The following is a 72,089-nucleotide window of genomic DNA, read 5'->3' on the forward strand; positions in this document are numbered from 1 at the left end:
TCGAGTTTACCTGAATCACAAAATATTGTGCTATACATAACATACTTTCCTTTACTCATGTTGGCTACATAACACTGTGTTTTATAGTTACAGCTTTTGCATATACAATTTAACAATTCATTTCTATAAGACGAATACCAAAAACATGGAAAATAACCTGCCTTTACATAACAAAACAATTCACTATCTTAAACTCCCATTGCTTGTTTACATTAAGAATTTTACTGAACCTTGCTTTTTCAATCTCTATTACTACTTACTGTGATCATATATATTTTTCACACTTTAAAAGGGGAATTACAAATGTATGTTAAGGGTCAGAGAGCATGTGACCTGGGTTTGATCCCAATACCACACACAACCAGTAAACCCCTCCAGGAGTGATCCCTGAGCACAGAGTCAGGAGTAACCCTGAGCACCACTGGTTATAGTCCCCAAAACAACAAAAAAATTGTATTTTAAAATACATTATCACAGATACATTTTAAAACAATAGATCAACATTAAAATACTTTTAAAAACAAGCAAAACAGCAATGTTTCTGGAAAGATTTTTGTTGAAAAAGAAGTCTTCATAGATTTTATTATATAAACATTACAGTGTTTAAATTACTATTGTTATATGTTTTTATTTGCATGTATACAGCCAAATTTGGAAGTCATCGATTTATGAACAGAATCCTCACTTTTCCATCTACGTAGGACTATGTAATCACTAGTTATTTCTTTATATAACTATGAATATAACATTAGGTATTAATAAATATGGATAAATGAATAAAATATTGAATAAAAACAGATGGTCTCATGTGTTTTAATCTAGAGAAAATAATGAATCAGAAACCTTGGTAAATAATAGATTTTGACAAGAACATTATGGACCAAAATCCCCTTTGTTAAGAAGAAACTAACTAAGCAAGCTACTTATTGAATAAAGTTTAGAAACCGATGGAGGTGTATTTTGCATCTTCCCTTCCCCCAACCCTCAGTTTTACATTTAAATAAGCAGAAATCTCCTGTTCTCTTCCATGTATAACAAAACCTGCTTTCAGGGAAGTATTAGATTGCTGTCATGTGCATGTTGACATGAATTCAGTTCATTGTTCCTCTTTCCAGGTGTCTTGGTGAGATTTAGCTTAAATAATCTCCTCTTGCTTTGTAGTCAGTTTCTTTGGTCATCAGACTCCAGAGTTATGCCTACAGGCCTAAATGTAAAAGCTGGTTGATGCAACTTGCTTAGAATATAGCAGTTTTTGCATCTGTGCTGTTTGAATTGGATGTGAATGATTGGTCTTTAGTTACTCACTTTTAACAAAAATTGATGAGTTGTATTCACATGAGCAGTCTTATGTGTCAGCACCATTAATATGGGAAAAAAGAAGTATGATTACTAACAATGTATCTCCTAGATGATACTGGAACGTTTGACACCTGGCTACTCTCACTGGAGGTGAGTCAATTGACACATGACTGGCTGGCTCCGTAGGAGAGATGATCACTAGTCTCATTTATTTTCATACATAGAATCTGGTATAGTGCTGATAAATCAGTAGTTTGTTTGTTTGTTTGATTTTTGGGCCACAGCCAGCAGTAAACTTAGAGCTTACGCCTGGCCCTATGCCCAGAAATTACTCCTGGCAGAGCTTTGGAGAACCATATGTTGTGTCAAGGATAGAAGCCAGGTCAGTTGCATGTAAGATAAATGTCCTACCCGTTGTATTCTCTAGTCCTGAGAAACTAATACTTTGGATCCTCCTCTTTAGCTAGAATCTCAGTATAATTTGCATGGATTTTTGCAATTAATGGCAATTCCATTCTTCAAGTAACTCAAGTCAAAGCTCTTGAAGCTTCTTGTGAAGTCATTCGGAATAGTCTAAAATATACCTAGTTGCTATAAAACAAGCGTGGCTGCAAAGTGGCCGTGTGACATCTTATAACCTAGTTCTCCCTCTGGGAGAACCTGGCAAGCTAGTTTGGGAGAGCCTCACAAACTCTCCATGGTGTATTAATATGTCAAAACCAGTAACAATGATGGTTCTCATTCACCTGGCCCTGAAAGAGCCTCCGATGCAGCACCATTGGAAAAGACGAGTAAAGAGAGGCTCCTAAAATCTCAAGGCTAGGACAAATGGAGACATTACTGAGACTGCTCGAGAAATTCAATTATCAACGGGATGATGATGATGATGATGATGATGGTGATGATGATGTTGATGATGATGATGATGATGATGATGATGATACCTAGATGCTGACTTCTCAATACATCAGTTTCTCACGCTTATACCCACAGTTTACAATCAACCCTGCTTAAATTATTGAAAATGTCCCAAATTATTTCAGGTTCTGTTCTGTTGGGATAACACTGGGTTGTCATCGTTGCTTCCGCAGGGAGCTTAAGGTTTATTGAGCCACTCCTACAACAGTGCAACTAAGGCACAACTAATAATTCTATATTGCTTTTCTCTTTCCTTTATGTCATTTGTATAGTTTATTTAGCAATGTCCTTTCTGTTTAGACACAGGAAGATAATTAATGCTATGCTATGTAACATGGGAGTTATTTGACTCCAAAATAATATTCCTGGGCATCCATATGTACTTGACTTAAGCCTCAATGCCCTTATTTCCTAGCACTCCAGGAGCAGGGTCCCGATGAGAGACTGATGGGCCCAGGGCAAGCTATGAGCCACCCTGGCATAATACATAATACATAACTATAAATTAAGAGCACAGTCATGGATAAACTCTGTCATGACCCAAAAAAGAGGTAACTGAATAAGGACCCTGCTAGAGTGAGGAAGACTAACCTGGCCTGAAGACTGTGGTCTGGAATATATAGTGAAATATTCCCAGGAAGAACCAAACTTTAAGCTTAATATGTCTTTTACTGTGCTCATACAAAATGACATTGCTAGAAATATTATAAGAAGTAAATTTACTATGGGACACACATGGAGCGGTGAGGGAGGAAGGGGACACCCGCCTAGCCAGCCAGATCAGCCGAATCAACCCTGGCGATCAATGGGGTGACAGATGTCGCAGCCAGATTGCCCTCACATTAGAGAGCCTCTTGCCCGCATGCCTGGCTGTCTTCCCCCAGGGCCCCTTGGAGGGGACAGGCTCCAGCTTCCCTCCCCACCCCGAGGAGAGCTCCTGGCGGCCGAAGACCACCGGAACCTAGCTACAGCCATGCTCGAGGCCCCTCTCCACATGTTTGGACAGGCCTCACACATGAAGGTACCGGCAGAGGAACCGATGTGTGTGTTATACCATCAATGGCCAACATCCAGAGACTTAAAAGCGAGCTCCTAGAAGCGCGCGGCCGCGCGATATCTTGTAGCCTACTTCTCCCTCTGGGAGAAACTGGCAAGCTTCTGAGAGTTTCCTGCCCACATGGGACAGCCTTGCAAGCTTCCCATGGTGTATTCATATGCTAAATGCAGTAACAAGCTGGATCCCATTCCCCTGACCCTGAAAGAGCCTCCAGTGTGACATCATTGGGAGGGCTGAGTCGAGAGAGACTTCTAAGATCTCAGGGAAAGGAAGAATGGAGATGTTAATGAGCCCACTTGAGAAATTGATGATTAACAGAATTTCGTGATTTCGTGATTCGTGAAATTTACTATGACTGTTTTAGTGGATTACTAGCTGATGAGAAAGCAAAGTACCCTGAATGAAATCCCACCCTTGGGCAGATCTCCTAGAAACCATGGGTAATCTCCTTAGATGAGATTTTATCCTTGAGAAGGAGTTGCCTTTATCTCTCTTTGTTGATTTGTTAATGTCCAACCCCACCTTTGTATCCCCAACCTACATGATTCCTATATAATGTAAGGGGCTGAGAGAGGAAGATAGAGGCAGGGAGAAGGAGAAGACAATGGCAGAGGAAGATACAGGCAAGAGACTAAAAGGAAAAAGACAACAGATAAAAGGAAGACAACGGCAACACACTAGAGACTAGGAGACAGAGAGAGATAGAGACTAAGGAAGATAGAGGCAGGAGAAGAAGGGGAAGACAAAGACTTGGGGATAGAGAAGATACCGAGAGAAGACTTAGAGCGAAGACTAGACGCTGAAGACTAGATGTTGAGAACAAGAAGGTCGACGACGAGATGCTGAAGATGAAGATGAGAACTGAGACTTTGGAGACTAAGGTCTGGAGGAGACTTAGATGATGGAGCTCTGATGACCAGGACTACGGCCAGAATGACTACTATGACTGAACTGAGCTGTAAAAGGAGAGATTGGACAACACTGGGGAGTTCACCCGTCATTCAGAAGAGCCTGGGGAAGCAGCTCATGGCCACCAGATGCCACTGCTGCATCCGATCCATGCACGGGTCACCATCACAAATCTTTCTTTCTACCCTTTATCTTCATTGTTCTTGTGGTGTTGTGAAAATTCACTGTTCTTCATCCCCTAGAGTAGATTCAGAACACATTTTAAAAAGCATTTTTAGAATAGAATTCAGACTCTTGTCCTCTCCTAGTAGTTCAGATTATTGTCCTCTCCTAATAAGACTTTCTAAGTGCTCATTGCCGGGTGTGATGCAAAAAAAAAAAAGTCAATGTCTTCACATGGTTAATGTGACTTCATGCAGTCCTTCTAATCATTGCTCTTGCTTCACTTCTCATTGTTCTCTCTTTGCTACCAATACTTATTCACAATGGATTCCATTAATATAGTCCTAAATTCTATCAACAGAAACAAGAATCAGACCTCACTCACAGTCTTTGGACTTATTGCCTTCATTTCATGGACATTTCCCAAACACTATAAATTCTGCTCCCTTTCCACTTTTCACTCTCACTTGAATTTCTCCTGTACGTGCTATTACAGTGTATTAAAGATTGCATCTTATCAATTCTAAGTACTCATTTGTTTCAGATTTAAAACTCCTGAAATAAATAGGTGCAACTAATATTTTCTTGATAAAGAGTGGAAAGCACACACACACACACACACACACACAGACACCACTGGATAAGTGTTAAAAGAAAACAATGATCCAACAGAGTAAATGTAAAACTACTTTGGGCAGAGCAGTCAGAGAAGTTCTTTGGGTTGGTGACATTCAAACTAAAACCTAAACTAAGGTTTCTTGGGTGGCTAAAGGGAGCCATTCAGGAATACTATGCAGTTGTTAGAAAAGATGAAGTCATGACCTTTGCATATAAGTGGATCAACATGGAAAGTATCATGTTAAGTGAAATGAGTCAGAAAGAGAGAGACAGACATAAGATCGCACTCATCTGTGGAATATAAAGTAACAGAATGGGAGGCTAACACCCAAGAACAGTAGAGATAAGTACCAAGAGGTTTGCTCCATGGCTTGGAAGCCAGCCTCACATACTGGGGTAAAGGTGTCTCAGATAGAGAAGGGAACACCAAGTAAAGGATGCTTGGAGAACTCGCTCTAGATGGGAGATGCATGCTAAAAGTAGACTATAGATTGAACACGATGGCCATTCAATACCTCTATTGCAAACCACAACACCCAAAAGGAGAGAGAAAGTGAAAGGGAATGCCCTGCCACAGAGGCAAGGGCGGGAGGGGGGTAAAGGGTGGGGGTGTGGGAGGGATTCTGGGATCAGTGGTGGTGGAGAATGGGCACTGGTGGAGGGACAGGTATTGGAATTGTGTGACTGGAACGCAAGCACGAAAGTTTATAACTCTATAACTGTACCCCTGGTGATTGACTAATAAAAAATTTAGAAAATAAAAAATAAATTAAAAAATAAAGGGAGCCATTCATAAAAGAATACAGGAAGATGACATGGAGACAGTTCTTTCTAAGATCCAAGGAAAAGATTGGGCTGGCATTTATCGGTTCACTATCACTAAATGGCAAGCATCCCCAAACTTAGGGACTCAACAAATTAGATACTGTCCAAATAGGTCATTGGATCAGCTATAGCACCTCATCCCATGATGCCTGAGTTGGCTCAAACGACCAGGCCCACTTTATCTTGAGGTTGGATAGAGGTTCATGGAGATAATAAAAGAAATTAAGCCATGTGTCACTCATCAAACAGCAGGGAAATTGAAGCTTCTCCCACAAGCAGCCAGAAATAAAAATTTCCAATGTACAGTACTTATCAAGCCTTTTTTAAATCACATTTGTTTTTGTCTAAGAGGTCAAAATAAAATGGCTGAGTCAGAATCAGTGTGGAGGGCCACACAAAGGCATGAATACTAGGGGAGGTGGACTCACTGGGGCCTTTCCTGTAATGAAATCCCATGGTGATTCTGAGGAACAGAAAGAAAGCTGATGTGGCTAAAGTATAAGCAACCAAAAAAAGATAACAGAAGAATAAATTCAAAGAGGTAAATAAATAGGATTCAAACCATACAGGGGCTCAGAGTAGATGGGAAAATATATTTCAAGATGAAAAATAATTTTGTCTTACCACATAGTTTAATTTGGTTATTTGTAATTTTCCATTACAAATGTACATTGTTTAATGCAACAGGAATTTAACCAGGAGGCCTGCAGTCCTGAGAAGAGACAATTATGGTTGGGTCAAGAATGGTGAGAGGCCTGGAGAAATAGTACGGTGGGTAGGGAGCTTGCCTAGAATGTGGCAGACCTGGATTCAATCTCCCACATCTCATATGGTCATCCATGCACTGCCAGCAGTAATTCCTAATTTTTAAATGCAGAACCAGATGTTGCCTCTAAGGATCAGTGGGTGTGGTGTAATGAACACACAGACAAAAAAGAATGAAGTGAATTAGAGAAGTGAAAATATGAACCGAAGATTTTAGGAGGGAGCATTGAGGCCTAGATATCAGGAATAAATACCCCTCAAAAGCCTTGGCTTCATCTATTTCAGTAGTTCCCATAGTGACCAGAGTTATTGGATGACCTTATTTATAATCAGCATTTAATACATTTGCTAAATTAATAGCACTTAGAAGGTATCCATTCTTTTAATTTTTTAAGGGCAAGATGTGTAGCAACAACATTTCTACCTCCAGTATACATGGTAGAGATCCAGTGAGACTGAGTAACACAGCCATGTGGCTTCAGCTTCAGGTCATCAACCTAAATAACCACAACAGAAGGAAAAGGACATTTGTAGAAGGACTCATTTGTAGAAGTTGAAAGATCAGGTATAGACAGTTACAACAAAAGGCTTAATAAATACAATCAAGAATGTTTGACAGATTTAGCTGTCTTCTCCAATGAGCCTTGCCCACTCTATTATCCCTCAGGCCAAGGAAGTTGCCTTGCCCATGTCCAATACTATTCCAGTCCCCAATACTACATAAGTCTATAAGGAATTATCCCTGAGAACAGAGCCATATGGGTGTGACCCCAAATTCCCATCCACAAAAAGGTGTTAAGCAGATCATGACTTCCCAGTTTAGTGAGACAGATATCTTTTTTAGAGAGCTATTTTTCATATATATACACACAGAGATATACATATACATATATATCCTTCTACAAAAGAAATATATTATATTATATTATATTATATGTATGGGCTGGAGCGATAGCACAGTGGGTAGGGCGTTTGCCTTGTATGCTCCGCCCCTTTTGTAGAGCCCAGCAAGCTACCGAGAGTATCTCGCCCACACAGCAGAGCCTGGCAAGCTACCCGTGGTGTATTCAATATGCCAAAAACAGTAACAACAAGTCTCACAATGGAGATGTTACTGCTGCCCCCTCGAGCAAATCGATGAGCAACAGGATGACAGTGACAGTGATTATAACTATATATATATATATATCTACATATATAGATATATATAGTGATTGCCTGTTTTGAGGAATCAAGCATAGTACTGCCTGTAATGCTGCCTTTTGGGGACTATGGGCCTCTCTATCTGCTTTATCCTGTTAGTGCTAGTTATTAAACACTTAAAGGTCATATTCACCATATTCGCATAGGGGCTTGATGGTCATCTTTGGCCTTCTTCAGCTTCTTTCTAAAGTCAGGGGCTGACTGAGAGATAAAGTGAGTGGCAAGGACTGTAGCCCCTGTTGGGTATTCAGAGTCAAGGCTAGTATATCTCTGAAGAGCCTTTGTCAAGAGGGTCAAAAAGACTGCCAGACTTTCATTAGGATTTTGAGTTATTTCTCTCAGTTTGTCATAATTGACAGCCTTATGGACTGTCGCCTGCATGCCTTCAACTAAACTCTAGGTAAAGTGTTTGTAGTGGGCGCACCCTCCACAGCTGGCATTTGTGATATCCTAATAGACCCACCCAGTGTCACAAAAGAAATATTTAGGAGTGACAGATCACTTTTCTCCCCATTATCCAACCTTTGAAACCCCATAAGAATCATCACATTCAATTAAACATTTTTTTTTATTTTTAAAAAAGTAATGAGGAGTTCACACCCAATTTAATCATCTTAATCAGTGTCTGAATAAATAGAAGTACTCCTACATTAAAAAAAAAAGAATCATCACAATTCAAATTATTTCATCCACTCAATCTTTCAGTCATAATAAATCACCTAGACAGTTGTGTACAATTTTTGGACACATTACTAAGTTTGAAACTTACTACATACAATTTTTTGTTTATAGTAAGTTCCAAAGTTAAGTCTACATAGTAAGAAACATTTACATGTAAATTAAAAAAAAATGTTAACCCTTCCAGAAATAAAAAACCCAGCAGGGAGTCAGGAGCCAAGGCAGAAGATTTCTAGGTTTCACACTGGAAGCGTCTTCAGATGAGTGAAGGCAGTCTGTGTGTCCTCTTTTTGGAATCTGACTTCATTAGGTATTCAGTAAAAAAAAACATAGTCATGAGGATTATCCTCATATAACACTGGACTGCCTGGTTTGATTTCAACATCAACTTTAAACTGCCTTGACAGAGGCAGAGACTTCTAATTAATTCAAGTATTCATCCCTCTTTGACTAGGTTTTGCTGCTCTCTCTACTATCTCATTTGTCTACTACTGTGTAGCAAATCAACTAAAATGTAGTGACTTTAAAAACAATAATTATTTGACATCTCACAGCTGGGAATCAGGGTTTTCTGATTAAGAGTCTCTTGTGAGGCTGTAGATAACATGTGACCTGTCGACTGGTATACTGTTGTCTTCTAATGGCTTGATTGAGGTTTCAGGATTTATTTCCAAGCTTACTTATTCATACAGTGGTTGGGAAGCTGGTCGTAAGCCTAGCAGGGCACTCAGTTCCTCCCCACGGCTGGCTCTTCCAGCAGAACGTCTTTACAGACTACTTGAGTATTCCTACAACATGATGTCTGTACACAAAAGCAGTATCCTCTTCAACTGCATCTTGAAGTCATTTTTCATCTGTCATTCTGTTCATTAAAAAAAAAGAAACCCCAGGGCCAGAGTGATGGTACAGTGGATAAGGTATTTGCCTTGCATGCGACCGACCCAGGTTCAATTCCTGGTCTCCCATATGATCCTTTGAGCACGGCAAGGAGAAATTCCTGAGTGCAGAGCCAGTAGTAACCCCTGACCATCGCTAAGGGTGACCCAAAAAAAGCTTAAATAATGTGGTCCAAGCTCTTCTCGAGATGGAGGAGAATCAAATTCTACTTTATAGAGATATGTCAATCTGTGGTCACATTTTTAAATCATTAAAAAGACCAGCTGCTACCCAAACATATAATTGATATTAAGAACTTCGGTAAAAGTAATTTCATACATATTCTCTCACTTTTGTTCTAAAATTTGATCTTACAGATGAGACTAAGGCTCAAAAGACTTGCTGACTTGTCTTAAGTACCAAGGCAAGAAAATGACTACATTAAGTTTGTCTGATTCCAAAATAGTTTGTATTTGTGCCTCTACCTCTACGTCTTTTTCCCATATTACACATGCATATCCTTAAAAAACAATATTCTAGATGGTGAGAGAGTTCAAAAGGCTATTACAAATGTATGCAGAAAGCTTGGGTTCTAATTCCAGTATCACATAGTCCCAGGAGTAACCCCCAAGTAATGTGCCAGGAGTAGTCACTGAACACTGGTGAGCATGCATGAAAATCAAATAAACAAGCAAAAATAAAATACAAAAGGAAGTTAAAGACTCTGTCATTTTAGGAAAATAATCACATGTAATGATCTACACATCATATATTTGCTTTACACAATCTGCTACTTAAAAACATTAGGCTGAAAACAAAATTATACTAATTTGAACCTAACTCTTTAAAATTGTGATATTATTAAGAAATTTAACATAATTGATGCTTACTAAATATGTTGATTGTACAAATAAAATCTGATAGTTTCCATGGAATACAATTACACAAAATTCAAAGATTGCAAAATTTTCACTAATGAAGGTATAGGAAAACTCTTGGTTCAAAGCTTTCTAGGTGAGAAATTATGCCCCTCTTTGTACTGGGAATAAAAAATGTTAAAATTTAATTTGGACGACTCTCAAAAAATTAGATATTGAATTCCCATTTGACCCAGCAATACCACTGCTGGGAATATATCCCAGAGAGGCAAAAAAGTACAATCGAAACAACATCTGCACATGTATGTTCATCGCAGCACTGTTTACAATAGCCAGAATCTGGAAAAAACCCGAATGCCCCAGAACGGATGACTGGTTGAGGAAACTTTGGTACATCTATACAATGGAATACTATGCAGCTGTTAGAAAAAAGGAGGTCAAGAATTTTGTAGTTAAGTGGATGGGCATGGAAAGTTTCATGCTGAGTGAAATGAGTCAGAAAGAGAGAGACAGACATAGAAAGATTGCACTCATCTATGGTTTATAGAATAACAGAGTGGGAGACTAACACCCAAGAACTGTAGAAATAAGTACCAGGAGGTTGACTCCATGGCTTCGAGGCTGGCCTCACGTTCCGGGGAAAGGTCAACTCAGAGAAGCGATCACCAACTACATTGTAGTCGAAGGCCATGTGGGGGAAGGGAGTTGCGGGCTGAATGAGGGCTAGAGACTGAGCACAGCGGCCACTCAACACCTTTATTGCAAACCACAACAGCTAATTAGAGAGAGAGAACAGAAGGGAATGCCTTGCCACAGTGGCAGGGTGGGGTGGGGGGGAGATGGGATTGGGGAGGGTGGGAGGGACACTGGGTTTACGGGTGGTGGAGAATGGGCACTGGTGAAGGGATGGGTTCCCAAACTTTGTATGAGGGAAGTATAAGCACAAAAGTGTATAAATCTGTAACTGTACCCTCACGGTGATTCTCTAATTAAAAACAAATAAATTAAAAAAAAAAAAAGAAAGCATAAAGAAATAGTAACAAATGGAATAACCAGAAAAATAAATCAATAAAAGCCAATTTATAACAATTGCTATATGATTTTAACCTATGTAACTAAAGAAATTAAAATTATGTAATATGATATATATACTTACTTGCATTTGCATAAATATATTTTCAACTGCACTGTAAAAAAAAAAATGTTAAAATTTCTCCTACCATCCCATCCGCTCCAGAGCCGTTACTGGCTTTCTCCCTCTCCCAGAAATCACATCTTCATTTCCATCACCTAATTCTGTGGAGATTATCCTGGCCATCTCAAACACATTAGGACAATAGCGTATTCCAATTGCACCATAATACTGGCATCACACCCAAGGACAGTAGATTCAAGGGCCAGGGGGATTGCCCCATAGCTGGAAGACTGCTTCATGAGCGGAGGGGAGAAGGCAGATGGAATATAGAAGGAATCACTAAGAAAACCATGGCTGTAGGAACCAGTTGTGATGGGAGATGCATGCCAAAAGTAGATAATGGATCAAACATGATGACCTCTCAGTGTCTGTGTTGCAAGCTATAATGCCCAAAAGTAGAGAGAATGGGGAATATTGTCTGCCATAGAGACAGGGGGAGGGTGGGAAAGGGGGAGGTATACCTGGGATATTGGTGGTGGGAAATATGCACTGGTGGAAGGATGGGTGTTTGATCACTGTGAGATTGTAACCCAAACATGAAAGTTTGTAACTATCTCACAGTAATTCAATAAAATTTTTTTTTAAATTTTAAAAAATACTGGCGTCACTGAAAGCTCTACAAGTCCAATATAAAAGAATACATCCTCCGAAGCTTCACTAGAGTCCTTACCTAAGCTGCTGAGGAGCACCTCAGAGGAAGAGGGCAATATTGATAGTGAATTGGAAGGTTCCACCACCACACAACTACAAAAACATGAAGAAACAACGAAAATCCCCACCACTAAGGACAAGATTATGAAAAGGGTCCAGGTGCCTCAACAAGCATTACCCACAAATACAATCTCTTGGATCAAGAATTCAGAGATGAAATATTGAAGATATTCAATGAACTCAAAGAAATGGCTCAACAGACATCCAGGAAATTAAAGTAACAATGGAACGGACATGAAAGAAACAATGGAACGGACAGCTGAGAAAATACAGGAAGAAATGAGAGCAGAAATAAAAAAGCTGCAAAATGAAGTATCACGAATAAAGGATTCTGTAGATAAAATTAAGAACTCAGTGAGTGCCCTCAATAGTAGAATGGCCACAGCTGAAGACAGAATCAGTGAGCTTGAAGATGAGCTGTAGGAGGCTTACAGGGAACAACAAGCAATGGGAAAAGACCTCAAAGTAGCTCTTAGGCAAATCAGAGACCTAGGGGATGATTTCAAGAGGAACAACATTAGAATCATCAGATTACCAGAAGGACAGGGAGACAATCCCAGTGAAAAAGCCACAGTTAAAAATATTATTGCTGAAAAGTTCCCAGAGCTGGAGAATGCAAGCATCCAGATCCAAGGAGCCTGAAGAGTGCCAGCTAAAAGAGACCTTAGTAAAAAGACTCCAAGATATATAATAGTCAGAATGATGAGTTTCAAAGATAGAGACACAATACTGCAAGTTGAAAGGGCAAAGAAGGAAATCACATACAAAGGAGCACCCCTTAGATTTACAGCAGACCTATCAGAGGAAACCCTCAAAGTCCGAAGACAATGGCAGGATATAGTGAAAAAACTCAATGAAATGAACACCTCACCAAGAATACTTTATCCAGCTAAACTCTCACTCAAACTTGAAGGAATGATACACTATTTCATGGATAAACAACAGCTCAGAAACTTCATAGACTCAAAACCAAAAAGGTTACTGTAAGACAAGAAAAAATCCTACAAGCACAACAAACCCCTACAGAAAGATGGCACAAAATCCATCACAATAATCTCCCTCAATGTCAATGGACTAAATGCACTAATTAAGAGACACAGAGTGGCAAAAATGGATTCAGAAACTAAACCCAACATTCTGCTTCCTATAAGAAACACATCTGAACAGTCAGAGCAAACACAGACTCAAAGTGAAAGGATGGAAAACTAATTCTGCAGGCAAACAATTACCTCAAAAATGCTGGGGTGGCCATACTAGTATCTGACAACATAGCTTTCAAGTTGTAAAAGATTAGAAGGGACAGCAAAGGCCAATTTTTACTAGTCAAGGGATATGTACAGCAGGAAGAAATCAAACGCATAAACATGTACGTACCTAATAAGGGACCAGCTAAATACTTAAAACAACTGCTAACAAATTTTAACAAGGACATTGCTAACAAAACAATAGTAGTTGGAGACCTCAACACTGCCCTATCACAACACTGCCCTATCATAGATCTACTAAGATTAAAACTCAGCAAGGAAACACTAGCTTTGAAGGAAGAGATAGAAGTGAGAGGACTAATAGATCTATACAGGGCTTTGCATTCCAAAAAGAATGAATACACATTTTTTTCAGTGTACACGGAACATTCTCCAAAATAGACCATGTACTGGGTCACAAAACATACCTCAATAGAATCAGGAGGACAAAAATTGTATCAACTACTTTGCAGAACACTATGCACTGAAGATAGAAGTCAACCACACACAGACTGCTGGTGGGAATGCCAAATGGCTCAGCCCTTTTGGAATATAGTATGGACACTTCTCAAAAAATTAGAAATCAAGCTCCCATTTGACCCAGCAATACCATTTCTGGGAATATATCCTAGAAATGCAAAAATGTATAGTAGAAATGACATATGCACTTACATGTTCATTGCAACACTGTTTACAATAGACAGAATCTGGAAACAAAACCAAGTGCCCGAGAAAACATGACTAGTTAAAGAAACTTTGGTAGCATCTACACAATGGAATACTATGCAGCTGTTAGAAAAGACGAAGTCATGATCTTTGCATATAAGTGGATCAACATGGAAAGTATCATGTTAAGTGAAATGAATCAGAAAGAGAGGAACAGACATGGAAAGACTGCACTCATTTGTGGAATGTAAAGTAACAGAATGGGAGACTAACATCCAAGAACAGCAAGATAAGTACCAGGAGAATTACTCCACAGCTTAGAAGCCAGACTTGCATGCCAGGGGAAAAGGCAGCTCAGATAGAGAAGGGACCACCAAATTAAGGGTGCTAGGAGGGCCTGGTTGGGATGGGAGAGCAGGCTGAAATTAGACTATAGATCGAACATGATGGCCACCCAATACCTCTACTGCAAACCACAATACCCAAAAGGAGAGAGAGAGCACAAAAGGGAATGACCTACCACAGAGGCAGGGTGGGGTGGAGAGGGGAGTGGGGTGGGGGTGGTGGGAGGGATGCTGGGACCATTGGTGGTAGAAAATGGGCACTGGTGGAGGGATGGGCACTCGATCATTGTATGACTGAAACGCAAGCACAAAAGTTTGTAAGTCTGTAAGGTACCCCCACGGTGATTCATTAATAAAAAAAAAAATTCTCCTGACACAATTATTTTCACTGAATGACTGTTTCCATTACCAATGACAGATGAAGTTTTCAGTTATGTATTTGATACTTTTATTTAAATTGATGTGAATGAGATTATTTCCATTTATTGAATCCAAACACCAATGATCAAATACTATGAAAAGAATGTATTTTGATGGTTGAAAATAAGCTAAACCATGTACTGCTGCACACAGAAGCCATTCTGAATTTGATGATAGCTCAGATTATGCTAACTACAAAGACAAGCTTCTTTTTGGAGTTCCTTGAACACTGGTAACTGTTGCAGTGAAACAGAACCTCCATGGCTCTGAGTTAAAAATGAGTTTCACTCTTTCTAGCCTGTGATGGACACCTGCCTTCCAATTCAGTCCATACCTGTGTCTGAGTGAGAACCAGGGTGACCGGAGAAGGACAGTGACATATCCATGTGCTTTCAGAGTGTTAGAATTATTTTCAGAATTTCCCAAAGGAAATTTCCAGAATTCATTCTCATTTATTTTTCTTCACACAGCTATTATTCTCCCCTCTGATTTCTTACCTAACCTCGTACAGCACATACTTCCCTTCACAGTTTCTTTCTCATCCTGTCTCTCATACTTTTATTCTTCATATGCAGCCATCCTATTAGAGAAAGATCCGTTTCTGCTGATCATCTTTTTCTATTCTTAGATGTTACAGATGTTACAATGTTACAATCCCCGTTGCTTATTGATTTGTTCGAGCAGGCACCAGTAACGTCTCTCATTGTGAGACTTATTGTTACTGTTTTTGGCATATCCAATACGCCACAGGTAGCTTGCCAGGCTCTGCAGTGCGGGCTCGATACTCTCGGTAGCTTGCCAGGCTCTCCGAGAGGGGCGGAGGAATCGAACAAGGGTCAACCGCGTGAAAGGCGAACGCCCTACCACTGTGCTATCACTCCAGCCCTTTCTATTAGATTAAAAAAAAAAAAAGAAAGAAACTGCTTATTTTGAAAGGAGAGTTTATTCTGTTTTTTTTTTTTAATTTTATTGAATCACCATGTGGAGGGTTACATAGTTCTCAGGATTATGTCAATTATACAATACTCAAACACCCTTCCCTTCACCAGTGCCCCTATTCCATCACCAACCACCCCATTATACCTCCCGCCCCCTCCTGCCCCCCCCCCCGCCCCTGCCCTTGTAATTGATAAGTTTCACTTCGTTTACGCTTTATCTTGGTTACATTCTATGTTTCAACATATAACTTGCTATTGTTGCTGGGGTTTCCCGCCAAAAGGAAAAAGACAGTCCTATTGTCAAGGAATCATTTGATAGTTCTCCATTGCTGAGAATGTAAAGATATTAAGTCCCGTTGTTTGTTACATAACTTTTCTATATTTTTTCCCCCTCATCCCGTGCCACCGAGTTCACGCCTGTTTAGTATTCACCACTCTGCCTGACAAAGGAAAAAAACCGGAAAAGATGGTTATTTCCCGTCATCGGCGGGGGTGGGGCTCTGGCTTAGTTGATAGTCTGGTAGAAAGTCTGCAGTTTCTGGAACCAAAAGTAGTGTGCTGGTCTCGGCCCCGACTCGAGATTCCACCAGCGTCCCGCTGTTCCATGTACATAATACATATTCCCTTGTATCCCATTCCCATGCCACCAGGTCCGTGTCAACTTAATGGACATCATACTATGGTTAACGCCTCGCTGCATTTCTTCCCAAGAAAGAAGGATATTTCTTCTCAGCTGGCGTGGGGGTATGGCTTAGTTCAATCTAGAGAGATGGCTACCATTTTGGTTGCCTTCAATATTTCAACAAAAAAATTACTATTCTTGTTAGGGTTTCCCACCAAAGTCCGACCCGTTAAAAAGGAACCATTTCATATTGCTGATGATTAGATGACATTAGGTCACGCGGCCGCAGTAGTGGCCGCGTGGTTTTGGGTTTCTATATAAAGTCCAGGGAAAATTCTGCCTGAAATTCTGTCGCTACAATCTTTTACCCTTTTATGGTGCTCATAAGATGGGAAAACCTAGAGAAATGCCGGGCCCCCACACGGGCGGCCTGGCGGAAACGCTCAATTCACATACTGCAGGTTGTTCAGTGGGCTGCTGGTGTCCAAAGCAGCTCCCTTGTTCTCCTCGGTCATACTGGAGCGGCGGGCGCGGCAAAAGGAGAGTTTATTCTGGAAGATGCTGAAAAAATATTGCTGACATCTATAGGTTGGTCATTCTTAATCTTCATCCCAACAGCGGAAAGAAAGAGTGGTTTTTGTTTGCATTTTATAAATACAAAATTGAGACCCAGATACCAAGTGATATCCCAACTGTCACAGAGCTAACAGTGACAGAGAAAAACCCCTTTCTTCTCGAGCAGTCTCTGGCTGACATGAAACAATGCAAGATGCAGTCTTAGAGCTCCAAAGGATTTAACTATGATCTCCAGTGTTAAGATTGCTTTTGCATGTTTAGCTCTACATTTCGGGAAGTTTATAATTCTTATTCTGTTTGACTCATTATTTTATGAGTTTTAATAGACCACAAATCAAATAAATTGTCTCAAAAATAGCACACGATGGGGCTGGAGCGATATCACAGCTGGTAGGGCATTTGCCTTGCATGCGGCCGACCCTGGATGGATTCCTAGCATCCCATATGGTCCCCCAGCACCGCCAGGAGTAATTCGAGGAGTAACCCCTGTGCACTGCTGGCTGTGACCCAAAAAGAAAGAAAAAGCACCCAATAGCCATTAAAAGATGGGCTACCGAGATAAACACCAGGTAGGGCGCTCGCCTTGCACACAGTCGAACTAGTTTGTTTCCTAGAACTGCATATAGATTCCCCATTCTCTGCCACAAATGATTCCTGAGCCCAGAGCCAGGAATAAGCTCTGAGCACCATCAGGTCTGACTCCCAAATCAACCCCCCCAAAAAAAAGATAAGTGGCATAGGTTTATATCAATGTTGTTTTTAATGTTAAAATATTTAATGTTTATATTTAAAACAAAACTGAATAATATGAGCAGCAATCATCTTATTAAATATGTTGAATAGGAAGTTACATATATACATCTCTATTTGGGGTGCTATATCTGTCAGTGTTCAGGGACTAGTCTTGCCTCTACACTCAGGAATTACTCCAGTGGTGCTCAGAGGTGTGGGGAGGGGCACATAACATGCCATAGATCAAACCTGGATCAGCCACATCCAAGGCAAATATCCTACTCACTGTATCATTCAGGCTCCTGGATAAGAATTATATCTTTATGTCCTTGAAGACAGATGGTGTTTAAATCCCAGTTATAACATGTCTTACTTGTCCTTTGTGCCTTCATTTTCATGTGTGTAAAAAGGTTGTGATATTGATACCCACCTTTTAGACTGGAATTAATACATATTAAACTATTAAACTCATGTCTGGCTCCAAAGAAACTCTTAAAAAAGATTAGCTACTATTACTTTGAGTAAGTTCTAATTTCACAATTACCCCCACTCTTTTCTATAGAAAATAAGCCTGGGGGGTGGAGAGCAGGAATATGTCCCAAAACATGCAATGAGCTATCCCAACAATATTTTACTCCCCAAATTTTTTTGTAGACAATTTTTTAGAGAGATTAAACATCACAATCATGTTTTACAATTTTCATCTGTATGTCTTACCATACTCCTCTCCTCTCTCCATTCCAGCACCTGTATGTAATACTATGTCATGGTACCACAGGTGGAATATCATTCACCTGAAGAACAACCCTGGTGATGATAGTGAAGTTGCTGATTTAGCATGAACATTATGGAATTATCAAAGGATGTTAATATTTAATATTTGCTAAATTGTTGAATACTCCACAGTGAATTATTTTATATTCCTACTCAGTTTTTGGAAATGCTGCTGAGTGGCAGGTTGTCATCAGAGGTTGCCATGGAGAAATAGCAAAGAGAGGCAGCCTAGGGGATTTTACCTTTTGCTCTTGCCTCTGGATGGATGAATGGGTTGATGGATGGATGGATGGATGGATGGATGGATGGATGGATGGATGGATGGATGGATGGATGGAGACTCTATCCAAAGCATCTACAGAGCGACAACCTATGGTAGTAGAGGAGGCCATGCTTTGCTAAGAGATAGAAGTGCACACACTAGTTGATAAACCCCAAAGGAGTTGGAATCTCCCTTCTCAGATCTCCTGCAGACAATGTGTGAGACATATTTTTCTTTTAAGCTGCTTGTGTCTGGACACTCTTGTTTTTACCCATGCACAAGTATGAAGACCAGAGGAGTTTGAAGATAAAAGCAGAAAAACAATCCCTCCTGATTACTGACTAATGTAAATTATATGCACCTAAGAGTTGATGTGTCCAATAGGTAGATATAAAATAGCATACCCTCTCTTTCGAGACTGAGAACATGCTAGAGGCAATGAGGCAATGGCAATCAAATTCAACTTCCGTAGGAATGTTATCAAAAAGAAGCTAAGTTAATATGTAAACAGAAAAGTATTTTGTAAAGGGTGGATTTTGAAATTTGACCTTAATATTGAGGAAAGAGTGGGAAGCAGAAGACCAACTGTACTTGCGCAGTGAGAGTGGTTGCCAGCACCCAGAGTGCAATCCAGGAGGCTAGAGCACTTTGTAGCTGAGGAGCTGTTTGGTCGAGTGGGTGTCAATGTTGAAAAATTCAAAACAAAAATACTTAGAGATTGTGGGAAAACAAATTGATGATTATTCAGCAGAAAGACAACTTTCACTTATTAGCTTTAGCTCTAAAAGGTCTTCAAAGTGCTAAGCTGAGACTCTCCAAAAATTTCTTTGGGGGTCATTCAGACCAGTTTCATAATAGGAGCATTACTCATGGCATGCCGACACACTATCTGAAAGAATGCTGATTTTATATTTCATTTAAATACCTCTACTCCACATTCCAATTTAGCTAATATCCACGGCCAGGGAAATAGGGCTAGGAGGACTGGTCAATGGTTGGAATCAACCACTAATAATCAAAACAAACAAACAAATAAATAAGGCCAATCTCTGCATGTATAGGGCTCACTGGTATCTTAAGCAACCTCCCACCTTTCCTGTCTGTAGGAAACACACTGTATCCTCAGCCATGGTGCCTAGAAGATGCAATGGATCAGGAAACCCAAAATCTTTACCTGCTGGCCAGGGTCCGGCCTCACAGTCTTCTCTTACTAGGGTCTTCTGGTGTTTCATTCACATTTTTAAAAACAGAGATGAGACTTAATACATTGTCTGAATTTAAAGTTTAAGATGGAATAAAGATATTGATACTAATTCCAAATCATCAGTTTTCCTCTTGATTACTTTGTGCTTTGAAAAATTTAGGTTTTTATAAATGGATGGACATGGGTGAGTGGATGGATGGAGAGTATCATGCTGAGTGAAATGAGTCAGAAGGAGAGGGACAGATATAAAATTACTGCATTGGGGCTAGAGCAATAGTACAGCAGGTAGGGTGTTTGCCTTACACGCGGCCGACCTGGGTTCGATTCCCAGCATCCCATTTGGTCCTCTGAGCACCGCCAGGGGTGATTCCTGAGTGCAGAGACAGGAGTAACCCCTGTGCATTTCCAGGTGTGACCCAAAAAGCAAAAATAAATAAATAAATAAATAATAAAACTTCTGCATTTATTTGTGGTACAGAAAAATACATATATGTGTATATGTATATGTGTATCATAGAAGAATAATATCCACTGCCAGGGAAAATGGGGGTTAGGAGGGCTGGTTAATGGTTGGAATCAACCACAAGTTGGGGGGAGCAGAGGGTAAGATAGAGAAGAGATCAATATGACAATAATAGCAGGAAATGATCACGCTGGACAAGAATTGAGTGTTAAAAGTAGGTAAAGGGGGAACTGGAGCGATAGCACAGCGGATAGGGCATTTACCTTGCATGTGGCTGACCCGGGTTCAATTCCCAGCATCCCATATGGTCCCCTGAGTAGCGCCAGGAGTAATTCCTGAGTGCAGAGCCAGAAGGAACCCCTGAGCATTGCCGGGTGTGACCCAGAAAGCAAAAATAAATAAATAATTAATTTTTTAAAAATGTAGGTAAAGGGCTAAACTTGATAACTTTTCAGCATCTGTATTGCAAACCAAAATGCCCAAAAAATCATAAAGAGATAGATAGAGAGAGAGAGAGAGAGAGAGCGCAATGGGAGAGAAACTGGGAACACTGGTGCTAGGATATGTACACTGGTGGAGGAGAGATGGCTATTGGAATACTGTATGACTGAAGCCTAAGCATGAACACTTTGTATGGTCTATCTCAGTGATTTAATAAAAAAAAAATAAAGAAAAGAAATATAGGTTTGTAATTGAGTGACTTAGAGGAAAATCAAGCATGCATTGATGTAGACTTTAGTGATGTATAATCAAAGAGAAGAAATGCAGCATTTTCCTATTTTTATTTACTTTTTTAATCCTTTGCTTGATTTTCTACTGTCAGACATATATAAGAACATGTTTTAGATAGCTTAACTTGGAGACTGGCTCAGAAGATTACTTCTCAAAATCAATGGACAAAAGCATGATACTCTTTTAAATACAATAAAGAAAATGCAACATCTTTACATAAATAATATTGCATAAAATGTAAACAAATGTAGAAAACTCAGTATTAGCAAAAAAGAACATTTTATAAATGACAAAATTAACCATGATGTGATTCTTGAATCTCCATATAGTACTTCTCTCATTTTTGTATAATTTTCCTTATAATAAAATCAAATTCTATTTTCCAAAGTCAAAGTAAAGTGAAATTTATATGTGAGAGCATTTCACATATGCATGGGTTATTACTGAGAGTAAGATACCTATTGGTTAATAAAAAGTTGGAAGAGTAATATAAATGCACAAGTACAAAATTCAACTTCTGCACCCTTAGATTTGAATCAATTTGAATACCTTGGATTTAAGCAATCTTGTGTCATTAGCTTCCTAATACCACTTTGGATAAATTTTCTTAAAATCAGACATGCACATATACTCACATAAGTCCTAAAACAATATGGGCAATGAATTCAATTAGCCAGTTAATAGGAGTTTCCCTTCCTAAGATCTGCTCCTTGCCTCAGCTCATCATTGACTCCATTTGTCTCAATATTTTAGACAACAAAAAGGCTTTTCGATTAGCTTCTCAAAGGAAATGGTCTCCTTTCCTTTCCTCATATTGACACAGTGCCAGGTTGCTTGGGCAAGGCAAGTGACAGGCTCAGTGTCACCTCTCTTTCCCCTGATTATAGTGATTCTCAGTGCCAGTGCCAGCTTAGCTACTTCTTCCTGAAACCTGCAGCAGTTTTTTTTTTTGCCTCAGGCTGTCTCCCTTCTTAAGAGAAATTGGACAGAGCTTTAAGATTTGATTATTCTGCTTTCCACAGTTCATTAAGATAACACCACAGGCACCGAGTCCAGGAACACTCAGGAGTGCCCTAATTCTGCATAGCAGTTAGCTTCCATTCCTGGTTATTAGCATCTGCATAGGAAGTAGACCACATGGCTGACTGTGCACATCACATACATGTTTGATAGGACAGAGGTGGCTCTATTTCTGCTCAGATTCAGTAATAATTTCTGCTTTCTACACTCCCTAATCCCTTCTCACGCTAACTCAGGCTAATAATCAAAACAAATAAATAAATAAACAAGAAAGGCCAATCTCTGCATGTATAGGGCTTACTGGTATCATAAGCAACTTCCCACCTTTCCTGTCTGTAAGCAACACACCGTATCCTCAGCCATCATGTCTGAAAGATGCAGTGGATCAGGAAACCCAAAATCTTTACCTGCTAGCAAGGGTCTAGCCTCAAGTCTTCTCTTACTAGGATCTTCTAGTGCTTCGTCCACATTTTTTAAAACAGAGAGAAGAGACCTAATGCATTATCTGAATTTAAAGTTTAAGGTATAATAAAGATACTGATACTAATTCCAAATCATCAGTTTTCCTCTTGGTTGCTTTGTACTGGTATTTTTACTTTAATCTTTCAAAATAATTAGCACCTCCGCTCCTGGAAATAGCACTATTTCCAGCTGTCTGGTTGTCATCTGCCCACTTGACTTGCCACACAGGAAATGAGTGATCTGGTGGAGCTTCACCCACCTTCAGCAGAATCCAGTCTCCAGTTCCTCTGGACAAATGAAAGAATTCAGATGTGTCATTACTCTAGAGGTTGGAGGAGGTAAGTAAAGACTCTGCCAAAGAGATCGAGCCTCTAACCAGTCTTTTTCTATTAGCTGATGTGTTTAAATACTCAATATCGTGGAACGAGGGAAAATTGCAACTCAGTCTGTAAAATAAGGCAATGTCTATACAGAAATAAGACACCAACTTTTTTTCCTTTCTCTCTCTCTTTTCTTTTTAATTATACACTTAAAGAGAATTCCAGACCAGAATGCAGGAAGATATCCTGGATGACCTTCTGTCCATTTCCTGCCAAAAGAGGATGAGGCTCTCGGAGTCCGTCCAACATACTAAGGAAGTCAGACTCACACCAAAACTGTGGGCTGACCAAGATTTCTTCATTAAGACAAATCGTGGTGTGTCTGACCAAGTCATTATTTAATGAGAAAAGAGATAAATGTTTGCTCTTTCACCAAGAATTCCAAGTCGAAATACAAGAAGGATGAGAAAAATGTCTCCATGCAGACATATGCTTTCATAATGTCCAAGAATGCCTATAGAGAACAGGCTCTCGCAGACATTGGAACTAAAGAATGTTTCTATGTCAAAACAGTGTTGAGAGTACAATGGAATTGGAATGTCAGCTGTATGGACATTTATAGAACGTCTCTATAAAGCAAAGGAACTGAAAGCCTTTCAAATATTATCATCTCCTACCCTGCCTCTGATTGCGCCTTTGCTCATAAAAAGGAGGCAGTAGTATTTACTTATCCAAAAGCATTTTAAGGATAATAAAAGCAAGCATTTATATGGTAAATGTTATCCTTATAGAACAATAAGATATATTTTGATTCTCATTTACAATTGAGAAAATTGTAAAAGGGGTAGGGTCTCAGTTTACATCCCTGCCTGTTTCTGAGTCCTGATTATTTTATCTTTAGATGTCTGTATACCACATAATTTATGGTGACTTCAATCTAGACAAGCCTGCACATTTTTTTTTATATTTGTTCTTTATCCTCCAAATGTGGCTTCACCCAACATGTACTTCTTAAAATAGAGGGGGGTGAAGCAGTCTAGAACATGTGTATAATTTAATCATATCATCACCTACAAACCACTCTCAAACCTTTTCTTATACATACCATATGTCCACTCACCCCCGCCAACATAAGTACAAAGAGAGCTAAGAGGAGACAATAAGCCAGAACCAAAAATAGCTTTTCCCTATGAAATGACTCACATTCTACCTTCCTTATTAACAATAACCTTTGTTTAGGTCACTCCTACACTATATTGATCATGACAAATTTTATTGATAATGACAGGTTCAATCATCCAAGCTACTGTATTTTGAATTTAAAAAACTGACAATGTGGGCTCAGGAAGACAACTTAGCCATCAACCTTGCATATGCAGGGAACTGAGTTCCAACCCCATGACTCTCCAGAGAGCTTCAAGATGTAATCCTAGGGCCCCCTGAACACAGTGCTATTGTCCTAATGACCGTGGGCACTGCCAGTCTGAGTTTCACCACAACCTGAGTTTCACCTAAACCCTAACACTAAACCATTTTATAGCTGAGATGGCCCTTGTCCACACTGAGCATTATTTAGGAGACCCCAGGAAATAAAAAGACAAATTTACAGTGTAGAATTACAGTAAAGGAAATAAGAAAATAAGTAGCAATGAGCAGAACCATTATATCTCACTGGCACTAATATGAATGAAGTTTATGAAAGATAATTAACCATATCACCATGCTAATTGCTCAGCATTTATGTAGCTTTCATTGTAACAAATAATATTTTGAGAAATACAGCAGTCATGATATGAAGGAAATGTCATATTATATAGAATGCTTATATAATTCGAATTACATAGATAAAACAGAAATGTAATGCATTGTTCATACAGTATGACTTATGGAAAAAAGAACGAAAAGAAAGAACAACTGAACAAAATCCATCCCCCACATTGATTGATAAATAAGTGCAGATGATGCAAAGAGAGCAAATCCCTCTGATTTCACTTTACTATTTTAATTCATTCTTAACATGGCTTCCAGGATTATATCTAAAATAATTTTCATAATTCCATGCCTCTATATCCTGATTAATAATTCTTCTGTAGCTGGCCATTGTGGCTATCAGTATTTTTTGCTGAAACTCACATAAAGAAATACATTTTAAGACCAGTCAAATAGTTTAGGGGTTAAGGCTCATACTTTGCATGTTACTGACCTGATCTAATAACAAGCTCTACCTGGTTCCACTGAGCGCTTGAACTCTGGCAGATTCAGCGCATGAAGCCTTGACTGGGTAAACAAGTTGAGAATCACCTGGAATGATGTGCAAAACCATCTGGGAGTCCTCTTCCCACAAAAAAAAATATGTTTTGTAACTGGTCCAGTTCACAAACACTTATGTGTGTATGCACAGGTAGCAAACGGCTGGGAATTATGAACATAAAGACAGAGGGTATGTGATATGATTATATGTAGTTCGGTATCCTGTCTGTGGTAAAGATTATAGGTTCAATGGACTCTAGTGCATCTTTCTGTGCTTTCAAATGAATTCTTGTGTGCATAATTGGTAAAACTCCAAACAATCTGTGTAGTTCATACCAATGTGAATTTTCTGGTTTTGACTTTGTCTGTGTGAGGTATCAACATTGGGTACAGGGCAGGGGTTACATGAACTCCTTTGTGTTTTTCTTTGCAACTTACTGTGAATCTATGATTTTTTTTTAACCTTAGCAGAAGTGGACTTAGGGACTGGAGTGATAGCACAGTGGGTAGGGTGTTTGCCTTACATGAGGCTGACTCGGGTTCAATTCCTTTGTCCTTCTTGGAGAGCCAGCAAACTACCGAGAGAATCCCGCCTGCACAGAAGAGCCTGGCAAGCTACCTGTGGTGCATTCGATATGCCAAAAACAGTAACAACAAGTCTCATAATGGAGACGTTACTGGTGCCCGCTTGAGCAAATTGATGAACAGGATGACAGTGCTTCAGTACTAGCAGAAGTGATGTATTCTGAAGTTTCTGCTTCTTTTCTTTAATCTTCTCTTATTTTTTCTCCTTTTTATATAGACCATAATTGACCAAGTAACCTTGTGAGCTACCACTGGAGACTTTGGGAGCCACACCTTAAACACTCTGACCAGTAGAAGAAACCCTTAATTATCTACCATGGTCAGATTTCACCCTAAATTTCCATTTCATCTTCCATCACTACCATTCCAGAATGTTTTTCTCTAGTCACAGTCACTAGGGCCAGAGAGAGTACAAGGGTAAGGTACTTGGCTTGCATGTGGCCAACCATACTTTGATCCCCAGCACTACAGCAGCCCTGGGCATAACCAGGAGTGACCCCTAATTCCAGGACCATGAATAAACCCTGAGGACTACTGGGTGTGGCCTGTAAAACAGAACAAAAAAATTTAAATAGAAAATGATTTGCTAGTACCCAACTGCTTTTATTTTTTAATTAATTAGTTCTAATTTTCCCCTACACTTTTTATAAGCACTGTGGTCTACAAAATTGTTCATGATGATTTGGTTCAGGCATTCTATATCCCAACATCAATCCTGCCATCATTACACCTTCCCTCTACCATTGTCTCTAACTTTCCGAACCACCCCTTAAGCCTGCCCCCATATCAAGCCCTCAATAATTTATTTAATATTGTTTGTTATCAATAATTGGCTAAGATGATGATCAAAAAATTTGCTTTATGACTTTATGCAGGGCTTTGAGTTTTTTAAATGCTCTACCCTGTTTTTCTAAGCAAAGAGTTTGTTGACGCATGCTATTTTCCGACACCAGATACAACTAGATCCATGCCTTCCACTCAGTTCCTTAGCATCTGTACACCACTCTAACACATGTCATTTCACAATGTCTGACTTTGCCATTCTGCATTGAGCCATCCACCCTAAGACGATGGTTTGTTCAACATTAGGTCTCATTGAGACATATTAGTCTCTTAATTCAGGCTGAAGCAAGTGAATAAATTGTGAAGGTGAGAAATACATTGACTTTATTCTACTTCACCTTGTTTTATACTCAAAACAGGCATGACGAACTCTATAGTATCCTTTTTGTCCTTTAATAACATTTGGGTTAATTTTAGAAACATGAATATAACTGGATAGAATACTTAGAAATACAGATGTAGAAAATTACAAAACAAAGGCATTAGTGGATCTGCATAAATAGCCCAGTGAACTTACAAGTATGTGGTCATGAGTTTAAATCCAAGTGCTCATATGTGCTAAGCATGGTCCTAGCAGCTCTGCTGGCTGAAATCCCTGGCATCACAAGTGATTTCCATTTGTATCACAAGCAGGTGTACTTAAGCACCACAAAGGGTGTGAACACCAGTGAGCATCGTAACTAAAATGATATGTGAGTGAGAACACCAAATGCCATCCACTAGATCACCAGGAAACACCATTAGTGTTGTGTCTAGGAAGTGCAGCTCTTGGAAATTACGTGTATGAGCACCTCAGAGTGTAATTACATGTAAGAGCACCCCCTGAAGAGCACCAAACCCATAACTTGGATGTCTCAAATAAAGAGTGCAAACATCAGGGAGTATTTGTGGAATATCATAACTAAAATGATGGTAAATACCAGTGAGCACCATGGCTGAGTGTGTATATGTATCAATTCCAGTGAGCAACACAACTAAATGAGTGAGCACCTCAGTCAGGTGTGTTTGTGACCACTGGGATTCCTAATACAGTATCAACAGCTAATACTAAACAAAATTGCAAGGAAGAGAAAACTAAAAGGAAAGAAATCAACATTAACCCCTAATTCTGAAGCGTGATCACTACTATAGTTTGATGTTTCCTTAAAGTGTTTCATGTATATACATATATATATAACTTATATGTATAAGTAAATAGCATTTTCAGTTAAAAATAATAATAACTTTTGTCACCATTATGTGACACCATAACCTTCATTTTGGCTCAATTGCAAAGGAAAAAATTCCTGGGGATAGGTCTGAGAGGTCCACAAATCCAGAACCCTGACAAACATCACCAAGGTTATACTTCAAAAACCCTAGACCAAGAGTGTATATGTGCCAACTTTTTATCATCTGAATTGTTTATCATTCTTTTAATAACCACTGTCATCCCATTGCTCATCGATTTGTTCGAGCAAGCACCAGTAATGTCTCCATTTTGAGACTTGTTGTTACTGTTTTTGGCATATCGAATATGCCATGGGTAGCTTGCCAGGCTCTGCCGTTCGGGCAATATATTCTCAGTAGCTTGTCGGGATCTCTGAGAGGAATGGAGGAATCCAACCTGGGTCGACCGTATGCAAGGCAAATGCCCTACCTGCTGTGCTATTGCTCCAACCCAGGTCCAGCTCCAACTCAGTTCCTCTGTCCCTCTCTTTTAACTGTCATCCCATTGCTCATCGATTTGCTCAAGTGGGCACTAGTAATATCTCTCATTGTGAGACTTATTGTTACTGTGTTTGGCATATCAAAAATGCCACAGGTAGCTTGCCAGGCTCTGCCATGCGAGCAAGATACCCTCAGTTGCTTGCAGGGCTCCCCAAGAGGGACAGAGGAATCAAACACGTGTAAGGCGAACGCCCTACCGCTGTGCTATCACTTCAGCCCCTCTTTTAAAAATGTCAGTGATAAAGTTCTTGGACTAACAGATAGAAATTAGTTACCAATTAGTTACTAATTAAATTAGTTACCAATCCCCTTGCTCATCAATTTGCTTGAGCGATCACCAGTAACATCTCCATTGTGAGACTTGTTGTTACAGTTTTTGGCATATCGAATACACCAAGGTAGCTTGCCAGGCTCTGCTGTGCAAAGGGGATACTCTCGGTAACTTGCAGGGCTCTCTGAGAGGGATGGAGGAATCCAACCTGGGTCGGCCGCATGCAAGGCAAACACCCTACCTGCTGTGCTATCGCTCCAGTTCTGGTAAAAGGTACAGGCAAATATTATCCTGGAATTAAGAGTTAGGGCAGGGCCTCACCCTGGAACTGCCTTTTCCTAATTATGTGATAGTCCAGTCCAGAACAAGGTGTCATGACTCCTGCATAATTTCCTTTGCCCCCTGATGGTGATTATACATCAGTTGCCTGCATGAAATAGAGAACGGTTTAAGGTCCCTTGGTGGCTGTGCTTTACAAAGCAGTAGTAGAGTTACAGGAGGGGTAGCATTTGTTTCTGGTGGGCAGGAACATGACATCAGCTCTTCCTCAGCTTGCACACACACACACACACACACACACACACACACACACATTCCCTGCCAGCAACTCACCTGGGGCGCAAAGTGTGCCAGGTAGCAAACAATGTGGATCAAGAACAAAGGCAAACATGCATCTTTTGCAACCTTGCTGCCCCGCACACTATTCCTCCATATGCTACTGGCTGTCATTGTGTCCAAAGGTAAAAATAGCTGCGCTTTCAAGCTTCACCTCAATAAATTAGGACAAGGGTGAGAGGCCAAGGTTGTCGCAGGGGAAACCTTGGCAGCAACAATATGATAGCCGCTCCCACCAAGGGCAGCTGAGTCCACAGGCACGACCTTCACTAATTTGCCTCCACTCACTTCATCTGGCTCCGACAGCGCCACCCAACTAAAGATCAGGTGTGCGCTCCTCGATACTGAATGGTATTTGAAAAAATGAATATGTTCAACAGAATCTATTTATTCGGAGGGAAATGAATATCATTCCAGTCAGCATTCAAAAGACTCTATTTTTTTAAGCTGCCCAATAGCATATGGTTAAGATAAGGTAACATGTCAAGCCAAAGTCTTTTGTGAATCCAAGGCAAAGCTCTTTTTCCAATGACATCAGGTAATTATGAATAGAAAGGCGATCCTCCTTCATGTCCAGCAGGAGCTCAATTCTGACTATTCATATTGGTCAGACCCACTCAGAATGACAAAATCATTTGATGGGATGGTAGATATGCATTATTCACAGAGGCATCTTCAAAGGAATTCCATAAATTATAGGTTTTCTGAAAGGGAAAGTTCCAGTGAGCTAGCAGTGAGAGCTAGGGGTGAAGAGGTGTAATCAGTGTGAGTATTGTTCCTGGGTAATTTGTCCCTTATAGGTGGCTGCATTTTATGCCCCAGGAAAAAGGGCTCTCTGTACTTTCTCCATGCTGCCTTTGCCTCTTTCTAAAGACCACCTAACTCACTGATTCTTGACCCTCGCTGCACATTAGTATTGCCCTGGAGCTTTGAGTGTGATTTTTATGTCATTTCATATGGTTGTGCAGGCTGTCAATTCCAAAATCTACAGATATGCTGCAAGGCTGGAGATGCAGGGGAAGAGTAAATGCAGTTACTTGAGTCCAGAAGGAGCCTGGAGGTGGAATTCATTCCTCCTCAGAAACATCAGCTTTTTCTTTTAATACGTTAAACTGATTGGATCAGTTGGGGACAGCACATAGTACACTCTCACCCGTGATTTTAGTTTATACAGTTTCAGTTACCCTCATCCAACCTGAATCTGAAAATATTACATAGGATGAGAATTTGGGAGCCCACATTTGCATATCTTTTTGTACCAGTATGTCGTCATAAGTAGTTTACTTTATTAGTATTTATTATTGCTCATCTCTTAGTGTACTCAATTTCTAAATTTAACTTTATTGAAGGCATGTTCCAACAGAAAAAACATAGTAGCAGGGACCAGTACTAGCCACAGTTTTCGACAACTACTAGAGGTCTTGGAACATATTTCCCACAGATAAAGATGGGGGGAGTAATTATAACTAGTTTCACTTGAAGATCATTGATTTGAATAGAAATCACATCTAAAAAATACCTTCCATACCATCAAGGCATGTTTAACCAAACAACAAGCATCATAGCATCATCATCAAGTTAACAAAAAATACATATTAAGCACCACCTGTAACTTCCACTCTATGTGTCTAGACCAATGGTTTTTAACCACCAGTCTACACACTGCTGCCAGTCCATGGATGTAGAAAATTTGAAAAAACATTTGTCTATTGTCTTGGTTATCTCTGCCAGTCTGGTTCATGAATTGGTATGCAGGAGGGCCGAGGTCCACGAGTAAAACAAGGTTTAAGAATGTTGATCTATAAATTATAGGTAACTGTGGCCATCTAGAAAATTGTTTCAATTTTGTGCCCTTCCAACACATTCTTATTTACTAAACATTAATTAGCTATCATTTTATCTCCGAAAATGGGAGTGATTTCTACTAAAATATACTGAACATAGTTGGGTGGAAAGTCATAGAGACTGACTGAGATTCTTGAATTCTCTGTTGAAGAGAATGGAGTGACTTAAGAGAATGGATGGATAATGCAGAAGAAAAGACACTTGCCTTGCAAGATACTGACCCAAGTTCAATCCTTAGCACCACATATGTTCCCTAAGCACCAGCAGATGTCATTTCTGAACACGGAACCAGAATTAGCCCTTGAGCACCATAGGATGTGAAGAAAATGAAAGAAAAGATAGAAAGAAAGATGGTAGAATCATACACCTCAGAGATGCCTCCAGACCCCACGTCAGGTTGTCTTCACCAGGGCAACTCAGAAGGTTGCCTGCCCCAACAGAGCCCCAGCAACCGAGAACCTTCAGAACTCAATCACCACCATGCTCACAGCCACTCTCCACGGGCTCAAATAAGCCTCACCCATGAGTGAATCTGCTGTACAATCACTCTAAATTTTAGAATTCCTGGAGCAACCTTTCATAGTCTATACCACTGATGTACCAAGCGTAGCACACAACATTGATGGGGGTTAACTAACATGTTAGTAATCTCTTTTTTAAAAAAAATTTTTATTAGTGGATCACGGTGAGGTACAGTTACAGACTTACAAACTTCCATGCTTGTGTTTCAGTCAAAAAATGCTCCAGTACCCATCCCTAACCAGTGCCCATTCTCCACCACTGATGATCCCAGTATCCCTCCCATGCCCCCCCATCCTCCCCCACCCACCCCGCCTCTGTGGCAGGGCATTCCCTATTGTTCTCTCTCTTATTTTGGGTGTAGTGGTTTGCAATAGAGGTAGTGAGTGGCCATAGTGTTTAATCTATAGTCTACTTTCAGCACGCATCTCCCATCCCAAGCGGGTCCTCCAACCACACTTTACTTGGTGTTCCCTTCTTTATCTGAGTTGCTTTTTCCCCCAGAATGTGAGGCTTGCTTCCAAGATGTGGAGCAAACCTCCTGGTACTTATCTCTATTATTCTTGGGTGTTAGTCTCCCATTCTGTTATTTTATATACCACAGATGAGTGCAATTCTTCTATGTCTCTCTCTTTCTGACACATTTAACTTAGCATAATACTTTCCATGTTGATCCATTTATATGCAAAGATAATGACTTCATCTTTTATAACAGCTATATAGTATTCCATTGTTGTAGATGTACCAAAGTTTCTTTAACCAGTCATCTGTTCTCGGGCACTCAGGTTTTTTCCAGATTCTAGCTATTGTAAACAGTGCTGCAATGAACATACGAGTGCAGATGTCATTTCAACTATACTTCTTTGCCTCTCCAGTATATATTTCCAGAAGTGGAATTGCTGGGTCAAATGGGAGGTCAATTTTTAGTTTTATGAGAAGTGTCCATATTGTTTTCCAAAAGGGCTGAACCAGTGTCATTCCCACTAGCAGTGTAGGAGAGTCCCTTTCTCCCCACATCCCTACCAACACTGGCTGCTTTTGTTCTTCTAGATGTGTGCCAGTCTCTGTGGTGTGAGGTGGTATCTCATAGTTGTTTTGATCTGTCAGTAATCTCTTATACAAGAACTTAATGGCTCCAGGATGAGATACAACAATTTTCATACACTTTCCTCTAAGAAAACTCTATTGGACCATTTTTATTTTTTTTTTATTTATTTTTATTTTTTTTTTATTTTATTGAATCACCAAGTGGAAAGTTACAAACTTCTCAGGCTTATATCTCAGTTACACAATGCTCAAACACCCATCCCTTAATCAGTGCCCATATTCCACCACCAATATAAACAAAAACAAAAGCAAAAACAAAACAGACAAACAAACAAAAGAAAAAACAGTATACAGACCACCCCTCACCCCCGAACCCACCCCATAGGTGAGTGATAATTTCACTTCCTTTTCTCTTTACCTTGATTACATTCCAGATTTCAACACATAACTCACTATTGTTCTTAGAGTTTCAAAACAGACTCACTATTCTTGTTGGAATTTATCCCCTAAGAATACAGCTCTATTAATAGGGAAATATTTGATAATAAGTTTTCCATTGATGTGAATGAAGAGATAAAATGTCGCGCGGCCGCGGTAGCGGCCGCGCGGCCCCGACTGGGGCTGGCCCTGTATCCCACGGCTGTTTCAAGTTCAAAGCACACATTTTTTTTTTTTTCCGCACCAAAGTTCATACCTTCTCAACGGACCCACAAAATGTCGGACACCACGCCTTCTCCCGGAGTGGAGAGAGACCAAGAAGGAAGGTTATTTCCTCCGTTAGCCGGCGTGGGGCAAAAGCTTAGTTCACAGTCTCCATACATGGGTGCAAGCACTTGCTGGAAACCCAATTCCTAAAGCTGTCTCTGGTTCCCGCTTGTTCCACATCCACCGGCTCTGCAGGGGCATGGGCGCCCGGGCCGAAAACCCGGCCGGCCGGAGCCGAGCACGGGCCCCGACTGGGGCTGGCCCTGTATCCCGCGGCTGTTTCAAGTTCAAAGCACACATTTTTTTTTTTTTCCGCACCAAAGTTCATACCTTCTCAACGGACCCACAAAATGTCGGACACCACGCCTTCTCCCGGAGTGGAGAGAGACCAAGAAGGAAGGTTATTTCCTCCGTTAGCCGGCGTGGGGCAAAAGCTTAGTTCACAGTCTCCATACATGGGTGCAAGCACTTGCTGGAAACCCAATTCCTAAAGCTGTCTCTGGTTCCCGCTTGTTCCACATCCACCGGCTCTGCAGGGGCATGGGCGCCCGGGCCGAAAACCCGGCCGGCCGGAGCCGAGCACGGGCCCCGACTGGGGCTGGCCCTGTATCCCGCGGCTGTTTCAAGTTCAAAGCACACATTTTTTTTTTTTTCCGCACCAAAGTTCATACCTTCTCAACGGACCCACAAAATGTCGGACACCACGCCTTCTCCCGGAGTGGAGAGAGACCAAGAAGGAAGGTTATTTCCTCCGTTAGCCGGCGTGGGGCAAAAGCTTAGTTCACAGTCTCCATACATGGGTGCAAGCACTTGCTGGAAACCCAATTCCTAAAGCTGTCTCTGGTTCCCGCTTGTTCCACATCCACCGGCTCTGCAGGGGCATGGGCGCCCGGGCCGAAAACCCGGCCGGCCGGAGCCGAGCACGGGCCCCGACTGGGGCTGGCCCTGTATCCCGCGGCTGTTTCAAGTTCAAAGCACACATTTTTTTTTTTTTCCGCACCAAAGTTCATACCTTCTCAACGGACCCACAAAATGTCGGACACCACGCCTTCTCCCGGAGTGGAGAGAGACCAAGAAGGAAGGTTATTTCCTCCGTTAGCCGGCGTGGGGCAAAAGCTTAGTTCACAGTCTCCATACATGGGTGCAAGCACTTGCTGGAAACCCAATTCCTAAAGCTGTCTCTGGTTCCCGCTTGTTCCACATCCACCGGCTCTGCAGGGGCATGGGCGCCCGGGCCGAAAACCCGGCCGGCCGGAGCCGAGCACGGGCCCCGACTGGGGCTGGCCCTGTATCCCGCGGCTGTTTCAAGTTCAAAGCACACATTTTTTTTTTTTTTCCGCGCCAAAGTTCATACCTTCTCAACGGACCTACAAAATGTCGGACACCACGCCTTCTCCCGGAGGGGAGAGAGACCAAGAAGGAAGGTTATTTCCTCCGTTAGCCGGCGTGGGGCAAAAGCTTAGTTCACAGTCTCCATACATGGGTGCAATATTGGACCATTTTTAGAAAATGATTTATGACAAGCAGTATAAAATTGTTTTGGTTCTGCTTTGGGGGGCATGATTTGAGATTTGGGGTGGAAACATTTGAAACATGGTATTGGGAAGGTGCAATGTGGGTGGGATTGGTGTTCAAATATTAAATGTAATGAATTATTGTGAACAACTTTATAAAAATAAAATAAATAAAAAATAAATAAGAAAGAAGGAAAGAAAGAAAGAAAGAAAGAAAGAAAGAAAGAAAGAAAGAAAGAAAGAAAGAAAGAAAGAAAGAAAGAAAGAAAGAAAGAAAGAAAGAGAGAGAGAAAGAGAGAGAGAGAAAGAGAGAGAGAGAAAGAGAGAAAGAAAGAGAGCAAGGAAGGGAGCAAGGAAGGGAGCAAGGAAGGGAGAGAGTAAGGAAGGGATGGATGGAGAGAAGAAGGGAGAGAAGAAGAAAAAGAGAGAAGGAAAAAGGGAAGAATGCAAAGGATGGGAGAGGAAAACAAAGGAAGAAAGTACATATAATAACACTTCAGTGTATACCCAAATAGGTGTAATCATTTTACTTAGAAATGAACATGCCACTTTTTTAATAGAATAAGTGTTTACCTGACAGGACTATTGACTATTTATGGTTGTTCATATGGGTATTTGTCAGTCATTATCTCTAAAATGAATGGCATGACCTGTCACTTCAAGGAAAACTAACAACTTATTTCCAAAATTCTAGTTTCAGATGAAAACGAGATGGGGTATATGGCTCAGGAGTTGAACACAGTGCTCACATGTATGTGGCCTTGAATTTAATTCTCACCAACTTCCCTACAACCCACACAAAGGTGTCAAGCATTAGAAACTTATATTTGCCACCACCAACTTTCTTTCATTTAGTGTTTTTTCTAATAAAATGTTAGAGTTATATTAACATATGTGACACTTTGAAGATACCAGTGTCTTCAATGTCGTGGAGGGTTTTGCCGACCTTGTCTTCAATGTACTTTAGGGATTCTGCTCTGATGTTGAGGTCTTTAATCCATTTTTATCTGACTTTTGTACATGGTGATAGGTGGAGGTCTAAGCCCATTTTTTTGCATGTAGCTGTTCAGTTTTGCCAGCACAATTTGTTAAACAGGCTTTCCTTGCTCCACTTCACATTTCTTGCTCCCTTATCAAAGATTAGAAGGTCATATATTTGGGGGGATATGTCAGAGTATTCAATCCTGTTCCATTGGTCTGCCGCTCTGCCTTTGTTCCAGTACCAAGCTGTTTTAATGACTACCGCTTTGTAGTAGAGTTGGAAGTTGGGGAGGTTGATTCCTCCCATTTTCTTTTTCCCAAGAATTGCTTTAGCTATTCGTGGGGACTTATTGTTCCATATTAATTTCAGGAGCACCTGCTCCATTTCTTTGAAGAATGACAAGGGTATCCCTATAGGTATCGCATTGAATTTGTACAATGCTTTTGGGAGAATTGCCATTTTGACAATATTAATTCTTCCAATCCATGAGCAGGGGATATTTTTCCATTTCCTCGTGTCTTCTTTTATTTCCTGAAGTAGCGTTTTGTAGTTTTCATTATACAAGTCCTTTACCTCCTTAGTTAAGCTGATTCCGAGGTATTTGATTTTTTGAGGCACAATTGTGAACGGGATTGCTTCTATCATGTTGCTTTCTTCTCTCTCACTATATAAGAAAGCCATGGACTTTTGGGTATTGATTTTATAGCCTGCAACTTTACTATACGAGTCTATTGTTTCTAGGAGTTTCTTGGTAGAGGTTTTAGGGTTTTCTAAGTATAACATCATATAAGTCCAGAGAAATATCTGCCAGAAATTGCATCACTGCCAACTTGCACTTCTAAGTATAATATCATATCATCAGCAAATAGTGAGAGCTTGATTTCTTCCTTTCCTACCTGAATGCCCTTAACATCTTTTTCTTGCCTAATCGCTATTGCAAGTACTTCCAGTACCATATTTAACAGAAGAGGAGAGAGTAGGCATCCTTGTCTTGTCCCTGTTCTCAGTGGGAAGGGTCTTAGTTTTTCCCCATTGAGGATGATGCTTGCCGTAGGCTTGTGGTAGACGCCACTGGCCAAGCAAGTGAAAACAGAGATAAATAAATGGGACTATCTCAAACTAAGAAGCTTCTGCACCTCAAGAGAAACAGTGACCAAAGTACAAAGACAATCTACAGAATGGGAAAGGATATTTACTCAGTACCCATCCAATAAAGTGTTGATATCAAGGATATACAATGCACTGGTTGAACTCCACAAGAAGAAAACTGCCAACCCGATAAAAAAAAATGGGGTGATGAAATGAACAGAAGCTTTCCTAAAGAAGAAATCCGAATGGCTCAGAGGCACATGAGAAAATGTTCAACATCACTAATCATCAGGGAGATGCAGATCAAAACAATGAGACATCATCTCACACCACAGAGACTGGCCCACATCCCAAAAAACAAAAACAACCGGTGTTGGCGTGGATGTGGGGAGAAAGGGACTCTTCTTCACTGCTGGTGGGAATGCCGACTGGTTCAGCCCTTTTGGAAAACAATATTAACGATTCTCAAAAAATTAGAAATTGAGCTTCCATTTGACCCAGCAATACCACTCCTGGGAATATATCCCGGAGAGGCAAAAAGGTATAGTAGAGATGGCATCTGTATTTCTATGTTCATTGCAGCACTGTTTACAATAGCCAGAATCTGGAAAAAACCAGAGTGCTCCAAAATAGATGACTGGTTAAAGAAACTCTGGTACATATACACAATGGAATACTATGTAGCTGTCAGAAAACATGAAGTCATGAAATTTGCGTATAAATGGATCAACATGGAAAGTATCATGTTGAGTGAAATGAGTCAGAAAGAAAGAGACAGACATAGAAAGATTGCACTCATATGTGGAATATAATATAACTGAGAAGTACAAGTTGACAGTGATGCAATTTCTGGCAGATATTTCTCTGGACTTAGTTACTAAAATACTAAAATACAGAAATCCAAAACCATGAGGCCGCTAAGTTCGGTTACTCGACCTCATACCTCTTCATTCTCAGCAATGGAAAACAAATTATCAAATGCTTCCTTTTCAGCAGGTCCGACTTTAGGGGGGAGACTCTCCAAACAATAAGAGTGAGTTTTGTTGAAATATTGAATGCAATCAAAGTGAAAGTAAAGTGAAATTTATCAGTTACACAGGCGGGGGGGGGCTAGGGGTATGGGGGACTAGGGGTGTGGGGGCGTTAGGGGTGTGGGGGGACGGAGTGGAGCTATACTATGATTCTTGGTGGTGGAATATGTGCACTGGTGAAGGGATGGGTGTTCGAGCATTGTAACACTGAGGTTTAAACCTGAAAACTTTGTAACTTTCCACATGGTGACTCAGTAAAAAAATTAAAAAAAAAAAACAAATGTGACACTGAATCTTTTTTTGTTTGCCCTGGTTTGGTATTTAAGCATACAGCAGTGCCAAGGGCTTACTCTGGCTCTACATTCAGGAATCACTGCTGAGCTCAGAGGGCCATATCTGACATCAGGGATTGAATCTATGTGAGCTATATGCAGGGCAAGTGCCCTAAGAGCTCTACTATCTCTTTGGTTGTATTTTGATATTTTTTAAAGAAATACATTAGAATTTGAAGTTTTGTACAACCCAATGAATCAATACTTTCCAACTGAACAGTACATGGAGTTAGAAATCAGACACAGATCAAAGATCCAACCACAGTGCATACATGCCAAAGGATTAACATATAGTACACCCTGAGGTTTGTTGATACAGTTTTAGGTTCTACAACTGCAACTAACTTTTAAGAAATTACTTCTGGTAAATTACTTCTAGTGTAATATCAAACAAGAATACTCACCATTGTTTGGAAATGCTATTAAAATACTTCTTCTCTTTCTAACTACATAATCTATGTGAGGCCAGACTTCCTTCACGCCTTTCAACCAAAACAACATATTGCAACAAATTGAATGCAGAAGGAGATAAAAGAATCCAGCTGTCTCCTATTAAGATTTGCAAAAACAATGCCACTTTTCTCACCAAAATGTTTTGTTTTAGAAGACATAACTTCTTTTCATAAAAAGATTATTCTAACTTGCAACAGATTTATTACTCCTATCTTTAAGAAATGTTTCCAAACTTCTTTTATTTTAAATTCAATAAATTCTGATAGAAATCACCCTTAAAATTCTTTAACCTGTTTAATAATTTTAATAATTTTTAAGAATATCAGGACATTAAATTTTAAGAACTACTGGTCCAAGAACTAGAACTAGACTGGGATAATGTCCAACCAATGCTCATTCTGTTTCTACCACCTATCTTGGCGAGTATTGGTCCTTCCAACTTGTTTCTCTCCATCCACCCACACCCTCCTCATTCTTTCACATACATTTAAGGTATTCCTGTTTTTCATGAAGTCCTGCCTGATAACTTTCTGACATGCAGATCTCACCATTCCTGACTTCCACTAATCATATATCTAAGCTTCATATGATTTCATTTAGCTGTCCAACATCATGCAACATCACATCTTTCTATAACTTCCTATATCCAGCACATGATGCATATCATTCAATTTAAAGGTTCTCATTCAATTTGATTGTATAGCAGAATAGATCATGCAAAGGTTTTCCCTGCAGTTTTCCCTCTTAGAAATCTACCTTTTTTTCTCCTCTGTGTTTTATAGAGAAAGAAAACAAGGGAATCGATAGAATCAAAGGATAACAAACTCTTGGCCTTAGGTTATAGGAGCCAACAAAACTGAGTAAAGGAAGAAGCTGGAGATGGGGAAATAAAGAAATTGACTGAAAATAAGATAAGGATATCAGTGGAAGATCTTGGGCACTTTGGTGCTGCGAGTTATGCTGTTTATAGAAAAGCCATAGCTGGCACTATTGCAAATAAGTGGCCTAAATTGATGTACTACACAGCTATAAGGAATGATGGGATCATGCACTTCATAACAATTTGAGTGGAACTGAAGATGACATATTAAATGAAGTAAGCTATTTGAAGAAGAATTAACAGATAATGATAATACTTATTTACAATAATAAGTGGTATTTAGAATAAGTAGATGAAGAAATGCAATGATTCAGAGAGGGCATACCTAGATCAACATTGTCCCCAGAGTATAGGGAGCTAGGGAAAGAAATAGAGTGGAGGGAGAAAAGAAACTGATAAGAAGCAGTGGGGGGAAGGGTGCAGGGCTCAAGGAGATTCAAGTATATCAGTGACATTAAGAAATGATAGAGCTACAACAGGATGAGGAGCGGAGATCCTCTGCCCACTTCTCCCAGTCTCTGGTGACCCAGGGGTCACACCCATAAGCCACTTCCTGCCGGCACCAGATAGTCTCATCATCAGCCACCGTCCAGATCCCACGGCTACTTCTCCGGGAAGGAAGTATAACATAAGGCCCTCATAGCCATTCCACCAGACCCCAACACCATGCAAGGCTGTTTCACATGGGGCGCCCCAGACAGGGGCGGATGAGAGCCCTCCCCGCCCCAAGGGACCCAGCTCCGGCACCCAAGAAACCTCCACAATCCAACTGCTGCCACCCTTAAGGCCACTCCCCACACACTCAGGCCAAGCCTCAAAACATATTCCCGGACTTGGGGGCCGGAGCGATAGCACAGCGGGTAGGGCGTTTGACTTGCACGCAGTCGACCCTGGTTCGATCCCCGGCATCCCATAAGGTCCCCAAGCACCGCCAGGAGTAATTCCTGAGTGCAAAGCCAGGAGTAACCCCTGAGCATCGCTGGGTGTGACCCAAAAAATAGAAAAAAAAAACATATTCCTGGACCGCAAAAAAGGGGCTGCGGGACACATCATAAGACACTTTCTACCTATTCTCCATAATTACCATGCCATTTTTTATGGGGTTCAGATAGTCGGCAACAAATCATAGAGAGAAATATATATGCATATATACATATTTTCAGATAGTACTGTAGCCCTTTCATCCCGTTGTTCATCAATTTGCTCAAGTAGGCACCAGTAACATCTCCCTTGTGGGACTTATTTTTACTGGTTTTGGCATATCAAATACACCACGGGTAGCTTGCCAGGCTCTGCTATGCGGGCGGGATACTCTCGGTAGTTTGCCAAGCTCTCCGAGAGGGATGGAGGAATCAAACCCGGGTAGCCATGTGCAAGGGAAATGCCCTACCCGCTGTGCTCCAGCCCATATTTTCAGGTATATATATCAAAGCTCACATCACTCAAACTATAACAACATGTTAGTGATATCCTATAGAATGTCTTAAAGACTCATGTCAAAATAGAACCATCTTCACACTGTTTTCTATATGAACAGTTTTTTTGTAAGCATGTTCAGCAGTTCTTCATAACAGACAATACTAAATACATTATTTCAGTTGTGTTTTGGGAGAGGAATTGGGGCTTGGGATGGAAACATCCCAAATTTGGTGGTGGGAAGGTGTAATGGTGGTGGGATTGGTGTTTGAATATTAAATGTAATCAAATATTGTGAACTAACTTATAAAATTAAAAAAATTTAAAAAAGAAATGATAGAGCTAAATACCCAAACCACAGAGTCAGGGAAATCATGGGACCCAAACTTTAACAATTAAACTTAAAATGGTAGCTGTCAAGAGGGAACCTGGGAACACTGTTGGAAGGAAGTTGGCATTGGTGGTGAAATTAGTGCTGGAATATTGTACGTCTGAGACCCAACTATGAGTAACTTTGTAAATCACAGTGCTTTAATTAAAATTTCTTAATTAATTTTAAATTTTTTAAGAAATAAGTACAACTTATCTCAAAACTGACTATAAATTTTTATTTTTTCTGTTTCACAATTTTTATGAACTATGATGTGTATTGGGCTGGAGCAATAGCACATCGGGTAGGGCCTTTACCTTGCACGCGGCCTACCTGGGTTCAATTCCTCTGCCCCTCTCAGAGAGCCTGGCAAGCTACCGAGAGTATATCGCCCACATAGCAAAGCCTGGCAAGCTCCCCATGGCGTATTTGATATGCCAGTAACAACTAGTCTCACAATGGAGATGTTACTTGTGCCTGCTCAAGCAAATCGATGAGCAACGGGATGACAGTGATACAGTGATACAGTGATTATATGTATTAACTTTTTATAATTTTATAATAGATTTTTAAAAATCCAGCTGTAAGGGTTGGAGAGATAGTATGGAAGTGAGGGCACATGCCTGCATGCAATTAACCCTCCCCGTGCATGGTTCCCTGAGCACTGCCGTATACAGCTTGTGAGGGCTCTGAGCATCACTGGATCCAGCCCCGGAAGCTTCTGAGTACTGCCAGGATGGCTTAGATGATCCCCAACAAGCTGGGCCTGTGTAGCACCACATCTTCAGACCCCCGCATTGAACCAGTGGTCCAGTTGGCAGAAAATCAAAAGGTGGTGCCCCCAGGCCTCCTAAGCACCATTTTGGAGGCATACACACAAAAAAATTTAGCTGTATGTCTCTTAAAGAGACATTTTACAAGTGGTGATTTGTGAAAACATCTGTCAGAAACCAACAGTATTAGATGGCCCATGAGTGATATTTCAATTTGAGCTGTTATAACAAAAATAGCTCTGGTGTACTTAGAGGAAATGTGTATGCATCAAATATTAGATAGTGTGATCTTACAAAAATTTGAAGAAAATTTGGAGAATGTTCTCAGAATAGCAACAGGAAAAAGTGAACTTTGCCGCCCCAGAACCAGTCAAGTCTGCAGCGGAAACTCTTGAGTAGGGCCCAACGCCAATTTCCTCTCCCTAGATCCTCATTGTCACTATAAATTTCTGCAGATTGTCTTGCTGTGCTAATCAAGAGGATCTAATTGGTCAGATTCCATTTATAGCAGCAGCAAGAAATGAAGAGATAGTATATTTTCCTTTTCTTTGGCTTTTGTCAGAGATTTTGACTATGCCTTCTACCAAAAATAAAAAAAATAAAGAAGAGCTGCTCCAAAGTGTTCAAACACTGATGTGGGCAGCATAGTATCATGACACTTAAAGGGACCAGAAATAAAAAATCACAGTAAAATCTTTGCACTCAAAAATCAGTCTTTCCCCAATGGGGCGCATGAAATGATCCAGGGAAGGGTTGAGAATAGTCATGGGTACAATTGGGAGGTGCTTTTATTTACGAAAGGTAGATTTTCCAGAGGAATGCTGAGTCATTTTTTTAAAATGGGGTGGCAAGTCAGATAAGTTTGGAAACCTTAGTAACAAATAATGTTCTGCACTCACTTAAAAGGGGATTGTTTTTTAATCTTTGAAGATAATGTTGAACAATCCCAGTTTATCTGTCCAAGTGGTTTTCAACCACTGGTGCATGGACAGGGGCCAGTTGTAGGTATAAAAATGTTAAAGAACACTATGCACTTACTCTTTAAGGAGTTACTTAATGTTAGAAATCAATTTAGTTTATTAAGTAAATTCTCACTTTAAAAATGTAATGAAGATGAGTTTTATTGTCTTGAACAAACATTAAAATGGTTCATATAGAACTCAGTTCTGTACATTTTTTTCTTCAAACCATTATATGGAAATTTCTAAACTACAAGGACTAGATTTGATCCCTTCCTTAAAGAATACTATCAGACAAACAGGAAGCATCACAACTCTGCTTAGGAAGAGGAAGAGGAAATGAATGTGCATGCTGGGGAGGAAAGTGGGAACTAACACCATGCATTTGAGTTGCAAGCACTTTCAAAGTGTGCTGAAATGCTTCTCACTGCTGGGAGAGGAACTCTGAGTTGATATGCTATTTTCTGAGCTGTTTATTAATACATTGACAGGGGAAGTAGCAGGATCAGTCTTAAATCTCAACCCCCAATTCAAAGTCAGTATCTTGTCACCGACTCTTCCTATTAGTTAGGAGAAGGAGAAAACTAGGATTCTGAAAAAGCTGTTAAGAACAGTTAAGGAAAGAAGAAACCTGATCTTTTCCCTCCTTGCTTGAGTATAACAAAGCTTATGCTTTCAGTGGGAGCATCTGAAGTGGAATTTCCGTTAATCTTGGGCCAGAAGAAATACCTCCTGACCAGTCACCAATCAATCAGCTCAAGTGAAGGAGGCAGTTCATGTTTTTGACCAAACTGAAAAGCTTTGCTGTTGAACTAATATCAGAGTCTAAGAAATTAATCAGCCATGTACTGAGGACAAAGCTTCAAAATGTAATCTACATTGATAATTCCTAACTCTGCAGTTTGCCAGTTAATGTTAAAAACAGACCAAAAAGTGATTCAACCCAAGCCTTACCTAGAGCTGAGAGGTAATCTTGTTACCTTGATATAGAACATAAATAGAATTTCTATCTAAAACAGCAAAATGAACTACTGTCTTTCCCAGAAGAAAGGGGAATAATAAATATGATTAAAATGTACTTGGTGAGATTAGAATTAGAGCAAAGGCCTTACTGATTCTAAGAGGTATTCAGTATTAATAAGCATCTCAGAGAGGATTTCAGTTCTAATGGTCTTCCTTTCTGTTTTGTATTTGTTTGTTTTAATCAGACTAACTTTGGCACCGCAATTACAACTGTAGCTCCTAACCAGACTATAATTAACTCCATCTGTCAAATTCAAAAATAGGACTCAAGAGATTTAAAAGCAGAGTCAGTTACAAAATCCTTCAGACCAATCACAAAGCCTATCCTATCTGCCTATGTTTATGGACCACTGTTTAAACTGAAATCTATCGAATAAATTGAGTGAGCACAAGAAATTTGAAAATTCAATTCAACCATCATTTGAAAGTAGCTATTACCATGAAGTATTATACCAAATGATGGCAGGATTAACTATGAGTCTACTTATGGCATCACAAAATCTAAAATTGTATTGGAACAATAACTATGCAGACACCTACAATAAAATGCAAACCTACCTAAGGAATAGGGGTGGAGAAATAAACCAATGCTGCAAAACATAATTGGGATGATTCTCTTTTTTCTTTTGCTGCAGTCTTGTCACCTGCTAATGATGATTGCCAAAGTATATGACCCAATGGTTGAATCACTGCCACCATGCTATTATAATTCTATACATGTCACCATCCTGCAAAGTACTTAATCAGCACTTTCACTTCAGTCACCAAGATTGCAAAGACCTGACTGCAGAACAATTGCAGAAAGTCATTTTTAAGGAAACGACCAATGTGGTTTGGAAAGTTACTATCATCAGAGAGAAAGTAGAGGCTCATAAAGTAGTGTAATTTTCCCCTTCAAGGTTTTTGCAAAAATACCTGATATGTATTCAATAATACTTTGCCGATCAATGTATGTAAAATTTTCTAATTACCATATCATGGAATCATATACCTCATCTTTTTTTCTTCCCTCTGATCTCTGTCTAGTTGTAATTAAACCAGCTGTGGCTATTTATGCCCTTTACAAGTTCCAAGAATAACCTTCCTCTCTTTCTATCAGAATTATTAGAAAAAAAATAAAGTCTTAACATTGCCTTGGATAAATCACACCAGGATCTTATTTGAACCCATAATTAAAATCCAACTTAATCCACAGCAAATAATTAATCTAATCTAGCAGCCTCAGTGAGAGGTTACTACAGGGGAAAAAAAAGAATATTCATCATATACCTGACAAAAATGGCTAAAAACCTATCCCACCAACCACCTGCCTAGATTCAAAAAAGTCATAAAACATTATAACCACAAAGAACCAATAAAACTGCAAAGTCTTTACTTTGTAATCCAAAATTAGGAATAGTACTATGTAGTATGTGGAAAATACATCCACTTGACCTACCTGTACTCAATGCACCATGCCCCTCTCTAACATAGAGGAAAGCAGATTCAGAAAGGGGGAACCAGGACGTGATCCTATGTCTCTAGAATACGGCCTTTCTACCCCATTACCTAGTGCCTGCCCTATGCCGACTAAAATTAAAACGTATTCAGGATTATTATGTGAGAGTAATGAAGCCAGGCTACCTCAAACTTATTAGTTCTGGACTCTAAGTTTGGGTTGTTTTGGTTTTGTTTTTTGTTTGTTGGGGACCATACCTGATTGTGCTTAAGGTTTACTCATGGCTTGGCTCAGAGATCACCACTTGCAGTGTCAAGGGGCCATCTGTAGTGCCAGGGATCAAACCTGGCTTGGCTGCTTGCAAGTCAAGCTCTTTACCCACTGGTTCATCTCTCCAGTCACAGTTCCAGATTCATAGTTGTCCAGACTGAGTCTCAGAGCTCATCACCTGCAGGAAAACAGATTAATTCTCAGTTTGATGGCCCTAATTTAATTTTTTGGCCTTTGTTTGAATGCGATGTTCTTGATTTCAAATAAAACAGAACAGTTAGCATGAAAACCAATTTAATTCTCTCTCAATGGTGTGCATTGATGAGTATAATGAAGACTTTATTCACATTAATGTAATGATGTTTCATTCTATGTATTGCTTTTCCATTTAACATATCTTTAGGTTTTTTACACATCATATTCTTATAACTCTCAACTCATTTGTTTCACATCACACTCAAGTCACTGTATCACTATATCACTGTCATCCCATTGTTCATCGATTTACTCAAGCAGGCGCCAGTAACATCTCCATTCATCCCAGCCCTGAGATTTTAGCAACCTCTCCTTACCCATCTTCCCCAACGATTGGAGGCTCTTTCAGGGTCAGGGGAATGAGACCTGTTATTGTTACAGTTTTTGGCATATCGAATACACCATGGGGAGCTTTCCAGGCTCTGCTGTGCAGGTGGGATACTATCGGTAGCTTGCCAGACTCTCTGAGATATATATATATATATATATATATATATATATATATATATATATACACACACACATACATATATATGTATATATATACATGCATCTATATATACATTTTCCTCTATGATTTTATGGGTAGGGTGTGTATTATGATGTGTCACGCAGCAATATGTTCACTAATGCCTGACGATCAGCCCAAGCATGTGGAAGGAGGCCTGGAGCCTGGCCGTGTTTGGGTAGTGGAGGTCAGCTGCCAGGGCTGGGTCCCTTGGGGTGGGGAGGGCTCTCACCCGCCCCCCTCCGGGGCTCCCCAAGTGAAAACAACCTGGTGTGGAGTCCAGTGGCATGGTTATGCGAGCCTCATTTTATGCTCCCTTCCGGGAGAAGCAACTGTGAGTTCTGGAGGGTGGCCGATGATGAGGGAGGCCCAGGTAATGCGGAAGTTTATGATCTTGGACTCTGGGCTCAACAGGACCCAGGAACAGAGATCCTCTTTCTGCTTCCCCCAGTCTCTGGCCACCCAGGGGTCACACACATAAGCCACCTCCTGCTGACACCAGATCATCTCCTCATCGGCCACCCTCTGGTAAAGAATTTCAGGGTTGAAAGATGTGTGCCAAAAGTAGACTATAGATGCAACACAATGGCTGCTCAATACCTCTATTGCAAACCACAATACTCAAAAGGAGAGAGAATAAAAGGGAATAGCCTACCTCTGAGGAGGGTGGGGTGGCGGGGGATGGGGTGGGGGTGGTGGGATGGATGCTGGGAACATTTGTGGAGGACAATTAACTTTTAATCTTGAAAAATGGGCACTCAGAATAATCAAGGAAATAAAAATCTTCAAACTGCTAATAGAAAAAGTCTGAAACAAATAAGACACTGTTCCTCAAATAAGCTGTACTTAAATTTTCATCAACAAAGTTAAATGGAGTATTCTTAAGTTACATGTGAAGAAATTGAATCTTTATTGTAATGTACTAAACTCAAGAATACAAGGATGCTTTAATGTTGAGATATAAAATATTATCACTATTTTAATAAATTGATGAAATAAAGCATTACACTCAATCATGATTTATCCAAACGTTATTTATTATTAAAAAACTATTTTAGGGGCTGGAGTGATAGCACAGTGGGTAGAGAGTTTGCGTTGCACATGACCAACCCAGTTTGATTCCCAGCATCCCATATGGTCCCCCAAGCACCACCAGGAGTAGTTCCTGAGTGCATGAGCCAAGAGTAATCCCTGTACATCTCTGTGTGTGTCCCCGAAAAAAGGGAAAAAGCAATTTTATAGAAGTTCAGTGTACCGTAAATACCAAGTCATTGTTTGGCTCAGTTTATTTTGATTTCTTCCCCAAAACATGACTCCTACTAGCTGAGGCATTTTAAGATGAACACATTGCGGGCTGGAGCAATAGCACATCAGGTAGGGCATTTGCCTTGCACACAGCTGACCCAGGTTCAATTCCCAGCATCCCACTGATTACCCCTAAGCACTGCCAGGAGTAATTCCTAAATGCAGAGCCAGGAGTGACCCCTGTGCATCGCTAGGTGTGACCCAAAAAGCAAAAAAGAGAAAAGAAAAAAAAAGATTAACACATTGGCCCCTCTTGGCAGGAAGTGAGGTAAGAAAGGGAAAATACTCAGTCCACCAGTTTGACCCACTTTTGGAAAGAACTTCATTGTCTGTGTCAGTGAAATCTCTGATACCAGGGGAAATTTTGTTCTCTGTACTAAGATTTCCACCTTGTTTACTAAAATCCTGTGCTTTCTTTCATCTGATTATCTCCAGTATTGATTTTTCATTACTTACTCATCAATTTCACCATGTTTCATACTTCGGCATTCTTTCATCCTTAATGCTAATGGGTATTTCCATTTAGTGAAAGTTATTTTTCCTAACTCTCCACATGATTAGGATCGAAGTCCGAAGCACCAAGCAGCAGCTTGTGCCTGAACAGCTGTGAGACATCAGACAAATTGCTTAATCACTCTATTCCTCAGTTCCCTGAGGAGTATTTACTTCCTCCTAAATAAAGTAATTTATTTATTTCTGAGGAGTATTTTTAACATGGATCATACTAATAGTCTGCATTTCTTGGAGTTGTTGAAAATGAAATGAGTTCATTCATAAAATGTTCTTCAACAATGGTCTGACATAGTAAGTGCTCAATAATTCACTTTTTTTCTCAACTGCTCATTGAATCATTTTCATTGTTTCCAAGATTGGGAAAAGCTTGCTTGATCTTTTTTTCTCTCCTTGGGAGGTTGGTTTTCCTTCATGATCAAATTATTTTTGTCTTTTATTTTTTATGTCTGATTCATGGTCAGAATTCCCTATCCCCGTGCCAGGCTGTCTTTACCAGGGCCCCCTCAGAGGGGGGTTGGGTTGAGTTTCCCTTCCAAGCAGAGCCCAGGCAGCCGAAATCCTCCAGAACCCAGCCACAGACATGCTCAAGGCCACTCTCCACATGCTCAGATGAGCCTCACCCACTAAGGAACCGACAGAGGAATCCAGGTGTGTGGGACCCATGGCTGAGATCCCCAAGCCTGCTCGGATTGGGACTGGGCCATCCTCCACCCAGATCCCCATTTTTCCAGTAGCTTGGCAGTCACACCCACAAACTCCCCTCGGCACCATGTAATCTCAATGGCCAAGATCCAGAGTCTATAAAACAAAGCTCCCGGAATAGAGCAACACAATTTTTCCTGGAGCACACAGACGCAACTTCCTTATTTTTATTTTTATTTTTATTTACTTCTTTTTCCTGCAGGGCAGAGTCTGGCAAGCTACCCATGACGTATTTAATATGTTGAAAACAGTAACAATAATATGCTCTTCGTGTTCCTGGAGCAAGCAGATGCCATTGGGCTACACTAGCACGCGACAGGGACAAATGAAGACGTTACTGGCACCACTCGAGCAAATTGATGAACAACGGAATGACAGTGATACAGTGATGTCAGGAAAAGTAGGCTACCTAGGGTAATGAGTGCAAATAATTGTCATGCATGTATTTTCTCTAAAGTTGTCTTTCCCCAGATATGTCTCTTTCCCCAAATATGTCCCAAATATGAATTAACAGAGCTTATTCTTAAGCTTTGGCTGTTCTTAAGCTTACTGACTGCCTTTACCTTTTTAACCAGTTTGTTCCTATGAAAGTTTTAGGCTTCACTTCCCCTACCCATTTTAGCTTCCAAAAGTTCCTACATACCTGGCCCAACAGTAACTTACTCTCCAACCCTTCAGTTTTCTTAAACATATTATTTTAATAGACTCAATTTTTATTTCCTAAAGGGAAGTAGGATCAAGAGACAGAAGGACATGTATGGTCACATAACCCTATAGAGCTATGTGTCTTCAGTGACTTTATGCCTCTCTTCTCTCCAGCTGCCTCACACTGTTAGAATAAGCTCCCAAATTCACTACATGGCTTCTTAGATTTTTCCCACATTACAGGACTTGGTTAATGCAAATTTTTTCATCTCACCATCCTTTTCTTCCCATGTGTTAATCACTTTATATTTATCTTATTTTTAATTAAAATATCTTGATTTGTTGTTGTTAGTTTATAATATTATATAAACTTCCAGAGTACAGCTTCAAACATATATGTGCACATAAATCTCATTACAGCTAATCCCTGAGCTCTGTACTGTTCCCATTATTAGATGAATCTCTTTACTTTCTTCTCACCCTCTGTCCTTTGTTTCTCTTATAACATTTTGTTTTTACAGAATTGATTGCTTTTGTTATGAGATTTTCATTTGTTTGCTCTGCTTTTATTCTACATATAAGAAAAACTATCAGGCAATTGTTCTCCACTTTCTGATTTATTTCACTTAGCATAATTATCTCAAATTCTGACCATGTTATCATAAAAACATAAGATTCCATATTGTAATAGCTGAGCAGTATTCTAATTGAGTATGTATGTTGCAACATATTTCTCCAGTTTTCCACTGATGGACGTTTAAATTGTTTTTCAGTCTTGGCTGTTGCAAATAACGCTGCTATTAACATACTAGTCAATATATCTCTTTAACCTCACATATGTATATGTAAAATATATACATATATTTGCATAGATATCTAGAAGTAATATTTCTGGGTCATATGGCATTACTATGTTTAGTTTTCTTCAGTAATCTTTATAGCATTGTCCAGAGAGACTGTTCCAATTTATGTTCCCATCAATAGTGTATTAGAGTTCCTTTTACTCTGCACTTTTGCCAACATACACTTATTTTCTTTTTCTTGAAATAGGCCATACTCACAGGTGTGAGGTAATAGTATACTGAAGTTTTCCTTGTCAGTTCCCTAATAATAAGTGAAGTTTAGCGCTTAGTCCTGCTTTACCCATTTCTTTTCTTTGGAGAAATGCCTTTTCAAATCTTCTGCCCACTTTCTAGCTGTGTTGTTTGCTGTTAATTGTTGTTGGGTTATATGAGTTTTCATGTATTTAAATATTAAAAGTTGTCTTATCTATCATGTACAAATGTCTTCTCCCACACAAGAGTTCACCTTTTTTAATTTGTGGATGTTTCTTTTGCTGTACAAAGTGTCCATTTAGTGTAATCTCAGTTGTCTATTTTTGCTTTCATTTTCTTTGCTTCTGGAGTCAACTCCACATAGACATCTCTGTGGTCAATGTCCATGGATGTATTGCCTGTGTTTTCTTCTGTGTATTTTATGGTTTCAAGTCTCATAGCCAAGACTTTAATCTATTTTGAGTTAATTGGGGGGTATAGAGTTACATAATAATATAGTTTTATTCTTTAACATGTGACCATTCAGGTTTCCCAACACCGTTTTATTAAAGGGAATTTGCTTTCTCCGTTGTCGTCTCAACTCTCTTGTTCTAAATTTTGTCCAAATATGTGTATATCTGGGCTCCTAATCATAGTTTATTGGTCTCTGTATATATTTTTGTTCCACCAACACACTGCTTTTATTATCAATATTTTAGAGCATAGTTTAAAATCAGAGCATAAGATTTTTCTTCTTTTTCTCAGGATTGTTTTGGCTATTTAGAGTATTTTGTGGCTCCACACAAATTTAATTATCTTAATTATTTTTTTAAAATAAGCATTAGAATTATGAAAGGTATTGCATTGAATTTCCATAGCTAGGACTTTCAAGAATATATTTAATAGCAGTGGTAACTGTGGGCATCTTTCTGTTCTTTATCTAAGGGGGAATTTTTTTCATATTTCAACACTTAGTATGGAATTTACTGTTGATTTGTGATTTTTGACCTTTATTATGATGGGGTACATATTCCACAGTTGTATTTTCTTGAAGGATTAACCCCTTAATCATAATATCATTTTTTCTTTTTTAAAAATTTATTTTTATAAAGTTGTTCCTGATGATTTATTACATTCAATAGTCCAATACCAATCCCACCACCATTGTACCTTCCCACCACCATTATTTCCAATGTTCCCAACCACTGTTCAAGCATGCTACTATAGCAGGCCCTGAACAATTTATTTTATATTTCTTGTTATAAATAATTCGCTAAAAATGATTTTAAAGTGTTCCCTTAGAAGAAAGCATGTGACTATTGTTGTATCTCACAATGGAACCATTAAACTCTTGTAGAAGAGATTACTAATATGTTGTTACAAGTTAATCCTTGTGTGTTTAGTTTTCTTAATTGAGATTGGTTGCCTTCTACTTTATATCCCATCCAATGCAGTGTGCTAGTCCTGATTTAACAGTGGTGTAGAGTTTGAGATGTCACACAGCCACATTTGCAGCCACGCACTGCAGTAATTCAAAAACATTGAATGGGGTGATACAACTGGACTAAAAATTTTTACTGGATTGAGACTTTGGGTGCCCTGAACACAGGGTCTAGAAGCATCTCTGCAATTTGTTGATATCTTTCAAGATTTATTTATGAGTCTCTGGATCATGGCTTTTTAATGAGCTTATTTGGCTCCAGAGGCAGTTCATAGGCATAGCTGCTGAGGCTTTCAGAACAGGAGATGAGAGAAAGTATCCCAACCCTGACTCCATGAGAACCTGGACATTTCAGTCACAAAACCCGCACACCTAAGTTTTTCAACTTAGGTTGAATTTCTGCCACTAAACTCTTTCTTAGATCAATTTCTGCATGAGGCTTGTTCCGAGCTGTGGAGTCCAGCTGTAAGGCAGCGATTTTGGAGTGTGGAGGTTTTTCAACTGCAAGGACTCTTTGGGCAGTTGCTGGGCTCACCTGCCCCCCTCCCAGGTGCCCTTGACGGCTCAACCTAGCATTGGGTCCAGACGCATCTTTACAACTTGTTGATCTCTTTCAAGATTTATTTATCAGTCTCTGAGGTCAATGAGATTCTAAATAGATATTAATATAATGAATTTCAAAATGGTTTCATCTTCTGAACAGAACATTAGGTGCAAAGATTCCAATGATAAGTTTCTGTAGAGATGAAGTAGTTGTTTGGTATAACAAGATCTATACATCTTCCTGCTCAATTTCACTGCTTGGTGAGAACAACATATCCTTCTCTCTTCCTAGCATGCCATCTGCGGCTGTCTTCAATGACAGGCTAGTAAAAAGACAGGTATCCCTGGGTCCTAGCTGCCAGTGGAGGCATAGAAGGAGTCACAGTCAGCAAGGTCAGAAGAGAATTTTGGTCTTGTCTCATTTCACCATTTGGACCTTCTGTCCTGTCCTCACGCTTGCTAGCGTGTCTATGGCTATTGGTACAGTTATCATCCTTCATTGTAACATTCCCTCTCCCACTAAACTCTCATAATATAGTTTTGTCTCTTATTATCCCTCAATAGCTGAAACTCTAATTAATCCTAATTGGAAATAGCAAGTCCTGCATCTTTTTCTGATATTGTCTTAGAATTCCTTACTTCATCTTTCATTATGAGTCTATTTCTGTCTTTAAGCTGATGTGGGATTAATTTATACATAATATAGATGTATGTTCCTTTTTTATTTATCTAGCTATTTTGTGTCATTTGATCAGTGAATCGATGCTGTTCTCATTTGGGGTGACTATTGACTTATGGGACTTGATTACTGCCATTTATTTTCTTTCTAGTTATTTTGTATTTCTGTTGTTATCTTCTCTAATTTATTCTTTAATTTGGATAAATGTCTCTTGTGGTGTTCTCAGCTCCTTCATTTTTGTTCCTCCTCCTTAGTGTCCCTATTTCATATCTTTATTCTGTGCTTAGCATGAAGATATATTAGTCTCTCATCTCTACAACAATATTTTTGTGTGATGATATGACTATCATTGAACTAAAAATAAGTCTTATATTTCTCCTCTTTAATATTTTGTGTTTTGTTTCTGATTCTGTATTACTCTTTGAACTTTACTCAGGGTTTTGTGTTTTCTCTTTTTTGTTGTTGTTGTTATTATTATTACTATAACTCCTTTTAATATTTGTTATAGTACAGATATGATGGTAGCAAATTTCATTAGCTTCTAAATGAAAAAAGCCACTATTTCTCCAGAATGATAAGTTAATGATAATTTTTTAGGGTAGACTATTCTCAACTGGCATTTATTTTTTTACTTTAGAATTATAAAAAGGTGATTCACTTTCCCTTAATCTATAGAATTTCTTCTGGAAAACATAATGCTAACTTTTATATGTCACATGCATTTTCTTTACCAGGACTTAATATTCATTATTTAGCACTGACTTCTCATAACCTAACATTGACATGTCTTTGTGTAGGTCTTCTTGCATTTACAAATTTGGGTGTTTTATCAATTTTCTGGCAAGCTGTTTCCAAAGGTTTGTAAAATTCTAAACCAGAATTTAAAAAATAAGTTCTCTGTCCCATGCTTTCTCTCTTCACCTTCTGTATACCCATTATCAATTATATTTCATCTTCTAGTGGCTTTTTATTGGTTGCACCATTTTTCATGAATCTTATTTCTTTTTCCTAACTTATAAAATTTTGTGTTAAATTTTGCCAATTCTTCTCATCTCAGATAAAACCTCCTTTTTATGAAAGTATTAATTTCATTCATTATGTTTTTCATATTCATTATCTCTGTTTAAATTTTGTTTTTTCTTTTGCTTCTTCATTTCCTTTTCCCTTTTTTTTCTTTTTGGTTAATACCTGGTGATGCACAGGGGTTACTCCTGGCTTTTCACTCAGGAATTACTCCTGGCCATGCTCAGGGGACCATATGGTATGCCAGGAATCAAATCCAGGTCGACCACGTGCAAGGCAAACGCCCTACCTGCTGTGCTATTGCTCCAGCCCCAATTCATTTCCTTCCTTACTGCAATAAGCTTTCATTCTCTATTAGCATGCATTTGAATTACCTTGTTTATATTCATCATAGATGTTATGTTAAATTTACTTTTTATTAGACGCTTGATTCTATATCATTAAGGTTGAGTTCTGAGTATTTTTCTACGCCCTTTATTCTGCCACAGAGTGTAACTATTTTGGCATTTTCTCTGATTCCCAGTAGGAGGTGCTGTGTCTCTAGTTTTGGAATTCCTGGCAGTGTGGCTCCCCCCCACCCCACCCCCACCCCTTCCTTCCCTTGAGTATGGAGAGAGGGACCAGCATGTCAATCGTTAATCTGGGGAGGAGGACAAAAAAGTACAGCCTTAGAGTAAATTCCTTTGCTGTTTTCTCTCCCTTAGTGACCAAACACATTACCAATCTAAACATAAAGTCCAACACTCCTTCTCAAGGTCCAGTCATATACATCTGCGAACAGTAGCAGTTTGTGTTGAAGACAGACATCCCTGAATTTCAAACAGGATGGGGTGGGGAATTCAACCACCTTTTTTATGCCTGTAAATCAGTGGATTCAGTGTCCACCGCACCCAGCTTCCTTGAGGCACTATGGATCTTCCAGTCCACTGTGAAAGGATTATCTGGAGTTTTCAAGTTTGGTGCAAAGTCCTGCCCCTTTCACTGTTTCGTCCATATGCAATGCTGCTATTGCTCTCAATTTCCCACAGCAATGTCTGTTGCTCTGACCTTTCTCATTTTAACCAATATCATGAGCTTTTGACCACCCACTTTCAAAGTAGTGTTTCATAGATTGACCAATCATCTTACCAGCTTAGGCAATGCAAGGTGATGTGATATTTATTTGGTTTCTTGATTCTTCTTTAGTGATATTTATTTCTCACTAGTTTATTTTGCCATATTTTCTACTGGTTTCCTTCCTGATGATCTCTTTTATTTCCTAATATACAATAAAAACCTTTCATCTTTTGGTCGACACTTTGTGTGCCTTTCTTGCCTAGTGACTCTTACATTGGAATTCTGATCATGTTTTCTCATCAGTAAAATTGTCTTAGAATAACTTTATTTCTGTGTTCTTCTGAAAGTTTAAAATTAAAAATACTAAAATCTAAAAGTTTGTAATTGCATGCAAATGAATAAAATCTGAATACTTTCTTTTCACTTCTTCAGTATGTTTATTTTATTTAATTTAATTTTTTTTTTGGTTCTTGTGTCACACCTGGCAACGCACAGGGGTTACTCCTGGCTCTGCACTCAGGAATTACTCCTGGCAGTGCTCAGGGGACCATATGTGATGCTGGGGATCGAACCCGGGTCAGCCGCATGCAAGGCAAACGCCCTACCCGCTGTGCTATCGCTCCAGCCCCTCTTCAGTATGTTTAAGTGTTCCAGATTCTAAAGAAATATGTGGGGTGTGGATACTTAATTGCTATCTTAGTTTTCTATATAACACTTCAAACTCACATAACTTTTAATTGCAGTAAGAAATTAATATGCCAGCACAGAAGGTCAGGATACGACCCAGTTAACAGCTCTTTTGGTTTAGATCCCTATTTGATATCTGATAGAGCCTAGAAAATTTCATCAATAAAAGAAACTCCAATTTTGACCTTGAATCACAAGTCTCTTAGTAGACATTTTAATTTTTCTAATAAATACCTGGAGCAATATTTGTAAGCATGTTTGGCTTTGCTATTAATTTATTTTCTTGTGTCTTCATACAGAGAGAAGGAAAATAGTTTTCCTTGCATTCCAAACTCACATGGTCATTTCATCCCTAATGATAGGCTTTAATCATTTTCTATATCCTGCTGTAAATACCACATGTCCTGGATGACTCATAACGTACTCTTAGGCTCTACCTCTACCCCTAACTCCTCGGTTTGTTTCTTATGTTTCTTTTCCTCTAGGAATGCCGTGCTCTCTGGAGATTTAATACCATCATAATCCCTATGTCATAAAAGACAAAACTTGTCAATAAATGCTGCAGCTGTGGTCATGAAAAGTAAGGAAATTCACTTTAAATCACCATCTCTGAAATGAAAAAAAAAAATCGTCTGGTCCAGGAGGACATTATATGCAGTCTGGAATGGTCTTCACCGAAGTCACACGGGAAGTGGTGGTTTCACATTGCTGCAAACACTGTCGTTATTGTTCACACTGATGAATAGTTTCAGTTCTCACTAATATGAAATTCCACCAAATGAATATCCTGGAAAACAATCTCAAACTCCAAGAATAACACAAGTATGAGTTTACCGTCAAGCTCTCTATAGAGATTCAATCCATTGACCTCTTCATCCCCAGAAGCTGCAGGAACCGTATAATTTATCATTCAGTCTGGCACAGGTTTGAGAGTAAAAGGAGCTCTATTAAATAGTGTAAGCCAAAAAGCACAACTGAAACTATTTTAATCAAAAGGAATGTATCCTTCCAGAGATAAATTCACTACTTGTAGAACAAAACCTCTACATAAATTACTTGTCTTGCCATATGTTGTGGTAGAAAGGATCAATCCATTCCATTTGCTCTTAAAGAGGAACCTTTCTTCCCCACTCTTTATGTTTCCATGAGGAGGTCCATGGACAGGAACTTCCCATCTCACTCCTTTCCAGTCCCTTCCAACCTCTCTTTCCTTGTCCCTCAGCCCTTACTTAATTCAACAACAAGAGGTGAGTTTTCTCATCAGTTAGCCAGGAGAGAAAGCTGAGCTCAGTGTTTTCTGGTAACTAGACTTAGTGCAAAGGACACAATGGCTCTCTCCACTTCGCAGTCAGGACTTGCCCCAATGTGGTAGCCTGGAAATGTTTGGGACAATCTTCAGAAACCAGAACAGAAATCCATCAAATCTATGTTAGAACCATTGAACGAGCCCTTTTGCTCACAAATTGAGAGTCACGTTCTCTACCTAGTTTATCAGTAGCAAAGCTGACTTCAAATTTCTATTTATCTCTCTCCTGGGTCCTAATTCTCAGCTCAGCCTGAACTTAAAAGAGAAAATAAGCTGTGTTATATTTTGACCTCTAAAAGTGCTCACTTTTATTTGTATCACTGGCTGAAAATTGAGATTAATGAGAATATCAGAAATGTATAAGAACAGAGCTTCTCATGGTGGGGAGTGAGAAAGTTTTGAGGGGGCGGACTCTGGTGGAGGATTTAATATTAAAATACTGTATACATGAAACTATATCATTAAGCAGTGTGGCAAATTACATTGCTTAAAATTAAGAACAATTTTTTTTTAACATGTCACTTGTCATCCCTTTGCTGCTCGAGCAGGCACCAGTAACATCTCCATTTGTCCCTGTCACGTGCTAGTGTAGCCCAATGGCGTCTGCTCACTCCAGGAACGTGAAGAGCCTCAAACCATTTGTTCGGGGTTCTGATGAAGAAGTCTGACCATCTCGTAGGTGGGCAGCCAGCTGTTCTTTTGACATCCAGTGGAATCCAGTCGGTAAAAGCTCTAGTCTAGCGGTCATCTCCGAATTGTATTACGTGTCCAGCCTATCTAATTTTCAACACCTTGGCAAACAAGACAGCATCCCTGATTCTCAATCAGCAACGGAGGTCAGAACTCTATTTCTTCTCTCACTTGAGTAAAACGTGATACTACAAGCATAGCTCTTTCAATTCCTCTTTGGGTGACCCGAATAGTATTCTTATCCTGTTTTTGTAGGGCCCAGATCTCTGAGGCATATGTTAGTGCAGGAATAACGATGGAGTCGAAAAGATGTGCCTGGAGCTGGAGGTTCTTCATCCTCTTAACCACTTCTTCAACTCTCTTGAAGGTGGTCCACACCGATCTCTTCCTCCTGGGAAGCTCAGGTGCCAGGTCATTCATCATGTTGAGTTCTCGACCCAGGTACACATAACTGCTACATTTGGAGATGTTTGTTCCATTGAGAGCAAATGGAATGTCAGGAACTAGTCCATTTCTCATGAACATTGTCTTCATGAGATTCAGCTGCAGTCCGACATTTCCACACTCATGGTCAAAGTCGGCCAGCATTCATGCTGCTTGGCTAGTATTTGGTGTTATTAGAACGATGTCATCAGTGAAGCAGAGGTGGTGTAGTTGCTGACCATCTATCTTCACTCCCATTCCTTCCCATTTCAGTCGTAGCATGACATTCTCAAGGGTGGCACTGAAGAGTTTCAGAGAAATGGTGTCGCCCGGCCGAACCCCTCTCTTAACGTTGATGTTCACTTCCTTGTAGAATGGTGAGATCCTGGTGGTGAATCTGTAATACAGCTCAAGGAGGATCCTGATGTACTGAGTTTGGATGCCCTGTTTGGCTAGGGCTTTGATGATTTCTTCAGTCTCAACAGAATCAAAGGCCTTCTTTAAATCAATGAACATTAGGCAGAGAGGCATCTTGAGCTCTCTCAAAACCTCAATGAGTTTGGTCACTGTGTGGATATGGTCGATTGTGTAGCATCCTTTTTGGAACTCGGCTTACTCGCATGGTTGTTCTTCATCTAGTGTTCTGCCAATCCTATTCAGATGACTTGAGTGAATAACTTGTAGACAACAGACAACAGACAGATCGGGCAATAGTTGCCGATGTTGTGGGTGACTCCCTTCTTGTGCAACAGAACATTCCTGCTGGTTTTCCATTAGGACAGAAACTTGCTTCAGGACAGGTAGATTGTGAAGAGCCGAGCCAGTGTATTGACAAGTACTGCCAACAGATTCTTCAGCTGTTTGGGTCTGACCTTATCTAGACCGGGTCCTGTATATTTCTTTACTGATGAAATGGCATGTCGGATTTCAGAAGGGAGAACGTTGGGAATGACACATCCATCCTGCAGAATTTTGTATGTGGGCAGGTGGACGTGGCTATCAAAGAGATCCGAGTAGAAGTTTTGGATAACCTTCTCCATTGCCCTTCTGTAAGATGTGATAGATCCACCAGGATGTCAGAGGGCAGTCATCTTGGTCTTATAGTTGGTGAAGAACAGGCAGGCATTGCAAATACTTTTCCCGGTTTCTGCCGCATCAGCCAACACTGCTGCTCTTCTCTCTTTGAGGTCTTGCAGTGCCAGGGGTGGCCCAGGAGGCTGCCCAACATCACTGGTTTAGTCGGGCATCCTTGGCACCCAGGGTTCAAGTGAGCAGCAGTGAATCCTCAGCCTCTTGTATCGAACCACTAACCTAGTTGACTGAGCATTAGGTGGGGCCTCTGAACATGGTCCTATTTATAATCTAAATGGCTTTTCTTTTTTTTCTTTCTTCTTTTTTTTTTTAGTGAATCACCATGTGGAAAGTTACAAAGCTTTCAGGCTTAAGTCTCAGTTACATAATGCTCGAACACCCATCCCTTCACCAGTGCACATATTCCACCACCAAGAACCACAGTAAACCTCCCCCCAGCCCCCAGCCCCCAATCCCCCCGCCCCACCTGTGTAGCTGATAAATTTCACTTTACTTTCTCTTTACTTTGATTGCATACAAACAAAAAAACTCACTATTATTGTTTGGAGTTTTTCCTCCCCACCAAAGTTGGACCTGCTGGAAAGGAAGCATTTGATAATTTGTTTTCCATTGCTGAGAATGAAGTGATATGAGGTCATGTGGCCACAATAATGGCTGCGAGGTTCTGTATTTCTGTATTTTAGTATTTCAGTAACTAAGTCCAGAGGGATTTCTGCCAGAAGTTGCATCATTGCTAGCTCGTACCTCTCTGCTACTTTATATTCCACATATGAGTGCAATCTGTCTCTTTCTTTCTGACTCATTTCACTCAACATGATACTTTCCATGTTGATCCACTTATATGCAAATTTCATGACTTCACGTTTTCTGACAGCTACATAGTATTCCATTGTGTAGATGTACCAAAGTTTCTTTAACCAGTCATCTGTTTTTGGGCACTCCGGTTTTTTCCAGATTGTGGCTATTGTAAACAGTGATGCAATGAACATAGAAATGCAAATGTCATTTCTACTATACCTTTTTTGCCTCTCCGGGGTATATTCCCAGGAGTGGTATTGCTGGGTCAAATGGGAGCTCAAGTTCTAATTTTTTGAGAATCGTCCATATACTTTTCCAATAGGGCTGAACAAGTTGGCCTTCCCACCAGCAGTGAAGAAGAGTCCCTTTCTCCCCACATCCGCACCAACACCGGTCACTTTTATTTTTTTGGATGTGGGCCAGTTTCTGTGGTGTAAGATGGTATCTCATTGTTGTTTTGATCTGTATCTCCCTGATGATTAATGATGTCGGGCGTTTTCTCATGTGTCTCTCAGCCTAAATGGCTTTTCTTGAGTGGGTTGTAGGAGGCTCCCAATTGGTGCTCAGAAAGCATGGGAACTGGGGACTGCTCCCTGCAATTCTGTGGTGCTTATCAGGCTCTGAGGTATTATGGGCCATAATGGCCACTCCAGTGAAGCTGGGGGACCTCCATGGAAATGCTCAGCGATAACTTGAGGGCTGTGAGGGACCATGTGATTCCAGGTTCAAATTGGAGTTTCCACTGATACATATTTTAAATTGGGTGTTCTGCCTTTTTTCTTCCTGATTTCTAAACAATAATAAGAGGCCATCTCTTATTGTCTAGTTCTCCCTCTCAGAGAACCTGGCAAGCTACCGAGAGTATCCTGCCGACACAGCAGAGCCTGGCAAGCTCCTTGTGGTGTAATTGATATGCCAAAAACAGTAACAATGATGGGTCTCATTCCCCTGACTCTGAAAGAACCTCCAATGCAGCATTGTTGGGAAGGACGAGTAAAGAGAGGCTCCTAAAATCTCAGGGCTGGGATGAATGGAGACATTACTGGAACCACTCTAGCAAATCGATGAACAACAGGATGACAGTGATACTAAATAGTGAATACTATTTAGCCATAGGAACTTCTCTTCTCAAGGTCATTCCTTATTAAAAATAGAAAGCATGAAAAGAGTAGTGAAGTTCTATAGTTACCTTACTGATGTCCTAAAAGAGGGGAATGTATATACACTTTTGAACTCCCAATTATCTGACATCAAAAACAAATTATCAAAATTCAGTAATTTTCTTTTAATCATTTATTTCCCCTGTTCCTATATGTGAACAGTAGCCACAAATAGCAAAAAAATAAAATCTCCCTAATAAATAGTCATCAAGAAGATACATTTTTATCACAGTATGAAATGGTCATTTCTCCATGTCACATCAAAAAAATCTCTAAAAGTCTCATACCCTTAGATAAATGCTGTTTCTCTTATTTACAAATCAGGAGATAAATGCATTTTTAAAATTCTATAGCCATGTAAACAGCCTTTTAAAAATCTTTATTGCTAAATAAATAATTCCATATACAAACTAATGATTTTCATTGTATCATTACTCAAAGAATACAAAAATGTATATAAATGACTTTTTCCAGATTTCCCCTATAGCTTGTTCTTTTGCTTTGTTATTTCTTAGGATTAGGAATGTCAATTAATTATAATCTGTTTGGATTAAGAATACTTTTAATGTATGATGATGTTACTGAAGTTAAATAATTAATATTTTAACCTGTCTGCTGTTCTATCAATTTGGATAGCAAATAGCTTTCAGACAGAACAATCAGCACTAGACATTAAGACATCATTGTGCACTTTTATGCATGTACTCAAATAACTTATTCTAGAGGTGTGAATTTACATAAACCCCCCACTAATTTTTTAATGTAACAAGGTTAGAAAAGGGAAGTCAGTGCACTAAGAATTGCCTCCAGATTTTATAATTCTAGGATGCTTTTCTTCCTGAGTCTTTATGTTTCTGCTAAAATATTCATCCGTGTTGGTCTAATTATAGCCCCAGAGGAAAAACTGGAGCACTAGCAGGAATGGGAGCTCAATGTTAAAAAATTGCCCACATGGAGAGAAGAGGGCAAATTTGATTTCTTGCCTGCTTTGTCATTGAGTGAAACACGTGTACTTCTTACTGAGTGAAGGTTTGCTAATTTTGCCATAAGCAAAACATATTTTATTGCATCCTGAATAATTTCCCAGGATAGAAAAATATTTCTAAACCAATTTAGAATCTATGTCTCAAAGAATGCTTAAATTTTATCAAGACAAAAATAATATCCACCCCAAATTAATTTGGGTAACAAGGAAACTCCTTGATAAAATGAGGGAGTTTCCGCATTTTCCATGTAATTTTTCTGAAAATATCAAAGATAAAACATGTGAAAAACTCCAGTGTGAATTAGATATTGCCATCTTAAGAGTAGGGAGTGGGGGCTTTCCATGACTCTGACAAAATATAACATCTGGATCAGGAGAGAAGAAACCAGATAATAAGCTCTTTTGATTCTCACCCCAAAGCTAGTCACCTCTATAATCCCAGGATACAGCACTAACACTCAGCTGGACAAGCCTTACTGGTTAGCACCAGTACATAGCACTTGTTTAGTAAAGATTCCAGCTAAGTGTTATGAATAATCAGAGGCTGTGCATGCCACAGGCTCCCAAGAGAAGATCCGATAAGGTCCTCCAAAGAATTCAACTCTCATATATACACAAAGTCTACATATGAAGCATAGTGAGGATTTCTCTATGGCTGTACTTTGTATGGATAAAGACACAAGTCTTTGAGTGTTTGTAACCTTGTACATCAATGCCATAAGCTTTAGCACTATTGTAACCATATTGCCTAAACTATAATAAATTTTTTTAATAAACATAAATTATGTCTTCATATATTCACATACCTCAAAATACTGAGAGGGGAGCCAGAAAGATTGTATAGTGTGTAGGGCACTTGCCTTGCATATAGCCAAGCCAACCTGGCTTTGATCCTCAGCACCTCCAACTTCAGTTCTACTATTCCCAGCACATGATACTGTTCCTAAACCCACCAGGAGTGATCCCTGAGTACAAAGCCAGAAGTGGGCCCTGAACACAGCCAGGCATGGTCCCCAAAATAAAAACAAACAAAAACTAACCAAAAAGTCACCAAGAGGATCCTGGAACATAAAATACAGCAGATTTGTTTGTTTTGTTTTTTATTTCTATGAGTATTTTAAAATTCATTAATCTTGCTTTCTAAATCTGGTGGAGAGAATTGACCCTGTGTTTTCCAGGTATTTGTCCCCGGTGATTAAGCCCACTAAACAATGAAAAGTTATCTTTACAATAAATTTTCTATCATCTTTTAGGGCCCAGGGGCTGGAACCATAGCACAGCAGGTAGGGCGTTTGCCTTGCACTTGGCCAACCCAGGTTCGATTGCCAACATCCCATATGGTCTCCTGAGCACTGCCAGGAGTAAATCCTGAGTGCAGATACAGGAGTAATCCCTGTACATCGCTGGGTATGACCCAAAAATGCAAAAAAAAAAAAAAAACCAAACATTTTAGGAGCAGGGGGTGGCTGGGGGCGTTGCTGTTCTTGCTTATTGAGGTAACAGTTGGTAACGCTTTGGGCTACATACAATACCACACTCATCATCAAAGTGCAAAACCATTGTCCCTAGATCCCTTCTGATCTGCTCCTTCTTTCCCACCCATTCCCCTTCTTGATAACTTTGGTTCTGTTGGTAGAGTTTAAGGGTAACAAACTAATTTCAAATTATCAATTATGCCCCTTCTCTGAGGGTTTAAAATGACCCCATAGTATGGCCTTATTGATAGTAACTCCACTAATGCCAGCATCTGAGGGTAAGTTATTGAATCCCTCCTTTCCAAGAAGGATTCAATATCAGTATCCCCTGACTAATTTCAATACTGTATAATCCAATTAAGCCAAAGCAAAAATGTTCACTCCAAACAAAACTCATCAAAGGGGTAAATGGAGTCAGACACTCAGGGAAACTTTCTCACCTACTTATGGTGCCCATTTCTTGACTTGACGTAGACAACTTAGAAGGGGTGAGAATTCTTCATATCATTGCAGAAGTGTAATTGGCAACAACTGCAATGCTTTCTAACTCAGTATCCAGGGAAGATAAGATTGCCTTAAGGAGCGCTGAGGAGGAACAGTCAAAGACCATCAGAGACTCTCTTTTCAATAAACACATTAGCGCAATTCTTAATCCGAAAAAAAAAAAAGCAAAGCAGAAGATCTCTAAGATCTCTCTTCATCCTAATAAATGTAAAGTCTATTCTGAAACAAAAGTCAAAGTGAGAAATTCCTCTTTTACTGTTTAGTAGAGGATTAGTAAAATTCTCTGTAAGCAAAAAAATTAATAATAAATAATTTATCCAAAATCATCAATTATTGTCAAACTTGTAAAGAGAAAATTTGTAAATGTAAAACTACAGTGTTGACTACATAGTGTACTATGTCTTACTATGCCAACATTAAGTCTTAGTGTAGACTATTCATAATATAGACATTAGAACCCTATTCCACCACCCTTTATGTCAATATGTTAATCTCGTTTAACTTAATTTTTTTAAAGACACGACATCCAATTTTTTTATGTTTATTAACAGTCAAAAATTAAGCCAGTGTTGGGATCTTATATTTTTCAAATATTTTATTTGATAATTTGATAACTGCTTGGTAGTTTAAACCAGTCCAATTCAAGCACACCATGGAAACTATTCTTGAGTTCCAGTAAAGTTATGTTTATAATTTAATTAATTGCATTTTGTCTGGACAGAGCACATACTGGATAATTTTACACTCTTGCATTAATAAAAGAAAAATGAGAAAATCCAGAAAGCTTCTCTCCAAATCTATGCTATATTGAATATTATTTTAATATATCCAAGTCTAACCATTAAACAATTTCTTTAAGGAAGCATAGAAATTTTATTTTTAGTGATATATAATAAGTTTCTCAGCCATAATAACAGAAAAGGGAATGAATTTGGCATCAAAGACATCCAAAGGAATATTTGATGTTCCTAGAACAACAAAAATACAGATTATTTCAGAAATATTTGATGGAGAGGTGTGCTAGAAATCTGTCATCAGAGTACAACTCAAAATCACACAGCTGGAGATGAAGCTCAAACTGAATTTATGAGCTAGCATCCAAAAAGGCATAAAAAGATTCATCGGGTTTTTAAGGATCATAATTTAAAGTCAAATCACCTTTATATAAAAAAGGTATATAACTTAAATTAGAAGAGTTACGGTTGATTTATTGTTTACTTCATACCTGACCCTGGAAGTATTAACTAATAGCAAATATTTAGTCAAAGATGTATTACGTTTGAGGCATTTCTCTAATGATTTTATTAGAGTTGTCAACACTCAGAATACCCTATGAAGAAAAAGTCATTACTAGCCTTATTATAAGATCAAGAAATAAAATACAAAATGGTTTATCATCTTTCAGTAAATTTCAACACTAATAAGTAGCAGAATAGACTTTGAAATAAGGACAATTTAAACTAGAATCCACAGACTCTTTCACCCTGCTGTACATTACTTCTAAATTTAAGTTCATTGATTCATTGATTCTTTGACTTCGATGTGTGAAAAAAACACCACCTATTTCATTGTTCTGGGATAAATATGAAAACCTTGATAAAGAGCTAATAATCACACAAGCATGTAGAGTATAATTGATATCCTCATTATAAGCTTAGTAACATTTGTTGCAAATCCCTGATAGAGGCTATATTTTTAAATGTAATAAAAATAGGGACTATGAAAGGGGAGGGGATTAGAAAAGGGAGTACCAGGGAAGTAGAGAGCAGGATTAAGAAAAATGGATACCATTCTTTCATATATTCCAGAAAATCCAAAGAGGCACAATAAGAAAAAGTGACTACAGGAAGGCAAGGGGAAGGCTATAAGAAATCTTAGTGACAGCTTATAAAACAGTCTATAACACATTAAGCCAAGAGGGGAAACTAAAATTCTATACAGTATTATTATTAGACAGAGCCTGACAAGCTACCAGGCGTATTTGATATGCCAAAAACAGTAACAACAAGTCTCACAATGGAGACATTACTGGTGCCCGTTCAAGCAAATCTATGAACAACGGGACAACGGTGCTACAGTGCAGTGCTACTACTATTATTAACATTGTTCTGTGAAATATTTGCATATTCTTACATGTGGCATTCTAGGAGCCTGAAACAATGGAAGAAGAGTGTTGAATTGCTAAGCGATGGAACTTCCCTTTAGACCATAATAGGATAACAGGGCCAGACTTATTCTTGTGCCTAAATCAATTAGAGAACTTGACCAAAATATTAAAAAACAACAGTTTTCAAGCATTAGACAATAGACAGTGAAGGATAGTGATTCCACTGACAAGAAAAACAAATGAGGTGAGTCTTGGAAATGCCCCGCCTGGAGAGTTTCCAAATGTTACTGCAACTGGGTAAAGTAAAACACAGTCAAGCAATCTCACTAATTAGAAGAGACAGGGTTGAAAATTAGGAGAGGCCAAGGTAGAGAGAATTTGCAGGGCAGAGTAATCAGGATGTAAGAGCCACATAAAATGAAAGTTCCAGAGATTGGAAGCAATGTCCTCTTGAGTTTTTAATAGAGTAGTATCAATGCATATATGTAGAAAAATTACCAAAGTTAGAAAAAGAACCAACCAAACATAGACAGAACATTCTCTGGAGCACAGATAGAGCCAGGAATAGTTTATATTTGCATTAGTCACAGCGGAAAGTTATGTAATAGTTGGGCCTTGGAGTAGAGTCTGCAAAACAGTATTGTCTTAGTAATGGAGACAAACTAGCCTCAGAGAAAAGGTTGTTGTGGTCTCATCTTTAAAACACTTAAAGAAATTCTTAAGACAAGAAATGGATCCCACGAATCAAAACAAGTTTCCAGAATACAGATCCAAACCAAAGTTTGCCAACACGCAAAGTTGCTGGAAAATAACCACATAACCAAAAAATCAAATGATATGAATGGTATATTGACAGACAATGGCACTAGCTTAGTGATTAATATGTCACTATCACTGTCATCCCATTGCTCATCAATTTGCTTGAACAGGCACCAGTAACGTCAACACTGTGAGACTTGTTGTTACTGTTTTTGGCATATCGAATATGCCACAGGTAGCTTGCCAGCCTGTGCCGTGCAGGCAAGCTACTCTTGGTAGCTTGCCGGGTTCTCCAAGAGGGGCAGAGGAATCGAACTCAGGTCAGCTGCATGCAAGGCAAACACCCTACCCGCTGTGCTATTGCTCCAGCCTATGATTAATATATGCTTCATGTATGCTGAAAAGGGTAGGAAAAAGCATATATGAAAAGAGATAAATAAATAAACTATACTTATAATACCTTTACAGATCTAAAGATTAAAATTAACATGTTTGTGATGAAAAATAACTGAGCAGGCATGACAACATATTAAATATTATAGCATAAATAATCAGTGAACCAGAAGACATTGCAAAATATAGCAGCAACAGCAACACCAACAACTATGCAAAATAAAATACACACCTACACCACTGAGTGCAGCCACAAGAAAGCCACAGAAGCACCATATTTAACAGCACAGCATCTTCCACTAGATTACAGGACTGTCAGGTCCATATCGCACCATCAACAAGCACCAAACTTGACCCTCAGGTCCCAGAGCACCACTGGAGAGTTACAAAAGAAAATAATAGGGCAAAAGAAGTAAAAGTATCATACCAATACACATCATGATTACAATGCAAAAAATAATACTGAGAAGAACTGTCTAGCAAATACAAAAATATATAATTGTATATACATAGGTTTAAAAGTATTTTAAGGAAATAAGGTCAATAAGGAAATAAGGAAATTATGTCAAAAATCAAAGAAGTTAAAAAGAAGAAGTCAAAAGAAAACATCAAAGAAATAAAAAACCATCTTTTGAAATGTCTCTAAGAGCAAAAATCCCCCAGTCAGATTAAAGTAATAAAGATAAAGTAATAAAGAAAATGAAAATTACTAGCGTCAATAACCAAAAATTAAATAAATAAATAAAATCAACAAATGTAGGAAATTTAAAAGATAATGAAAGAACCATGGATAATTATATGCCCCAAATTTGATAAACATGATGGCATGGATCAAGTCTTTATACAGAAGGATTGTTAAAAAAATTAAAATTAAAAAGTTGAATTGTAGAAGATGGGGATAAACTTGTACCTATCAAAAATAGTCAATAATTTATAACCTTCTAGAAAGTGTCAGACCTAGGAAAATTAATTGTCAATTCCTAAAAAAATTAAAAGAAAATATTAAAGCAATTCTCTATAGTTTTTGCCAGAAGATAGAAAAATGGAATACTCCCAAGCACTCCACAAGCTCAGTATTACCCTATTGCCTAAATCAGCCCAATACAATACAAGAAAACAATAGATCAATACTTCTAGGAGCAAAGATTTTTTTTAATTCAATAAAACTTAGCAAGGACAATATAATTAACACAAATAATTTTACACCACAACTAAATGGTATTTTTACCAGATATGTAATTATAGCTTTATATTAAAATATCAATTAAATAAAACAATTTTAAAACAAATTGTTTAAAAATCAACAAATTTTGAAATTCATGATACAGAAAAAGTGTCAGATATATTCTGAGACTTGCTCATGATTTTTTATTTGCTTGCTTTGTTTTGGGGCCACATTCAACAAGTGGAGTAGGGTGTATTCCTGGCTCTGCACTCAGAGATCATTTTTGTGGAGTTCTTTCTAGGGACTAACAAGGTGTCAGGGAATCACATCAACCAGCCACATGCAAGCAAGTACCCTATACACTGTACTATCTATCTGGTCCTGTACTCATGATTTAAAAACAAAAAACAAAAACAGAAACAAGACTCTCTTAGTTAAGTTATCCCTGAGCTCAGCTGAGTGTGGTACCAAAACAAAACAAACAAAACACTCCTAGTTAGTAAAGAATACAGGGAAATAGCTTAACCTGATTTTAAAAAGCAAAAAAAAAGGAAAAAAGAAGTCCTTTTTAACAAACACTGATGAAATGACTGTATTCCACATATCATGAATGAAATACAGATATAAATACAGACATAAATTTCACATCCTTCAAAAAAATTTTGTCCAGCCTTTTTGGAAAACAGTATGGATATCTCTGCTACCCCCCCCCCCAAAAAAAAAACAACTAGAAATTGAGTTTCCATAGGACCCAGCAATACTGGTTCTGGGAATATAGCATAGGGGCCCAAAACCACAATACAGAAAAGCTGTCTGCATAGTGCTCACTACAACTCGATTCACAATAACCAGAGTCTGGAAACAACAAAAGTGCCTGAGGACAGATGAATGGATAAAGAAACTATGGTACACCTACACAATGGATTACTACACAGCTGTTAGGCAAACGAAATCATGAAATTTTCTTATACATGGAAGGACATGGAGAGTATCATGATGAGTGAAATGAGTCACAGGGAAAGTGTCAGGCATAGAATGGTCACACTCATTTATGGAGTATGAGAAAAATTAGTATTAGAATAATACCCAAAGACAATACAAACAAAGGCCAGGAGGACTGGCTCATGGTAGGAAGCTTGCCACATGGGTTGGGAGGAGAGGGGGTGGGGGAAAAAGTAGTACTTAGGACAAAGTAGTACTTAGGACCATTATGACAATGATAGTTGCAAGTAATCACTCTGAACAAGAACTGAGAGCTGAAAAGTGATTTGCATGATACCCCCTCAGTAACAGTATTGCAAACCACCATGCCTGAAAAAAAAGGAAGGTGGGGGTCAAGAAAAATATCTCTGCCATAGAGGCAGGCTGGAGTGGGGTGGGAGTGGAGAGATTGGCAACACTGGTACAGAGAAATATACAATGGTGAAGGGATGGGTCTTGGAACATCGTATGATTGAAACTTAATCATGAAAAATTTATAACTGTATCTCAATCACTTTATCACTGTCATCCCATTGCTCATTGATTTGCTCAAACAGGCACCAGTAACATCTCTATTGTGAGACTTGTTGTTACTGTTTTTGGCATATCAAATACACCACTGGTAGCTTGCCAGGTTCTGCCGTGCAGGCGAGATACTCTAGGTAGCTTGCTGGGCTCTCCGACAGGGGTGGAGGAATCGAACCCGGGTCGACTGCCTGCAAGGCGAGTGCCCTACCTGCTGTGCTATCACTCCAGCCCTGTATCTCAATAAAAAATTAAATTAAAAAATTTTAAAACATTTATATAAAATGCTTCATAGAACAAAGTGTAAAACAAAGTACCATAAAACTTGTGTACGACATCATATGAAATCTTGGATATAGTGTTACCTTTATTTAATATAACATCTAAGACATAACCCACAAAGGAAATAAGTGATAATATGGACATGCATAAATTCTAAAACACTGCAAAAGACAGTGTCAAGAGAATTAGAAGACGAACCATAGACTGGAAGAAAATAAAATATACTCATATTCATTTATAAAACTGGAAAAAGAGGGAAGAGAAATCCATGGGTTGAGGTAGAATAGAGAGAAACTCAGAGAAAGAGGAAATGAAATGAGGATAGGGAGCACAAAGGAAATGAGAGACAGATACCAAGACAGAACTAGCAGAGGGGGAACCTGAGCCAAGAGAGAGGGTATGCATGACTCAGAAGCACCATTTTCGCCTGCTTCTGTTTTAACACTGATGGAGGACAAAGAGGAGACTAACAGAGCTTCTAGACAGGGGTTTCCTCCACCTCCCGAGTCAGACGAAAACTGCACTGAATTTCTTTTCTAGAGGAAACAGTTCTCACAGTATGTTATGAGGATACATAAGACTCTTTAAGAGAAATCTACAAAACAAAACACTTTCACAAGCATACATGATGTGATTTTCCTTGTTTCACTGTCTGATCAGGAGTGTACAGTTTTTCATAAGTTTCATTACATCCTTTGATTCATCAGACATGCTTGATAATTCTTATGCTGATATGTTACTCAGTTTTAAGACTTAATATAGTAAAATAGCATAATATGAGACTGACGCCCAAGGACAGTAGAGACAGGGCCAGTAGCCTGCCTCATGAGCTGGGGGTGAAGGCAGCTGGAACAGAGAAGGTATCACTAGGTCAATGATGCTTGGAGGATCATTAGGGATGATCGATGATGTGTGCTGAAAGCAGATAAAGGGCCATATGTGATAGCCTCTCAGTATCTATATTGCAAATCATAATGCCCCAAAGTAGAGAGAGAGTATGGGGAAAACTGTGTGCCATAGAGGCAGGGGGAGGGTTGGGATGGGGTGTCAGATATTGGGGACATTAGTGGTGGAAGATGTGCACTGGTGAAGGGATGGTGTTCGAACATTGTATGACTGAAACTCAAACATGAAAACTTTGTAACTGTATCTCACTGTGATTCAATAATAAAAAAAAATAGGGCGGAGCGATAGCACAGTGGGTAGGGCGTTTGCCTTGCACACGGCCGACCCGGGTTTGATCCCCAGCATCCCATATGG

Source organism: Sorex araneus, chromosome 9, assembly GCF_027595985.1.
Source record: "Sorex araneus isolate mSorAra2 chromosome 9, mSorAra2.pri, whole genome shotgun sequence".
NCBI lineage: Eukaryota > Metazoa > Chordata > Mammalia > Eulipotyphla > Soricidae > Sorex > Sorex araneus.